Genomic DNA, 71,907 nt, shown 5'->3' with positions numbered 1-71,907 from the left:
TAGAGTAGAGTAGGAGGGAAAATATGGCGGGTAGTACTGGTGGGAGGGGAGCGGGCTTGTGCAATACGGTACGATGGAAGTATTGAAAGTATGTGGATGTTTGCACATTTTTGCCTTTTTTGCTTCCTTTCTGATGATGTCTGTAACGGTTTATAAAGCCAAAAACTACCTCAATAAAATTGTTTATTTAAAAAAAAAAGGAAGAGAGGGTCGGAGACAAAAACAGGACAGGAACACAGAATTGAATCTGCTGCGGAGAGCTTCTCGGGAGACTCCAGGGCAGGAAAATGCAGTGCTGGCATGAGCTCCAGCGCCTCTGGTGAACGACCCATTAAGAAGAAGCTGAAATCGGAAACAAAGCAGTATAAAGATGATTTCTTGAGGTATGGTTTTATTAATTGTGCCAATGCAAATCAGGATGCAAAAGCCCATGTGCTTTATGTGCAGGGAAGTACTGGCAAAGAAAAGATTAAACATTCAAAAGCATTTCAAGACTAAGCATGGCGAGGTGGAGGACAAACCTCTTGATTTTTTTCAAAGGATGCAGCGAAAACCTAAATCATCAGCTTTTAGCAGAAATGTAACATTGAATGACAAAGCAAGTGAGATATTGAGAACAAAGCAAGCTCAACGGTCACATCAAAGATAAGCAAAAAGGTCAGTCACGAAGTTCAGTCAGCATGGGCCACAAAGGTTGGCCGGTGTGGGTCGTGCAGATCGGCTGGCGTGGATAACAAAGGTTGGCCGCTTGGTAAATATGGTAATTGCCAAATATTGGCAAAAAGGTTTGAAAAACACGGCCTTAAATCTAGGCCCTGTAATCATTGATCCCTCCACCAAAGGGGGAAAATTCATCCTGTCTACTCTATCTTTGTCCCCCGTAATTTTGTACATCTCAATCATGTCCCTCCTCAGTCTTCTCTGCTCCGAGAAAAACAACCCAGTCCATCCAATCTCTCTTCATAACTAAAACTCTCCAGCCCAGGCAACATCCTGGCAGATCTCCTCTGCACCCTTTCCAGTGCTATCACATCCCTCCTATAGTGTGGATTCCAGAACTGCACACAATCTGTCCATCTGAAATAACTAACAGAAAAGCAGCAAAATGCACAGCCCAGCAACTAATGGGATATCTGCTCACAGCTGTATGTGCCCTTCCAAGGACTGTCATCGGTTCAGCCTCTCCCCCCCCCCCCCCCCCCCTTCACATTCCCAGCCCCTTCATGAGTGGGAAATTTCTCCCTATTTACTTTGTCTAGATTTTGAATTTCTCTGTCAAAATCTCCTTTAAACCTTTCTTTTTTTCCCCAAGGAAAACAGTCCCAATTTCTCCAATCTAGCTTCATAACTGAATTGCGGTGGCGGTCATTTCTTATTCGGTTCTGCAATTTTTCCTGGCAAAGTGTATTTAACCGACAACATTTATAAAATAACTGAAAAATCTATTCAAATTTGCCAACACATGAAGCACAATGCAGATCAGTTTCTTTCAATTCAGCCCATGTGCGGTGCCTCGTTGCACTTGTCATTTTTACTTGACATTGCAAGTTATAGTTACAATTGTTCTCTGACATGCCTTGCGTGCGGTCGGAGAGAGCGAGGTTCCTCAGCGAGGCGTTTCTATCAGTAGACAGTAACCGCACATTCGAAGCTACTGGATGAATGAGGGGTGACTGCCTCAGGGGTAGAAAATTCCCACTGGTTTATGGGTCACTCTCGCTGGGATAGAAAATTTAAATTGTCAGAGGGGCGGAGTGCACATTGATCAACTCCACTTCTCTGACACTGTGGGGGTTTCAATGGTAACTCTCGCTCCCGACCCCTGACTTCAGTTTCAGCTCCAGCAGAATAGATACAGGAAGAAAGGGCTCGAAAAGAAAAGGGAATCTATAAGTAGCGTTGGGAGAGTTTCCGTTCCATCATAGCGAAAGAAGAACAAGGATCAAAAGGTAAAGGAAACACAGAAAAACAACAAACAGAAAATACATATATTTTTAAAACCCACACCAGGTTGGAAATACTCAGCAGGTGTGAAGTGGGAAAGCGAGCTAACGTTCAGGTCGACACGACACCCTTTCACCAGAAAGTTGACATCACCAGCACGTCCCCTTGACTCGATACCTGACTTACTCTGGGGAAAAGAGAGAAAGCACAGAGCACAGATCCTCAGATCTTTGTGGAAACACTTTTTTTTTTAGCTCAGCAGCAATATTAGACTAGCCGAATCATAGGAGACTTGTTCCCTTTTTTTGCTGTGCGGAGTTTCCTCGAACGTTGGAGCCAATTCAATTAAATAGGCAGAGGCCTGACAATGCTGTGCGAAGAACGTGAGCTTCTTGAATTTACTCGAGTTGGGTGTAGTAAGTCCCAAACTCATATTTTTGACAATGTTTAGGAACTTTATTTTACTCTTTTATTTGCCCATCTGCACTGTATTTTGTGTGTGGTTTTTTTATGACTTCAGAATGCTACATTAGAAAATTCAAAGCCACGTACTCGTTTTTATAAAACATGCTGTGCCTTTGTGTGTATAAAGTATGATTTGATGGCTTCTAGTTTTACTTTCATGTATGAGGAGTATAGTGTGCGTTCTGTATTTTTCTCAACTGTCATTTTTTAACGCTGATTTATTCCCGTTTTGCAGCAGTTTTCAAGTTTTGGTGACCGCTAATAAAATGCCCTGAAACCTCACCATAAATTACCAACAGAAAAATTAGTGCACCGAAAAATGCAAATTTCAATGCCATTTGTAGATATTTCGAGCCTTTTATTGGATAGGTATGTCTACCTTTTGTGTCTTTGACATAAGTTCGCCTGATGACGCGTGATGTTCATAGAAGACATTGAACAGGAGTTCAGATGAGCTACAGAAGATAAACAATTAAGAACATTAGGGTACAAAGTCTTTGAGCTGAGTGAGTTAGATAAGCTGACTTGTGACCTATTGTTCAATATATTACATGCTGGCGTTTATTTTTAGCCTTATTCCACAGGCACTGCTGTATACCTGCACCTAGTGCTACAAGATTGTTTTCCCAGTTTCATAGCTGATGAGACCATCAATTCACGCGACACGTGGTCAGAAGTGAACAGTGGTTTTAATCATCTTACAACAGAGCCTGCCTGTGATGGGATGAACTCTAGATGAACTGGCAGGCAGGATCCGACTGCCAAGCTTTATACAACCAGTGGGGGTGGGGGGGGGGTGGGGTCATGGGCGGAGCCAAGGGTGGAGCACAGTACAAACTTCCGTACATTCCCAGTACACCTCCCCCTAGGGGCAGAGCCGCGTAACTGCTCGTGTGCCGAGCTTACAGAGGCATGGTACAACATATGTGATAACAATGTGAATTATGCTATTATGATTCACCACATTCACCCCTATTAAAAAAATCAAGTCCGTCGGGGGTGATGGTTTACAGATTGAGCCTGTCCGGTGGTCAAGTTGTCCGTTGTGATCAGCGGAGCACCGGGGTTGCAGTCTCTTCTGGTGGCTGGATGATCACGGTCGGTTGGGGCATGATGGCGGACTCCGGGGGTGATTCTGTCCGAGCTTCATACCCGTCTGGTTCGACTGGGGAGTGGGGGCGCTGGGAGCTTGTGGGTGCGGGCGTGCGGAACATGTGTAGCGAACTGGGGCACGGGGGCATTGGGCACTGCGAGTTGGGTGGGATGTAGTGTGAGGGGTACCTCGGCGGTGGTAGTGGTGGGGTTTGATCCTGCAGGCGCAAGGGATACGGTATCCTGACGGCCGTCTGGGAACTCTATGAAGGCGTATTGGGGGTTCAAGTGTAGTAGGAGCACTTTTTCCACAAGGGTCAGTTTTGTGTGCCCTGCCATGCACGGGATAGCAAAAGGGAATCGGGAGAACTCGTCGATGACATTTAGGAAGTACACATTCCGGTTAGTTGAGGGGAGTGGCCCTTTGAAATCGATAGCGAGGCGTTCAAAGGGCCTAGAAGCCTTGATCAGGTGGGCCCTGTCTGGTCTGTAGAAGTGCGGTTTGCACTCCGCACAGATCAGGCAATCCCTGGTGACGGCTTTTACCTCCTCGGTGGAGAACGGCAGATTTCGGGCTTTAATGTAGTGGGCGAGCCGAGTGACCCCCGGGTGGCAGAGGTCATTGTGGATGGCTTTTAAGCGGTCGCTCTGCGTGCTGGCGTACGTGCCAGGGCATCTGGGGGCTCGTTGAGCTTCCCCGGTCGATACATAATATCGTATTTGTAGGTGGAGAGCTCGATCTCCACCTCAGAATTTTTTTTTCTTTTTTTTTTTAAATTTAGATTACCCAATTATTTTTTCCAATTAAGGGGCAATTTAGCGTGGCCAATACACCTACTCTACACATTTTTGAATTGTGGGGGCGAAACCCACGCAGACACGGGGAGAATGTGCAAACTCCACACGGACAGTGACCCAGAGCCGGGATCGAACCTGGGACCTCAGCGCCGTGAGGCGGTTGTGCTAACCACTAGGCCACCGTGCTGCCCTCCACCTCAGAATTTAATCATTTTTAATTCTGCCCCTCTGCGAGTTGTCAAACATGAAGGCAACCGATCTTTGGTCGGTGATGAGGGTGAACCTTCTACCTGCGAGGTAGTGCCTCCAGTGACGAATAGCCTCCACAATGGCTTGTGCTTCCTTTTTGACCGAGGAGTGTCGAAGTTCCGAAGCGGAGAGGGTTCGGAGAAAAATGCGACTGGTCTCCCTGCCTGATTTAATGTGGCTGCCAGAGCGACCTCTGAGGCATCGCTCTCAACCTGGAAAGGGACGGATTCATCCACCGCCCGCATGGCCGCTTTGGCGATGTCCTCCTTGATGCAGTTGAAGGCCTGAAGGGCCTCAGCTGACAGGGGAAAAAGTGTGGCCTTAAATAGTGGGCGGGCTTTGTCCGCATATTGAGGGACCCATTGGGCAGAATATGAAAAGAACCCCAGGCACCGTTTGAGGGCCCTGGGACAATGAGGGAGAGGGAGTTCTAAGAGGGGGCGCATACGGTCCGGGTCGGGGCCCTAGGACCCCGTTTTCCACGACATAGCCGAGGATGGCTAGTCTGGTTGTGCGTAAAACGCATTTCTCCTTGTTGTACGTGGGATTAAGCTTCTGGGCCGTCTGGAGAAATCGATTGAGGTTGGCATCGTGGTCCTGCTGGTCATAGCCGCAGATGGTGACGTTATCCAAGTACGGGAACGTGGCCCGCAGCCTGTACTGGTCCACCATTCGGTCCATTGCTCGTTGGAACACCGAGACCCCATTTGTGACACCAAAGAGAACCCGGAGAAAATGGAAGAGTCGGCCATCGGCCTCAAACGCCGTGAAGTGGCGGTCCTCCTGGCGGATTGGGAGCTGGTGGTATGCAGACTTCAGATCCACCATGGAGAAAATCCGATACTGGGCTATCTGATTCACCACGTCTGCAATCCTGGGGAGGGGGTACGCGTCGAGGAGCGTAAACCGATTAATAGTCTGACTATAGTCTACGACCATGCGGAATTTTCCCCCGGCCTTGACGACCACCACCTGAGCTCTCCAGGGACTGTTACTGGCCTCTATGATCCCCTCACGTAGGAGCCTCTGGACCTCGGTTCGAATGAACACCCTGTCCTGTAGGCTGTACCTCCTGCTGCGAGTGGCTACGGGTTTACAGTCCGGAGTGAGATTGGCAAAGAGAGGAGGGGGGGGGGGAGATTCGCAGCGTGGCTAAGCTGCAGATAGTGAGTGGGGGTGGAGGTCCACTGAAGCTGAGGGTGAGACTCTTGAGATTGCACTGAAAATAGAGTCCCAGTAAGAGTGGGGCGCAGAGTTCGGGCAGGACGTACAGTTGAAAATTAGAGTAGCTTTTATATGTTCTCTTCTGTACGGGGCTGGGGGTTGGGGTGAAACTGGATTTTGGGGAGCTGCGTCAGAAGGGTGGGGTGTGGCAGTATGAAAGCGCGGGCTTTCCTCTAGGGTGGGCGGAGCTGGCGGTGGGGGCGTGGCCTCTACTGGTTTCTTTCCCGCGCTGAAGTGGTGCCAAGGAGGTGTGGCAAGAAGGGGATGACCCCATGCCGGGAGGGGATGGGTTTTGGCGGGAGCTGCTGGGGTCAGCAGAAGTCAGCTGACTCACAGAAGTACCATGGAGGGTGTGTCGTGGCTAGGAGGGGTCCTAGCCTGGAGGGGGGGGGGGGGGGGGGGGGGGGGGGGGATAGCGGGTTGCTGCTGGAATGGCCAGGAAGGAGCTGGTGTGGGCCGGGGGGGTAGAGGAGAGGCGTTATCGCCATGGGGAACGGGTTGGGTGGGGCGAGCTGGCCTGGGGTGAACAGTCGATAAGCTATGGCTAGCCGAGGGGGGCGGGTAGCCCTCTGATCCGGCTGATTACCTGGAACGTGAGGGGGCTGAATGGGCCGGTTAAGAGAACTAGGGTATTTTCTCATCTGAAGGGGCTGAAGGCGGACGTGGCTATGCTCCAGGAGACCCACTTGAAGGTGGCGGACCAGGTTCGTCTGAGGAAGGGGTGGGTGGGGCAGGTTTTTCACTCAGAATTAGACGCGAAGAACCGGGGGGTGGCGATTCTGGTGGGGAAGAGGGTGGCGTTCGAGGCGGCTGAGGTGGTGTCGGACAAGGAGGGCAGATATATTATGGTGAAGGGTAGGCTGCAAGGAGAGAAGGTGGTGCTGGTTAATGTATATGCCCCAAATTGGGATGATGCTGGCTTCATGAGGCGCTTGTTGGGCCGCATTCCGGACCTGGAGGCAGGGGGCCTGATCACGGGGGGAGACTTTAACACAGTGCTGGAACCCCCACTGGACCGGTCCAGTTCAAGGACGGGTAGGAGACCGGCGGCGGCCAAAGTGCTGAGGGGGTGTATGGACCAGATGGGAGGGGTGGATCCCTGGAGGTTTGGGAGGCCGAGAGCGCGGGAGTATTCCCTTTTCTCTCATGTCCATAGGGTTTATTCCCGAATAGATTTTTTCGTCCTGAGCAGGGGATTGATCCCGAAGGTGCAGGAGGCCGAGTATTCGGCCATAGCAATTTCAGACCATGCTCCGCACTGGGTTGATCTGGAGATGGGGGAGGCGCGGGACCAGCGCCCGCTCTGGCGCCTGGATGTGGGGATGCTGGCTGATGAGGAGGTGTGTAGGAGGGTCCGGAGAAGTATTGAGGGGTATCTTGATACCAACGACACGGGGGAGGTCCGGGTGGGGATGGTCTGGGAGGCTCTGAAAGCAGTGATCCGGGGGGAGTTGATTTCCATCTGGGCCCATAGGGAAAGGAGGGAGAGGAAGGAGAGGGAGAGACTGGTGGGGGAGCTCCTGGATGTGGACAGGAGATACGCGGAGGCACCGGAGGAGGGGTTGCTGGGGAAACGCCGTAGTTTTCAGGCCAAATTTGACTTGTTGACCACCAGAAAGGCGGCAACACAGTGGAGGAGGGCGCAGGGCGCGGTATATGAGTATGGGGAGAAGTCGAGCAAGATATTGGCACATCAGCTCCGTAGGCGGGATGCGGCTAGGGAAATTGGTGGAGTGACGGATAAGGGTGGGAATGTAGTGCAGAAGGGGACAGAAGTAAATGGGGTCTTTAGGGACTTCTACGAGGAACTGTACCGGTCGGAACCTCCGGTGGGGAGAGGGGGGATGGAGAGCTTCGTGAACAGGCTATGTTTCCCAAAGGTTCAAGAGGAGCTGGTAGAGGGGCTGGGGGCGCCGGTAGAGTTGGAGGAGCTAGTCAGGGGGATTGGTCAAATGCAGTCAGGTAAGGCGCCGGGGCCGGATGGGTTCCCGGTGGAATTTTATAAAAAGTATGCGGATCTGGTGGGCCCCCTATTGGTGCGAGCCTTCAATGAGGCATGGGGGGGGGGGGGGGGGCTTTGCCCCCGACGATGTCGCGGGCACTGATCTCTCTGATCCTGAAGCGGGATAAGGACCCCTTGCAGTGTGGATCATACAGGCCTATCTCGCTCCTCAATGTTGACGCTAAGTTGCTGGCGAAGATCCTCCCACCAGGATAGAGGATTGTGTGCCAGGGGTGATACACGAGGATCAGACAGGATTTGTCAAGGGACGGCAGCTCAACACAAATGTGCGGAGATTGCTAAATGTTATTATGATGCCGGCAGTGGAGGGGAGGCGGAGATAGTGGTGGCGCTGGATGCAGAGAAAGCGTTTGATAGAGTTGAGTGGGGGTACCTGTGGGAGGTGCTGGAGCGGTTCGGATTCGGGGAGGGATTCATCAAATGGGTGAGGCTGCTATACGCGGCTCCGATGGCGAGTATAGTTACCAATGGAAGGAGATCGGAGTACTTTAGGCCGTGGGACCAGGCAGGGGTGCCCCCTGTCCCCCTTGCTCTTTGCATTGGCGATTGAACCTCTGGCTATGGCGTTGAGGGAGTCAGGGAGATGGAGGGGTCTGGTGCGGGGTGGGGAGGAACATCGGGTATCGCTGTATGCGGACAACCTGCTGTTGTATGTGGCAGACCCAGAAGGGGGAATGGCGGGGGTGATGGAGCTGTTAGCGGAATTTGGGGGCTTCTCGGGCTATAAGTCAAATTTAGGCAAGAGTGAGGTATTTGTAGTACACCCGGGTGATCAGGAGGAGGGAATTGGGAGACTCCCATTTAAGAGGGCAGTGAAGAGTTTCAGATACCTGGGGGTGCAGGTGGCCAGGAGTTGGGGGACTCTCCATAAGCTTAATTTTACCAGGCTGGTGGAGCAGATGGAGGAGGAATTTAAAAGGTGGGACATGGTGCCGCTATCGTTGGCGGGTAGAGTGCAGTCCGTCAAAATGACGGTTCTCCCGAGGTTCTTGTTCCTTTTTCAGTGTTTGCCCATCTTTATCCCTAGGGCCTTTTTTAGAAAGGTGACTAGCAGCATCATGAGCTTTGTTTGGGCGCATGGGACCCCGAGGGTGAAGAGGGTCTTCTTGGAGCGGGGTAGAGATGGGGGGGGGGGGGGGCTGGTGTTACCCAATCTCTCGGGATTATTGGGCGGCCAATGTGTCGATGGTGCGCAAGTGGGTGATGGAGGGGGAGGGGGCAGCATGGAAACGGATGGAGAGGGCGTCCTGTGGAGATACAAGCCTGGGGGCCCTGGTAACAGCGCCGTGGCTGCTCCCTCCCACGAGGTATACCACGAGCCCGGTGGTGGCGGCTACCCTCAAGATTTGGGGGCAGTGGAGGCGACATAGGGGAGAAGTGGGGGGCACAATGGAGGCTCCGTTAAGGGGGAACCATCGGTTTGTCCCGGGGAACATTGATGTGGGGTTCCAGGGTTGGCACAGAGCGGGCATCAGACAGCTGAGGAACCTGTTTATTGATGGGAGGTTTGCGAGCCTGGGGGAGTTGGAGGAATAATTTGGGCTCCCCCGGGGAACATGTTCAGGTATCTGCAGGTAAAGGCATTTGCTAGGCGGCAGGTGGAGGGGTTCCCTTCGCTTCCCGCGAGGGGGGTGAGCGACAGGGTGCTTTCGGGGGTCTGGGTCGGAGAGGGGAAGATATCTGATATCTACAAGGTTATGCAGGAGGTGGAGGAGGCGTCAGTAGAGGAGCTGAAAGCTAAGTGGGAGGGGGAACTGGGGGAACAAATCGAAGACGGGACATGGGCTGATGCCCTGGAGAGAGTTAATTCTTCCTCCTCATGTGCGCGGCTTAGCCTCATCCAATTCAAGGTGCTGCACCGGGCCCACATGTCCGGGTCTAGGATGAGTAGGTTCTTTGGGGGTGAAGACAGGTGTGTCAGGTGTTCGGGGAGTCCAGCGAACCATGCCCATATGTTCTGGGCATGCCCGGCACTGGAGGAGTTCTGGAAGGGGGTTTCGAGGACAGTGTCGAGGGTGGTGGGATCCAGGGTCAAGCCAGGATGGGGACTCGCGATTTTTGGGGTTGTGGTGGAGCCGGGAGTGCAGGAGGCGAAAGAGGCCGGTGTGCTGGCCTTTGCGTCCCTAGTAGCCCGGCGAAGGATCTTGCTACAATGGGAGGATGCGAGGCCCCCAAGCGTGGAGACCTGGATCAACGACATGGCGGGTTTCATCAAGCTAGAGAGGGTCAAATTCGCCCTGAGAGGATCGGTACAAGGGTTCTTTAGGCGGTGGCAACCTTTCCTCGACTTTCTGGCTCAACGATAGGGTACTGGGACAGTAGCAGCAGGAACCCGGGGGGGCGGAAGAGGGGGGGGGAAGGGGCGGAAGGGGGGGGGGGGAAGGGGCGGAAGAGGGGGGGGGGAAGGGGGCGGAAGAGGGGAAGGGGCGGAAGAGGGGAAGGGGCGGAAGAGGGGAAGGGGCGGAAGAGGGGAAGGGGGCGGAAGAGGGGAAGGGGGCGGAAGAGGGGGGGGGAGGGGCGGAAGAGGGGGGGAAGGGGCGGAAGAGGGGGGGGAAGGGGCGGAAGAGGGGGGGGAAGGGGCGGAAGAGGGGGGGGAAGGGGCGGAAGAGGGGGGGGGAAGGGGCGGAAGAGGGGGGGGGAAGGGGCGGAAGAGGGGGGGGAAGGGGCGGAAGAGGGAGGGGGGAAGGGGCGGAAGAGGGGGGGGGAAGGGGCGGAAGAGGGGGGGGAAGGGGCGGAAGAGGGGGGGGAAGGGGCGGAAGAGGGGGGGAAGGGGCGGAAGAGGGGGGGGAAGGGGCGGAAGAGGGGGGGAAGGGGCGGAAGAGGGGGGGAAGGGGCGGAAGAGGGGGGGAAGAGGGGGGGAAGGGGAGGAAGAGGGGAGGAGGGGGCGGAAGAGGGGGGAAGGGGAGGAAGAGGGGAGGAGGGGGCGGAAGAGGGGGGAAAGGGGGGAGGGGGGGAAGGGGCGGAAGAGGGGGGAAGGGCGGAAGAGGGGAGGAGGGGGCGGAAGAGGGGAGGAGGGGGCGGAAGAGGCGGAAGTGGGGGGAAAGGGGGGGAAGGGGAGGGGAGAAAGGGGGGAAGGAGGAGGGGGGAAGGAGGAGGGGGGAGGGAAGAGGGTGAAGGGGGGAAAGGGGAGGAGGGAAAGGGGGGAAGAAGGGGGGAAGAAGAGGGGAGGGGGAAAGGGGAGGAGGGAAAGGGGGGAAGAAGGGGGGAAGAAGAGGGGAGGGGGAAAGGGGGGAAGGAGGAGGGGGGAAGAAGAGGGGAGGGGGAAAGGGGGGAAGGAGGAGGGGGGAAGGAGGAGGGGGGAAGGAGGAGGAGGGGAGGGAAGAGGGTGAAGGAGGAGGGGGGAGGGAAGAGGGTGAAGGGGGGAAAGGGGAGGAGGGAAAGGGGGGAAGAAGGGGGGAAGAAGAGGGGAGGGGGAAAGGGGGGAAGGAGGAGGGGAGGGAAGAGGGTGAAGGGGGAAAGGGGAGGAGGGGAAGAGGGGAAAGGGGAGGGGGGAAAGGGGAGGGGGAGGGAAAGGGGGGAAGAAGAGGGGAGGGGGAAAGGGGGGAAGGAGGAGGGGAGGGAAGAGGGGAGGGGGAAAGGGGGGAAGGAGGAGGGGAGGGAAGAGGGGGAAAGGGGAGGAGGGGAAGGGGGGAGGGGGGAAAGGGGGGAGGGAAAGGGGAGGGGGAGGGAAAGGGAGGAAGGAGGAGGGGGAGGGGGAGGGAAAGGGGGGAAGGAGGAGGGGGAGGGGAAGGGGAGGGAAAGGGGGGAAGGAGGAGGGGGGGGAAGGAGGAGGGGGAGGGAAAGGGGAAAGGGGGAGGGGAAGGGGGAGAGAAAGGGAAAAGGAGGGGGGAGGGAAAGGAGGGGGGAGGGAAAGGGGGAGTAAGGAGGGGGAGGGAAAGGGGGGAGGGGGGAGGGAAAGGGGGGAGGGGAAGGAGGGGGGAGGGAAAGGGGAAGGAGGGGGGAGGGAAAGGGGAAGGAGGGGGGAGGGAAAGGGGGAAGGAGGGGGGAGGGAAAGGGGGAAGGAGGGGGGAGGAAAGGGGGAAGGAGGGGGGAGGGAAAGGGGAAGGAGGGGGGAGGGAAAGGGGGAAGGAGGGGGGAGGGAAGGGGGAAGGAGGGGGGAGGGAAAGGGGAAGGAGGGGGGAGGGAAAGGGGGAAGGAGGGGGAGGGAAAGGGGGAAGGAGGGGGAGGGAAAGGGGGGAAGGAGGGGGAGGGAAAGGGGGGAAGGAGGAGGGGGAAGGGGGAGGGAAAGGGGGGAAGGAGGAGGGGGAGGGGAAGGGGGGAAGGAGGAGGGGGAGGGGAAGGGGGGAAGGAGGAGGGGGAGGGGAAGGGGGGAAGGAGGAGGGGGAGGGGGAGGGGAAGGGGGGAAGGAGGAGGGGGAGGGGAAGGGGGGAAGGAGGAGGGGGGGGAAGGAGGAGGGGGAGGGGAAGGGGGGAAGGAGGAGGGGGGGGAAGGAGGAGGGGGAGGGGAAGGGGGAAGGAGAGGGGGAAGGAGGAGGGGAAGGGGGGAAGGAGGAGGGGGAGGGAAAGGGGGAAGGAGAGGGGAGGGGAAGGAGAGGGGGGGGAGGGAAAGGGGGAAGGAGGGGGGAGGGAAAGGGGGAAGGAGGGGGGAGGGAAAGGGGGAAGGAGGGTAAGGAGGGGGAGGGAAAGGGGGAAGGAGAGGGGAGGGGAAGGAGGGGGGGAGAGGGGGAAGAGGGGGAAGGAGAGGGGGGGAAGGAGAGGGGGGGAAGGGGGGGAGAGGGGGAAGGGGAGGGGGAGGGGAAGGAGGGGGGGAGGGGAAGGAGGGTGAAGGAGAGGGGGGAAGGAGGGGGAAGGAGGGGGGAGGGAAAGGAGGGGGGAGGGAAAGGGGAAGGAGAGGGGAGGGGAAGGGGGTTTAAGGGGGGAGAGGGGGAAGGGGGGAAAGGGGGGAAGGAGGGGGGAGGCAAAGGGGGAAGGAGGGGGGAGGGAAAGGGGGAAGGAGAGGGGAAGGGGGTTTAAGGGGGGGGAGAAGGGGAAGGGGAAGGAGGGGGGGGGGAAAGGGGGGGAGGGAAAGGGGGGAAGGGGGAGGGAAAGGGGAGGAAGGGGGGAGGGAAAGGGGAGGAAGGGGGGAGGGAAAGGGGAGGAAGTGGGGAGGGAAAGGGGGGGAAGGGGGAAGGGGGAAGGGGAGGGAAAGGGGGGAAGGGGGGAAGGGAGGGAAGGGGGGGGTGGGGAGGGGGGGAAGGGGGAGGGAAAGGGGGAGGGGGGAAAGGGGGAGGGGGGACGATGACTATGTTTGTTTATTTAATTTAAATTTATTTTAAAGTTTTTTTTTGTTGTTCATTGGGGTTGGGGGGGGGTGGGGGGGACGTGATACATGCGTTGATACGGTTTGGGGGGTGTTACAGTTATGGGGTTATTTTGTTGCATTTTATTGTTTGTTGTTATATTTTCTGTAAAAAATTCCAATAAAATTATTTAAAAAAAAAAGAAAATTAGAGTAGCTAGCGCCTTGGATCGTTGCGACGGTGCGTCCTTGGATGTGGACAGAGTGGGAACCCAAAGCGAGGGAGATAGTTTGCCGTGCAGGAAAAACAGGGAGCGAACAGCGTCTTACCAGATCTGGGTGTACGAAGCTCTCGGTGCTCCCGGAGTCGAAAAGGCACGGTGTACTGTACCCATTGATTTGGACCGTCGTCATAGAGTTGTGGAAATGTTTTGGGCGCGATTGGTCCAGTGTGACTGCGTTGAGTTGCAGGTAGACGGCGGCTCGGTCGGCTGTGCTGGGGTGGCCCCGCGATGAGTGCCCGCTGAGGTCGCAGTCTTCATTCAAATTTTCTGAGTTTGGAGAGGATGGAGCCCAAGATGGCCGCCCCCATGGATCGCACGTGGCGGGCGGAGGGGAAGATGGCATCCAAGATGGCAGCCCCCATGAGTCGCATGTGGTCGGCCGCGTGGTGGGGGTCCGCCAAGATGGTGGCTGGGCGGCCGCGCGGCGCAGGCCTGGGGCAGTCGCTGGTCGGGTGCCCATGAAGGGGTCGCGGAGTCCGCAGGAAACGAGGTGAGGCTACGAAACGAGACCTCCATAGTTGTAGCGAGTTCAACAGTATCTTCTAAATTTTGAGCCCCTTTTTCCAGCAATCGCTGGCGCACGTAATTCGATCTAAGGCCTGTAACAAAGACATCGCGGACAGCAAGTTCTCTCTGTTCAGCAGCATTTATTGCCTGGTAATTACAGTCCCGGGATAAGGCTTTTAAGTCTCTTAGAAATTCTTCTAGCGATTCTGTGGGGCGCTGGTGGCGAGTAGTAAAAACGTGGCGTGCGTAGACCTCATTGACGGGCCTCACGTACATTTTGTCGAGTAGGGCCAGGGCCTCTGTATATGAGCCGGTACAATTTAACTGAGTAGATATACGATAGCTCACCCTTGCGTGCAGTAGGCTGAGTTTCTGCTCCTCCGTCGTTTCTGTGGTGCTTGCTTCAGCCAGGTAGGCCTTCAAACATTGGAGCCAATGCGAAAAGATTTATTTCGCCTCTGCATCCTGTGGGTCGAGTTCCAGTCGATCAGGCTTGTGGGCTGATTCCATAGTCGTTCCTTACTGTTTCTTAAGATGATTAAATTGATGAGACCATCAATTCACGCGACACGTGGTTAGAAGTGAACAGTGGTTTTAATCATCTTACAACAGAGCCTGCCTGTGATGGGATGAACTCTAGATGAACTGGCAGGCAGGCTCCGACTGCCAAGCTTTATACAACCAGTGGGGGGGAGGAGTCAAGGCGGAGCCAAGGGTGGAGCCCAGTACAAACTTCCGTACAGTCCCAGTACACCTCCCCCTAGGGGCAGAGATGCGCAACTGCTCGTGTGCCGAGCTTACAGAGGCATGGTACAACATGTGTGATGACAGTGTGAATTATGCTATTATGATTCACCACAATAGCACAGTGGTTCGCACTGTTGCCTCACAGCACTAGTCCCAGGTTCGATTCCCGGCTTGTCTGTGCGGAGACTGCACGTTTTCCCGAGTCTGCGTGGGTTTCCTCTGGGTGCTCAGGTTTCCTCCCACAAGTCCTGAAAAATGTGGAGGTGGGATTCTCCGATTGCTGACACCGAAATCACATTTGGCGACTGGCCGGAGAATCTTTTTGATGCCAAAATCGGGGGCAGCACTCGCTTTTGGATGCTCCGCTGCCTCCAAAATGGCATCATGACTACGCCGCACGGCATTGGGACGGCTTCAGGACATCACCTGAAGGCCCTCCCCCGATGCTCTGCCCCTGATGGGCCGACTTCCTGAAAGCGTGGATCACGTGTGGTCTGAGGTTTCCTCAACCTCGCGCTGCCACAGTCGGCTGGGGGGGGGGGGGGGGAGCTGCTCCGCTGGCCAGGGGCTTTGGTGGGGGCTGGGGGGACTGGTGGGGGATGGTCTGTATCAAATGCCCTTTGAAAGTCCATGTACTCCACATCAGCAACATTTCCCTCATTAACCCTCTGTTACCTCTTCACATCATTCCAGCAAGTTAGTTAAACACCATTTTCTCTCAACAAATGCCTCGGCTCTGCTCCCCCCCCCCCCCCCTTCAACGGGCACAAATCCCACTTTTCAGACCCTACATTTACCACCCTTTTACCATATATATGCTCATTGAAGATTTTAAGATTTATTTTTTTGCTCGTCCAGTAACATTACCATTTTGCTGCAGTTAAGATTCCGCCCGGTTGAGTTCAGGGGATCGGGGGAATCGAGTTGTATTCACATTACAACACCACCGCTGACGTCTGAACATTTTACTTGACGGGGGGCGGGGGGGGGGGGGGGGGGAAGGGGGGAGTAGTGTCAAGAAGCCAGGAAGGTGGTGCTGTTATGATCACTATTTCAGAAACGAGGATGTTCAGGCTTCAGAAGTAATCAATAAGTGATCCATTCCGAGAAAAGTGCAGGGGGAGAGGAGGGGAAATCGGCCGAGAGAGGTTCGGTCTGAAAGTCTTTATTTATTTATCTTATTGTATTATTATTCCGTTTATGTCATGGGCTTGTGCCACGAGTGAGCTGAAAAATCAGTCCGGCCCACACAGCTCACTCCGGTGAAGGGAATTCCTCTGGGCTCCAGCTGTGGAGGGAGCTGGACTACCCTGTGCTGAAAGGAAGTTTGGGACAGACAGGCGCGGGTCCGCTTCCTCAGCCAGATGGATATCGCGCGTCAGGAGACAGGAGAAACCTGGACAGGGAGACTCCTCACAGGGAGATTGCTCGCCGCCTCCTGACAGAACTTTCCCCCTCCCGAGCGGCCGGAGCAGTTCCTCTGACCTGCGTTTGGAATCAAAGGAGCTTTCTGTAACTTCCCTCCTCTCCAGTCACCGGCCGCCCAAATCCTTCCAGCTTTTGGGACGGTCCCGGCTCTGTGTCGACCTTTGCCGCCGGGCTACACCATGAGTGCGGACTGCAGCGGCTATTATAACGCGGAGGAAAACGCCTTCGTTTCCAACTTCACCTGTCCCAAGTCGGACAGCCACCTGAGCGCCATTTTTTGCTGCGGTTTCAATGATATCAAATACTGCTGCGATGACCCCAACAGCTTCTTCCCTTACCAGTACAGCTACATGTGGTGGTTAAGGTAAGAAAAGGGGGAGTTAGAGTATAACATCTACAAAGGGGCACATTTAAAAACAGAACCTTGAGGTTTTTTTTGAGCAGCAATATTTAATAAACCCTCATCAATCACATCCTCTAGGAAACCTTGGCAAATGAAGTCGAGCTCGGTTTTTACCTCTGTTAGCACTCCTAAAATAGTCGAAGCAACTCTGCTGCTATGAGCGTCTCCAGGGCCAGTGAAAATAACGGTCAATGCGGATTAAGATTCAGTTTGGGACACCCTTAGTCTGGGATCGGTCCAAGATTACTTTTACACGTAAATTAGAAACTTTAGGTGCGAATCCCACGGGCAAACGGACCGTACATACCCTGCAAGTGCAATGTAAATAAACTCTTGCAAGCTGTCGGTGAAGAATCGTGTGGGAATGTAGTTGGCGGTTGTCCGTGCCACCCTGTCGCCGGCACCCATGCTCTAGCTTCAAGTCACTCCGACTGTTGTGCATTGTGCGAGACTCGCTACAGAGATTTCCTAGAAGCCCAGCTTTCCAAAGGTTCTCCGGCTCTTAGGCAGCAAACTCAGGGTAAATTTCCCGGAACGCATTCAACTGGCAATGGGAAGGGGTTTGCGGTTAGCGAGGGGGTTATGGGCATTCAGTTTATGGTCATTCAGTCTGAACAGAACCCCAAATCCACACTGTATTTCAAGGAAACATAAGTCTCGTAAAAGAGGTTTATAATGCACTTTTATTTCGACCTAGACACAAATAAATCTGCACATACACGTATGCAGGGATTTAAACACTCACCCCCGCTGTAAAAAAAAACACCCAAACAAATGCACACAATATTCTGCTGTCTTTTTTTAATGTTTTTTTGTCCATGCCGCAGCTGGTAAGGTTCAGTTGTATTATAATGCCAAACCACATTCCAGAAGTGTTTTTTAAAAAAATGATTATTAGAGTCGCGTTGTGTGGATCTACATTATTATGCATTACGGCATGGATTCCGCAGCAGCCAGGACAGCAGCAAAGCAATCGTACATTTCACATCTTGACATTCAGCGGTGGGTGCCTGAGTGTGTATGGGGTGAGGGGAGTCAGGGGCTGGGGCGAGTTAGTAACCATATTGTGTCTCAGTATAACAGTTTGTAAAGTGAAAAGAAATGTTTTGCAGGCTTGAAAGGACAGACAAAAAAATGTTTACAGTCAATGTTAATATTGCTGTACAGTAAGAAGTCTTACAACACCAGGTTAAAGTCCAACATGTTTGTTTCAAACACTAGCTTTCGGAGCACTGCTCCTTCCTCAGAATGAGGAACTTACTGTTCCTTACTGGGGTTCTTACTGTGCTCACCCCAGTCCAACGCGCATCTCCACATCGTGGTTAACAGGGCCGGCTCAAGGTACCGGCAACTCGGGCAGTCGCCCGGGGCGCCATGTGCTAGGGGCGCCGCGTAAAAGTCTCGGGTCCCGCGCATGCGCAGTTGGGCCGGTGCCAACCAGCGCATGCGCGGTGGCCGCCCTCCCTCAGGCCGCCCAGCACAAAAATGGCGGAGGGCTCCAGGCTCGCCGGTGGTCACTCTGGCTTCCCCCCTTGGGCTCACTCCGCCCCCCCCCTCGGGCCCCCTCTGGCCGCCCCCCCCTCCGGCCGCCCCCCCCTCCGTCCCCCTCTGGGCCCCCCCGGCCCCCCCCCCCACTTATATTAGATAAGTGTATTTGTAAGTGTAAGTGTATATGAAAATACTTTCCATTCTTAAGTGCCACTATACAATTTTATGGGCAGCACGGTAGCATAGTGGTTAGCACTATGGCTTCACAGCACCAGGGTCCCAGTTCGATTCCTGGCTTGGGTCACTGTCTCGGCAGAGTTTGACGTTCTCCACGTGTCTGTGTGGGTTTCCTCCAGGTGCTCCAGTTTCCTCCCACAAGTCCCGAAAGACGTGCTATTAGATAATTTGGACATTCTGAATTCTCCCTCTGTGTACCTGAACAGGCGCCGGAATGTGGTGACTAGGGACTTTTCACAGTAACTTCATTGCAGTGTTAATGTAAGCCCACTTGTGACAATAAGGATTATTAAAAAAAGACATAATTCTTCTGATATTTTCAGTATACATTCCAGGTCAGGCATGCAGCCTGGGAACTAAACATTTCAAATGAAAACATTTCAGAGCATGCAATAGAATATCGCATGTTCCTCCTTGAGGTGTCTCAATACAATTTTAATACTTTTGCATTCATAATCATTGTTAGACATACAGCTTGAGGGGTTCTTTCAATTTTCAAGCCCCTCAGTATACTATGGTTGAAAGGCCTTAGATAGTGAACTTTCTCGATTGAACCACAGTGGTGGCTACCCCAAGCTTTAGTGCATCCTTCAGTATCCAGTCCTGGACCTTGGAATGGGCCCGTCTGCAAACAGGAAGACCAGCAAGTTTCATGCAGACCAAAGTAACAACCTTTTAGATGGGGCTTGGATTTATTTAAAGGCAGCAACACCAATAAAGATTATCTACCTCACAACAGTGCAGTTGAACTGACCGGCATTGTCAGAGGGACCAGTTGAGATATGGCCAAAGTTGCCATGTTGTGGAGGAGTCATGGGAAGTAAATATTTCATCATATTGATGAATATAAAGATGGGAGTGAACTTATCTCCATGTTGTAATATGGAAATGGTAATGAATTCTTCTTCTTATTGTAATGTATACATGACAATGAATTATTTTGCCCTGTTCTAATATATGGTAGTGCCTTTTTCTCCAATTTAATAAATAGATGCAAGTGAGTTTCATCCATTGACAGATGGTTGTTGGTTTTCTCTCATGTTTCTTGTTTATTCCTTATGTATATTAGATAAGTGTATTTTTTAATGTTATAATATAGATGATAGTTAATAACCTCCATGTAGTGCTGTAGTATTTAAATTGTAGTGACTAACCCCCCCTGATGTTATAATATTTAGATGGTAATACATTTTTCTCCATGTAATTCACTGTCAAAAGTAGCCTATTATATTTGCATTTACATTTACAAAGAATTAATGTGCCTTGAAGTTCTGCAATGCAAATTAATGTTTAAAGTGTACCTGACATCAGTTACACAAACAAGAAAATGCATCTGACAAGAATGAAGCTATAATCACAGATATATTCTAAATAACCTCTCACTAAATTTAAATCATTTTTATCACTATGAGCACTGCATATTTTACTATGCAGGAAATATGCCCATTGGATCAAAATCCTGAAGCTGTTGAGCACAATTGCTTCATTTTGTTTTTCCAAGTCTGCTCCACATGGTTTTCTCAGATTACATGTTCGTGCTTGAAAGCAAATAACAAGGAGGATTTCCTCTATCTGCCTGCCTCTTTCTATATGTTTGTTGTCTTCTGTGTGTTTTTGGTTCTATCTCTTTCTATCGTTTTTTTTTTTGGTTGTATTCTTTCATTTTCTTGTCTGCGACTACATTGTTCTTCTCTCCCTGATACTCATTGTTTGTGTTGGACCCAAAGTTCCTTTTTCTTTCCTTTATGGCTCTCTTTTTCTATACGTCTAAGACTCTCTCTGTCATCATGTTTTCCTGTATTCACTTTCTTGGTTCATGTTCCCTTTTGTCTCTGTATCTTTCTATCCCAACTGGGAATCACAGATCATAGAATTTACAGAGCAGAAGGAGGCTATTCGGCCCATCGAGTCTGCACCAGCCCTTGGAAAGAGCACCCACTTAAGCCCACGCCTCCACCCCATCCCTGTAACGCCACCCAACCTTTTGGACACTAAGAGGCAGTTTAGCATGGCCAATCCACCTAACCTGCACATTTTTGAATTGTGGGAGGAAACGGGAGCACCCGGAGGAACCCCACGCAGACTTGGGGAGAAAGTGTAAACTCCACACAGAGGTTCACCTGAGGCTGGAATTGAACTGGATCCAGGCCACCCGCACAGCGCCCACATCGATCCTTCCCCGCAAAGAACTTGCTCATCCCGGCCACTGTCATGTGGGCCCTATGCACCACTTTAAACTGAATGATGCTTAGCTGAATAATAATAATCCTTATTAGTGTCACAAGTAGGTTTTCATTAACACTGCAATTAAGTTACTTTGAAAAGCCCCTAGTTGCCACATTCCGGCGCCTGTTCCGAGTACACAGAGCGAGAATTCAGAATATCCAATTCACCTAACAGCACGTCTTTCGGGACTTGTGGAAGGAAACTGGAGCACCCGGAGGAAACCCACGCAGGCACGGGAGAACCTGCAGATTTCACACATGAAGTGACCCAAGCTGGGAATCAAACTGGGTCCCTGGTGCTGTGAAGCAACAGTGCTAACCACTCGCACACGATGAGGATGCATTCTCCTTCTGCAAGGTCTTCACCAACGTCCCGGCCCACACCGACCAGACCACCAATGCTGGGACAGAACACGGGCCCAGCCCAACCTGACACAGGAAACCCCTGCCTGCGACCCAAACCTGGATTAAAGACCCTCGAAATGGTGGAGACCCCGCGCGAGGGCCGGAACGCGCCACAAGGTAGACCCATCCTTGCATATCGCTGGGGCCCAACCAGATCACAAACATGCCTCCCTGGCAACCCCAAAATCACAACCAGCGCCCAGTACCCTCCCAGACTCGACTCCGAAAACGAAACCAGTGCCCCGGACCCCGCCAGATGCAGCCACTTACCTTCCACAAGGTCAGAGGTCTCCCATCGGATCCTGTGACCACCCTGAAGCAGCTGCCGACCGAGGAAGCGAGGGAAATGCAGCGGTATGCAGGTGAGACTAAAGCAATGCGCTTTCAAGACTCCTTTCCCCAGCATACTCCTGGAAAACATCGAAGCGATCGAAAACAAGCTGGACAAACTTAAACCTAGACTTACCTCTCAGAGGGAAGTAAGAGGCTGCTGTGTGCTCTGTTTCACAGACACATAGAACATAGAACATTACAGCGCAGTACAGGCCCTTCGGCCCACGATGTTGCACCGTCCTGTAAAACCCTTCTAAAGTCCCTCTACACTATTCCTTTATCGTCCATATGCCTATCCAATGACCATTTGAATGCGTTTAGTGTTGGCGAGTCCACTACTGTTGCAGGCAGGGCATTCTACGCCCATACTACTCTCTGAGTAAAGAATCTACCTCTGACATCTGTCCTATATCTATCTCCCCTCAATTTAAAGCTATGTCCCCTCGTGCTGGACATCACCATCCGAGGAAAAAGGCTCTCGATGTCCACCCTTTCTAATCCTCTGATCATCTTGTATGCCTCAATTAAGTCCCCTCTTAACCTTCTTCTCTCTAACGAAAACAGCCTCAAGTCCTTCAGCCTTTCCTCATATGATCTTCTCTCCATACCAGGCAACATTCTTGTAACTCTCCTCTGTACCCTTTCCAATGCTTCCACATCCTTCCTATAATGTGGCGACCAGAACACAATACTCCAAATGCGGCCGCACCAGAGTTTTGTACAACTGCAACATGACCTCATGGCTCCGAAACTCAATTCCTCTACCAATAAAAGCTAACACACCGTACGCCTTCTTCACAACCCTATCAACCTGGGTGGCAACTTTCGGGGATCTATGGACATGGACACCGAGATCTCTCTGCTCGTCCACACTTACCATGTAATCTTACCATTAGCCCAGTACTCTGCCTTCCTGTTATTCCTATTTAAGAACTCAACGACCAACCAAAACGAGTATGCCACCACCGTCACAGACTTTATCAGCGTGTGTGCAGAAGACTATGTAATGACTTAGACCAGGCCTTTGAGACTGGCTAATTAAAATACGAGTTCCCTGATTAGTGGCCCAATCAGGGAACCCCTTTCTCTGTATATAAGAGGGAGTGTCAGATCCTCTTCACTCCCAGTGTAGATAGCAAGCTGAATGCACCTGGTAGTGACTTTATGTTGATTTTGCAGGCCCGTTTATGAGTTCAATGTTTCTTGTGATAGCAGACGCCCATTCCAAATGGCTGGATGTCTACAAAATATACTTGGCAAATACACCAGCAACCATCGAAAAACTTTGCACCTCGTTTGCAACACATGGTATCCATGGGGTGTTAGTTTCAAAAATGGATTGGTTTTCACTAGCCAGGAGTTCACATAATTCATGAAGTCAAATGGCATTCTGCACATAAGGACGGCACCATACTACCCAGCATCAAATGGGTTGGCGGAGAGAGCCGTCCAGACCCTAAAAGTCGGATTGAAAAAACAGTCAGCAATATTAGTAGACACTTAACTATCGGGCTGGCTATTCAACTATAGGACAACCCCACACGCCGCAATGGGATTAGCACCGGCGGAGCTACTCATGGGCAGACGACTCTGAACCAACTGTTCCCAAATTTAGGCGGAAGAGTAGAAAAACACCAAGAGGCCCAATGCAGGAGCCACAACAACGCTCGCCGAGAAAGGCAATTCAATGCCTTTCAGCAGCACGGTAGCATTGTGGATAGCACAATCGCTTCACAGCTCCAGGGTCCCAAGTTCGATTCCGGCTTGGGTCACTGTCTGTGCGGAGTCTGCACATCCTCCCCGTGTGTGCGTGGGTTTCCTCCGGGTGCTCCGGTTTCCTCCCACAGTCCAAGGATGTGCAGGTTAGGTGGATTGGCCATGATAAATTGCCCTTAGAGTCCAAAATTGCCCTTAGTGTTGGGTGGGGTTACTGGGTTATGGGATAGGGTGGAGTTGTTGACCTTGGGTAGGGTGCTCTTTCCAAGAGCCGGTGCAGACTCGATGGGCTGAATGGCTTCCTTCTGCACTGTAAATTCTATGATTCTATGAATGCGGGTGAAAAGGTATGGGTCAGAAATTATGCGAATGGCCCCACATGGGTAGCAGGAGCGGTCAAGGCCAGGGCAGGACCTATGTCGTATGAGAAAACATGTAATAAAGAAACATCTGGACCAGGTCCGGTCCTCGGATTCGCTTCCTCCCCCGGAGCTGACGCAGACCAGCATACCGAGGACCGTGGAGAGTCCTCCCCAACAGACTATACACGCCTCTCCGGCACCACTGGTGAGGATATCAGACTCTGATATGGACACCAATCCCAATCGGAGAACCTCTTTCTGTGTATATAACAGGGAATGTCAAATCCTTTGCACCCCCAGTGTAGACAGCAAGCTGAGCGCACCTGGTCATACTGCTGATGGTTTTGTTAATAAAAGGAATTCTGGTCGGAGTACTTTCGGCTGCACCGGGGGACGAGACAGGGGTGTCCCCTGTCCCCCTTGCTCTTTGTGTTGGCAATTGAGCCCCTGACCATGGCGTTGAGGGAGTCGGGGAACTGGAGGGGCCTGGTGCGGGGTGGGGAGGAGCATTGAGTGTCGCTTTATGCGGACGACCTGTTGCTGTATGTGGCGGACCCGGTGGAGGGAATGCCGGAGGTGATGAGGATTCTCAGAGAATTTGGGGGCTTTTCTGGGTATAAGCTCAACCTGGGTAAGAGCGAGCTGTTCGTGGTGCACCCGGGGGATCAGGAACAAGCAGTCTGCACCACCCAAAGTGAAGAGAACAAAAACAATTCCAAAACAAAAAAAGATGAAGAAAACAATACCAAATCCGAAGCAAAAAAAGATGATTTGTTTTTCGAACAATACTACTCAGACATGGCTGAGTTATTCGGATATGCTGATCACAGCAGCAGCAACACAGTCGCAAAGCTCAACACTAATCTACTCGTGGTAGATGAATCCAACACCATGGTGCCATGGCAGATCGTCGATACATTGGATGACAGCAATACCCAAGTCGAAGGCGACGCCACACAGAGAGCACAGAAAGACTCCACAGAGAGCGCGATGACAGGCTCCACAGTGAGAGTGATGAAAGACTCCACAAAGAGAGTGACACGAGCCTCCACAGACAACTCGTTGAAAGACTCCAAAATGGAAGCAAGCAAACACTCCCGAGCGAACACCATGCATGAACAAGACCAAGAAGGTCAACCCGCCGTATCTGAGCAACCGCAAGCAGACTATGAAAGTCTACCAAGCTCACATAATCAAGAAGAAGACATTGTAAATCTACCCACTGCATGCGAAAACAGTGACAAGGTGATCACACGCGACATACAGGAGGTGCAGGAGCACAGCGAGACTGACAGATCTCAGCTCGTCTGTACAGAAGCACAGAGTAGGGCCACCCAAGAGTCCAGAGAGACCACGTCAATTGAAATCTTGAAGATTTTGACTCCAGAAGAGGAGCACCAAGAGTCCAGAGAGACCACGTCAATAGAAATTGTGAAGATTTTGACTCCAGAAGAGGAGCACCAAGACCAACAAGAAAATGAAATCGGGAAGAATTTGACTCCAGAAGAAGAGCACCAAGAAAGCAAAGAAGAGGAGTTAAATCCACCACAAATGACTCCAGAAGAGGAGTACAAAGGAAGCAAAGAAGAGGAATCAAATCCACCACAAATGACTGATGTCACCAGCATCAATGCAACATCAGATCATTCTCACCATTCTCTAGACGAAACGTTCAATGTAACAGATTCCACAAAGGACACTTGCACCAATAACTGTGACAATGACTCAAATTATCCACACTCATTGAGCACAACAAGAAAAACAAAAACCACAAGAAGCAGAGCAGAAACAAGAACAACAGCAAGAACAAAAGCAACATGAAGCGTGATAAGAACAACAAAAATCGCAAGAAGCACTGCAGAAACAAGAACAACAGCAACAACAAAAACTACAAGAAGAACAACAAAAACAACAAGAAGCATAACAAAGACAACAACAAGCACGACAAGAACCAAGATAGAAACGACAAAAAACAACAAGAACGACAACGAAAACATCAAAGACAGAAACAACAACAATGAAACTACGACTTGTACAAAATGGTACAAATCTGCACATGAAGGACAATGCCACAGCACACTGCAAAACAATGACAAGACTACAAACATGCCATGGGATGACAACGAATCTTACAAACTCACATCTGCTCCAGAACAAGCAAGCACACCAGCTTTCAAGGCAGATGACACACTAAATTGATACCACAAGCACACAAAAAAGTCCATGTCAGTCAACATCAGTGGTTCGACCATTCAAACACCTCAGGATGATGTATTGGTTACTTAAAATCACAAGAACGCCGACAACATTCACAATGGAGTTGCAATAGCAATATCACCACGTCAACAACGAAAAGAAAAAACTCAATGAACAAATTCATCAAGTTTGGACTGATAAATGTTTTTATGAAGATTGGACTCATAAATATAAATTGGCTTTGTAAAATATGCAATAGCACCATCACTTGTATAGATATACGTATCGTAAGTAATCTAACTGTTTTGTACAATTTTCTTTAACGATGTAAAATGAAAATGAAAATCGCTTATTGTCACGAGTAGGCTTCAATGAAGTTACTGTGAAAAGCCCCTAGTCGCCACATTCCGCCACCTGTCCGGGGAGGCTGGTACGGGAATCGAACCGTGCTGCTGGCCTGCTTGGTCTGCTTTAAAAGCCAGCGATTTAGCCTGGTGAGTTATGTAAAGAAAAAAGGGGGGATGTGGTGATTGTAGATCTGTGTAGATGCAATACAACTGAGCAAGCACTAGAGGGAGCACGGGAGAGCTATAAATACAGAGGAACAGGAAGTGAGGGCACACTTCACAGAAGGGAGAACTGGTAGCAAGACACAGGCAGGCAGCATTGAGGTAGCTGTAAGTTGTGCACTGAAGACAGAACAAACTCACAATAAAGCATCTACTCCAACTTTGAGACTACGAGCGTTATTAAGACACAAGGAACAACACACTCTCCACCACCAAACAGAAAACCAATCCCCCCCCCCCCCCCCCCCCCCCCCCCCCCCCCCCCCCCCCCCCCCCCCCCCCCCCCCCCCGCCCCCGCACCCGGCCCAACACCGATATCCTGGCAACCCTCCACTTCACTCCTGTTAACTAGCCCGTCCAGCTAGCATGGTGGTCCCCACCCAAGGCCTCTGACTTCCCCTCACCCCTCTTCCCCCCAACTACCAACAAACAAAGAGAAACTAAAGGCACACCCACTATCGCAGCTCTCCCATCAAAAACCACCCCAATTTCCCACCCCATGTGCCCCACAATGAACACAAAGCCCCTCTCCAAAGTACAAAGTCCTCACACTCCTCCCAGTCCATGGTCTCTCAGAAAGTCCATTGCCTCTTCAGGCGAGTCAAAATAAAACTCCTGCTACTGAGGTATCACCCACAAGTGGGCAGGGTACAAAGCACCAAACTTCACCCTCTTCTTAAAGAGGGTTGTCTCTACCCGTTTGTACCCGGCCCTCCGCTTCGTCAGCTCCTCATCCAGGTCCTGATAAATCTGCAGCTCACTCCCTTCCCAGGTGTACTTTTAGGGCTGTCTCGTCTACTTCAAAATGTTTTCTTTGTCCAAAAATCGATGCAGCCTCACCACCATTAACCTCTCCAGCATGCTCGCTACTAACTTTGTGGCCTCCTCCCTCTGTGCCCTCAGGCATCCCGACAATCCTCTAATTCTGCCTCCTGGAGTGGTTCTGGAGGTCTTCTAATTTCTCTCTTAGCCCCTTCTCGCAGCTCAGCACCATCCCCATCTCCACCTCCAGTGAGGTCAGCCGATCCTCATGTTCCCCCACTGACTCCTCTACCTTCTGGTTCACCAGGTCCATCTTCACCTGTGGTGCACCACAAAATCTTTCCTGCTCCAGCTGCTCTGTTTCTTGCAGCACTTCTCATCCGTTGATCCATACGCCAGCCTCAGCAGAAGTGTATTCCCATCCCTGGGCACCCATACACCTTTTGCCTTTAAATACCACACCATTCAGGTGGGGAAGGACCGAAAAAAATCCACCCTGAGCGGAAGCCACTAAATGTGCGACCAATCCCTTCATGGGTGCCACTGGAAGTCTCGTGGGGGACAATTTACCGGCATTGTCGAACACAACTTGGTGACGCAATGAGGCCGTTGAATATAGCAAGAGGCCTCTTGCAGGATTCACGACGCTCAAAACGTCGCAATCTGGATCTCACCCTCACTGGGTTATAGATCAGACGAAGTGACTTATAAGATTGCCAGAAAAAATGATAAGCCTGACAATTAGGCTTGTTTAAATATGCGCTTGCCGGATTCTCCCGGTGCCTGGGATTCACCGACCATGCCTGGAAGACCTCGCCAGGGCACTGGTTAGTACTGGTCCACAAAAATGTAGACAAGTTGTAACAGCACCCGAGGGGTCTCCCAAGTCAGTGGAGACCCTTGGGTGATCGGGCAATGGACAAGGTGACACCCTGGCACTCCTGCTGGCACTGGGCACCTTGGCACTGCCTGCCTGGCACCTTGACACTGCCACCTGGGTGGCACTGCCAGTCTGGAAGGTGTACTGCCTGGGTACCAGGCTGGCAGTGCCAAGGTACCTGTGTCAGGGGTCGGGCTCAGGGTGCCTTGCCCATTAGATGTGGAGGGAGGGGGCTTGAGGACCCCGAGTGGGGGGTGCAATTGAGGGATCCGAAGGCCGCGGTGGCGTTGCTGAGGGGTGTCAAAAGATCGGGGCCGCCATTACAAATGGAGCATTGATCCGCGAGTAGTCTTCCTGCGCTGGTGAGCTGGGACCGCCAGTGCAGCAAATGACTAAAGTGCCGCCTCGAAGGGCGGCCTTCGCCGAGGCCAAAAGAAACGGCAAAAGCCAGGTTTTTCTCGGTGCTGCAGGCCCAAAATCGACTCTGTACTTTTCTTGCTGAATAACAGGGTGACCAAGACTGGGAAATGGATATTCAAGGAAATAGGAAGGGTAGGAAAAAAGGAAAAGGAGGTGAGTTTGTGCTGTTATTAAGGGACTGAAAGTTCGTGAGAGAGGATCTTAGATTGAAGAATCAAGATCTAGAATCAGTTCTGGTTGAGGTAAGTAACAACAAGGGGCAACATACATTGGGGGGAATTGTTCCGGACAGGCACCGGAATGTGGCGACTAGGGGCTTTTCACAGTAACTTCATTGAAGCCTACTCGTGACAATAAGCGATTTTCATTTTTCATTTCATTTCATTTCTTGGCTAACAAACTACAGTAGTAATGTTGGACATGGTATGAATCAGGAAATTATAGCTGCATGTAACATGGGTAATCCAGTAATAATGGGTGACTTCAATTGACATATAGACTGGGAAAATCTCTTTAGCAATAATAATGTGCAAGATGAATTCCCAGAATATGTACGAGATGAGTTTATGGACCAGTTTAAGGACCAATTAGGAGTTGGGCTATTTTAGATTTACAATTATGGAATGAAAAGGGCTAATTAATAACCTTGCTGCAAAGAGGTCTTTTGGAAATATTGATCATAATATAACATTTTGCATAAAGTTTGAAAGTGAAATAGTTCTTTACGAAACTAGGGCCTTAAATTTAAACAAAGGAAACTATGAAGATATGAGGGGTAGGTTTGCAATGGGGGATTGGGAAATGCAATGGGGGATTGGGAAATGCACTGACAATAGATCGGGAATGGCTAGTAGTTAAAAAAGTTTTGTATGGTCTACAACAAACACATTACTCAAAGACACAAAAGCACAACAGGAAAGGTAAATTAACCATGGCTAACAACAGAAGTTAAAGATTGCATTAGATCAGAGGAAGTGGCTTATGAGGTTGCCAGAAAAAGTGATAAGCCTGACAATTGAGAACCATTTCAAATCCAACAAAGGGGAACCAAGAAATTTATAAAGAAAGGGAAAAAGGGAATATTAATGCAAGCAGGCAAAAAACATAAAGGTTCACTATAATAGCTCCTTTAGGTATGTGAAAAGGAAAAGATTGACGAGAACAAATCTGGGTCCATTATAGACAAACGCAGGAAAAGTTATAATCGAGAATAGGGAAATGGTAGAGAAGCTAAACAATTACTTTATGTTTGTCTTCACAGAGGAAGGTGCAGAAAATATTCTAGAAATAGTTGAAAACCAAGGGAATTGTGAAAATAAGGAACAGAAAGAAATTAGTATTATGAAAGATGTAGTACTTGAAAAAAAATATTGGTTTGAAGATTGATAAATCTCTTGGACCAGGTGAACCACTGGTCCGAGCGTTAAAGGTCTCTTGGCTATAGCGATAGTGGATGCATTGGTGAATATCTTTGAAACTTCTATAGATTCTGGAAAGGTTCTTGCAGATTGTAAAGTAGCAAATGTAACTCCATTATTTAAGAAGGGAGGGAGAGAGAAAATGGTGAACTACACACCTGTTAGTTTGACGTCAGTAGGAGACAAAATGTTATAAATGATTATAAAGGATGTGGTAACTAGATTTGTTTTGGTTGGGTGGGCTCAACATGGATTTACAAAATGGAACTCATGTTTGACAAACCTGTTGGGAGTTTTTGAGGATGTTACTTGTAGCATAGATAAAGGAGTATGAGTGGATGTCATGTATTTTTTATTTTCAGAAGGCTTTTGCCAAAGTACCACACAGGGGGTTAGTTATCAAAACTAGAGACATGGTATAGGGCAGTGTTTTTCAAAGTGGGGGTTGCGATCCGCGGGGTGGGTGGCAGGATGATGTGAAATGGTGTGGTGAACATATTGTACTAACCATTCACCACTGTATTACATTGTATCACGCTGTTGCCCATGTGGGCTCACCTATGGAGCATTGTACTGTACTACACGGAATGTATCATGTTGGTGCTATTGTGGGCTCCGCCCCTGGCTCCGCCCCCTTGAGGAGAGGTATAAAGAGCAGCTGCCCTGTAGGCCAGTGTTCTTCAAACTCGGGGGCAAGACCCGCAGGTGGGTCGTGGGCGGCTGTCGGGAGGCGTCCTTCACGGCCCTCCCGATCGCGCAAATCAGCCGCAGCAGCCGGATTTTAATAACGCCGGCTGCAAGTGGCCTTCAAAATGGCCGCAAACATAGTAAAAAGAATTAGCCGCATTACGCATGCGCGCCCGATCATCAGTATGCATGCGCAATGCGGGCGATTTTTAAAAATATGTTCACGGCCATTTTGAAGGCGGCTTGCGGCCGGCGTTATTAATAGCCGGCTGCTGCAGAGACACAGAAGATTTTTTGACCTAATCTATCTAATTTTCCTGCCTAAAGGGAGGCAGAGGGCAGGTCACGCCCCTCGAATGTTGACATCACGTGCTTTAGGCGCGATTGCGATTCCTCCATTTTGTTAGCAGCAAACAAGCAACAGGCCAGTAAAATTTAAAATGGATCGTTTTGGATGGATCGTTAAAATGGAAGAGAGGACCAGAGACACAAACAGGCCAGGATCTCACAGCTAAACCTGCTGAAGAGAGTGGCTCAGGAGAATCCACAGCAGGACAAAGCAGTGTTGGCGTGAGCTGTTCAGGAGAATCCACAGCAGGACAAAGCAGTGTTGGTGTGAGCTGTTCAGGAGAATCCACAGCAGGACAAAGCAGTGTTGGTGTGAGCTGTTCAGGAGAATCCACAGCAGGACAAAGCAGTGTTGGTGTGAGCTGTTCAGGAGGGTCCACACCAGGACAAAGCAGTGTTGGTGTGAGCTGTTCAGGAGAATCCACAGCAGGACAAAGCAGTGTTGGTGTGAGCTGTTCAGGAGGGTCCACACGAGGACAAAGCAGTGCTGGTGTGAGCTCCAGGGCCTCTGGTGAACAGCCCATTAAGAAGAAACTGAAATCAGGCATAAAGCAGTATAAAGACGATTTTTTAAGGTATGGATTTATTATTTGTGCCAATGCATATGAGGATGCAAGGCCCATGTGCGTTATATGCAGGGATGTGCTGGCAAATGAAAGTTTTAAATCCTCAAAACTTCAAAGCCATTTGAAGACTAAGCATAGCGAATTCGAGGACAAACCTCTTGATTTTTTTCAAAGGATGCAACGAGAATTTAAATCGTCGGCTGAAGTCCTCAGCAGAAATGTTATATTGAACAACAAAGTACAATTAGCCTCTTACATGGTAGCTTATGTCGTGGTTCCCCAGGACGACAATTTGTTTGTACCTATTCAAATATTAAAACACAGAGAGTCTGAGGAGCGATCTTCCAAGCAGTGAACTTTATTTCCCTTAGCATGAGAGAAACAAAGCTGAGATTGTCCGGAGCAATCTAAAAAAGCTTCAGGGCTTACCGCCTTTTATGTGCATTTTAACTCCATGATTCAAGCTCTTATCTTAATTTACAGCCGTCTTATCTGCTTTCCTTACTTTGGCCACTATTGTTTACATTAAGCCTCTCAGCCTAGCAGCCATAAGTCAGTTCTTATCTCATCTTTGTCTAAACTTTCTTCTTGTGAAACAGACAGTTCTGCTGACCAAGGCCGAATGTATACAAAAACAGACTCCTTTATAGCCCTTATTTATGGGCAACCATTTTAGTTAAGCCCTGAGCTGTTCATTGTTCTTCCAAGTGACTGTTTGTATTTTAAATGCTATTTCTCTGGGTCTGCTGCTTTAATCATATTAACTATACTTGATTACATTAGCTATACTTGATTACCTTAGCTATACTTGATTACATTAGGTCACACAAAGTTATCCTGAGTTCACACTCATCTCAATACTCACCTAAATCTTACTTTATTATTTCACTAAAACCTATGATTCTAAACTTCGTATCTAACTCATACAATATCCAGTACAAATTCCCTTACATGTCCCCCCTTTGAGGCTATTCCCTAGCCTCACACAAATTACCAAGCTCAAATAATCCCCTTACTGGATCCCATTTACAATTTATTTTAAACACTTTTTGCAGGCAATGTGGAGGAGCCGAATACTTTGGTCAGGGAACAACGCCCCTAATTCTTCTTTATCATAATTCATCTATCCAGATTCGAATTCTCGGGTCGCTCCCCCAGATTGCTTGCTCCTAACAGCCATCAGCCAAAAACCTTCCCACCCTTGTCAAGGGAAGGAAAAAAGACTGATTCCTGTGTACAGACTAAGTTCTCCAAGTCTTTTGCGAATTTCAGTCAGGTGCTGTTGTTGGTACAAAGCAATCGTCCATTATTATAGTCCTTTCACAGAGTGACGAGTTTCCATCTCGACCAGGGTCATGGTGAATCCGCTCATCGGAGGCAGCTCAAGGTTTTCCCGTTCCTCTGTTTTTCCTCGCGAGCGTGAGCTGCTTGTAACCATCATCTGCCGTGTTGCAACTCTGGTAAGGAAGGATCTCAGGGCGGGTAAAAAACAACAAAATATGAGTCCTAGAACGGTTATGATTATGATTGCTACAGCTCCAGCTTTGGCAAACCATGCCCCCCATCTTCCGAACATCCTATCCAACCAATTCCATGCTTCATGCCCAAACCCAGCATTTTCTTTCACTTCTGCCCTAAGATTCTTCAACTTATTCATGGCCCGTGTAAATGACCCCTCTGGATCAGTGTTGTTAGGGATAAATGTGCAACACTGATCTCCAAACATAACACAGACCCCTCCTTTCTCCCAAATAGTATCCGTACTCACTGATCGCCTACGTCTTGTTTGTCTTAATACTCTACCTTCCTGATTCCGCACCCCTATGTCATCTGCATCCCACTTTCCCTTGTTACGGGTCAAGGAAGTCCCCCAGGGAAATAGGTTCCAAGTCCCCTGTGGGGAATGAGGCCCTCTCACCGTCCTCACCTCCCTCGGCACCGTGACTAACAGGCTGAAGCTGGGCATTTGTATCATCAGCCAGCTCATGCACAGAACCACTCTCATCATCATTTATTATTTCTGCTGTACTTTGGCTCTGCTCCTCCCCCTCACGATTATCCTCGTGTAGTGCTATCTCTTCCTCGCTGCTACTTCTATCCGCCCTACCTCTAACTTCAGTCTCCCTTCTCTCCCCTACCCCGGGTACCGTTCTGGTACAATGGTTCAAGTGATACCACAGTGTACTGCCTTCTACTTGCAACGCCGTGGGAGATACTCTGGTGACTTCAAACGGCCCTTCTCGTCTGGGTTCATGCCAACGTCTCCGGAACTTTCTGATGTATACTTGATCTCCCGGTGTGATCTGGTGTTCCGTGGCAGGGCTCTCCTCCTCCTTGGCCTTTTCCTGTTCAAAAATAGTTCTATGTATAAAAGTTAATTGTCGTACATACTCTCTTGCATCCTGATCTAAACACTCCAATGTGGGGCCCCCTGCTCCCCCGATCTTTGGCACCGGCATTACTCTTCCTGTCATCATCTCATGCGGGCTTAAATGTGTGATTCTGTTTTCCTGACTCCTGTACTGCATTAAAGCCAATGGCAGAGCATCTATCCAGTTTTTTCCTGTCTCACTACAAATTTTGCTTATTTTAGCCTTGAGGGTTCCGTTTGCTCTCTCCACCATTCCTTGGGATTGAGGATGATACACACATCCAAACCTCTGCTTTATACGGAGTGCTGAGAGTGTCTCTCTCAGTGCCCTCCCTATAAAAGCAGATCCATTGTCTGAACTTAATTGCATGGGTATGCCAAATCTTGGGATAATTTCTTTTGACAGGAAGTTAATTACCGTCCCAGATCCTTGATCTTTGGATGGCGTTGCTTCTATCCATCTGCTGAATCTATCAATAATCACTAACATGTATCTTTTTCCTCTTACCACCTTTCCCATATCCACATAGTCCATGCATAGATGTTTAAACGGCCCTTCAGGAATGGGTATGTGCCCTATTGGGGCAGTAATGCCTTTCCTGATATTATTCTGAGCACACACCTCACACAGACCCAGTATGTAGTCAATTGAGTTCTGCAGGTATGGTGACCAGAATCCTTCTTTCTTAATCTTCCTCGCCACTTCTCCTCTCACACAGTGATCCACCCCGTGTGCTTCACTAATTAGTACGGTTAGTAACGATGTGGGTGCTATGATCAACCCTTCCCCATTTCTCCATATTTTGTCATGTTGTCCCTGTAATGCTCCTCTCTCTCTCCACATTGTTTTTTCTGCTACAGGGGCTTCTTCCTGTAATTGTGCCCCATCTTCTAATGTGATTTGAGGTTCGATATTCCCCACACCTGGCCCTGGGTGCGGCCTTGCTATTTCTACTGGGGCTATCGTAGCCTCAATGTATCTTGATGCTTCTTTAGCCGCCTTGTCAGCTTTGGTATTTCCCTGTGTGATGTTATCTGTTCCCTTTTTATGCGCCTGACACTTAATTATGGCTAATTCCCTTGGGCCCATCATAGCCCTTATTAAAGCCCTGATTTGAACTTCGTGTTGAATTGGTCCTCCTCCGCTTTTCATAAATCCCCTTTGCTTCCATATTGCCCCAAACAGGTGACAAACCCCGTGGGCATAGGCTGAATCAGTATAAATTTCCACTGCCTCCCCGTTTGCTAACTCACATGCTCTGGTCAGTGCTTCAAGCTCCGCTAACTGGGCTGAGCATGGCTGCTCACATTCGTTTGCCTCCACTACCTCAAATGTTTTCCCTTTCTGTTCAACTACTGCATAGCCAGCATGATTTCCCCTATGATCCCTATGGCACGAGCCGTCAACATACAACGTTCTCTTTTCTTCTGTGTTTAACTTATCAGCCTGCAGATCTTTCCTCAGTTTCATAAACACTCTTGTCTCTCTCACACACTCATGCTCCTCTCCCTCATGTGGCAATGGCATATAGTCAGCTGGGTTGGCCCTATTGCACTTTACTATCGTAATGTCCGGGAACGTGGTCAGCATTTGAAAATGATGAATTCTAGCCAGCGTCAGAACAAACTTCCCTTTTTCAATCAATTCAGCTATTTTATGGTATACATGTATGTTTATCGGATATCCCATTGTGACCGTAGCTGCCTTTTCGTACGCCCACCAAGCTGCTGCCAGGCCTTGATAACACGGCGGGTATCCCATTGCTACGTCATCTAGTTTGGTACTATAATATGCTACAGTCTGCCTTCGCCTTCCCTTGCAACTTTCCTGTGTTAACACTGCTGTAGCAAATCCGGCTTCTCTGTTACTCACAAATAAATCAAAGGGCTTGTCATAGGTCGGTAAAGCCAATGCTGGTGCCTGTGCCATTTCACTCTTTATATTCTCAAATGCTTCTAGCGCATCTTTGTCCCATTTTAGTTTGGCTTTTAATTCGTCACACCCTGCTTCCTTCATTATCTTTCGTAGGGCCTGCGTTTTTTCTGCATAGTTTTCCACCCATTCTGAACTGAAGCCTGTCATTCCCAAAAATGTCATCATTTGTCCCACCGTCTGTGGTTTTGGAATTTTCAGTACTGCTTCTATTTGCTGTGAAGCTATCCCCTTCTGCCCTGCGGATATTTCTCTCCCCAAGTATTCTACCTTTCTCTGGCACAGCTGCAGCTTCTTCCAGGATACTTTATGACCCCCCTCTGCTAGTCTTTTCAAAAGTTTTAAACTATCCTTCCTGCATTGTTCTTGTGTCTCTGTGCATAATAGTAAATCATCCACATACTGTAGCAGTGTTCCTTCCAACTGTATTCCTTCTAAATCTGCTTTCAACACCTGATTGAATACATGTGGGGAATGTTTAAATCCTTGGGGCATTCTATTGTATGTGTATTGTTTCCCCTCGTACGTAAATGCAAAGAGATACTGACTTTCTGGAGCTAGTGGCACACTAAAAAATGCTGAACATAGGTCGATTACCGTAAACCATCTACTTTCAGGTGGTATATTTGTCAGCAAGGTGTAAGGGTTTGGAACTTCTACGGGCATATCTTCCACTACCTCATTAATTGCCCTTAGGTCATGCACCAATCTCCATTTTTCTCCGTCCGCCTTCTTTACTGGTAGGAGCGGGGTATTACACCTACTCCGGGTTTCCTTTAATACCCCTGCTTCTATCAATCCCTTAATCGTTTCTCTAATTCCTTCAATTGCTTCTGTCTTGATTGGGTATTGTGGTCTATAGGGCCCCTGGCGTCCTGTCTTTAATCTGACTTCAACTGGATTAGCGTTTTTAACCCTCCCTACATCCGTGTCCTGTCTGGACCACAACTCCTGTGGGAGGGAATTCAAATCCTGCTCTAAGCTCTCTCTCCATTCCCGCTCCTGTTTCTCACTTCGCACTCCTATTGTTATCTGCTTTGGTGTCCCAAGCATCCTAACATCCAAAATTATTTTTGTCATTTGTCCATCGCTGGACGTCCAAATATCTGCACTATCTGTCTGTACAAATTCTAAGTCTTGCGCTCTTAACACCATGGGTCCTAGGTCCTTTGATCTATATCCCGGATTAACTTTCAATGTGACATGTGGCTCCGCCCCAGGTACCGAGAACCATTTGTCAATCCATTCATTCCTAACGATTGCGAGGGCCACTCCCTCTAGTCCAATTAAAATACTTCCTGACTTTATTTCCTGTTCTCGTCCTGCCTCCTTTTCCCATTTCTCTTGTATTTCAGGTGCCTGTCCTTCATCAAATATCATTGTACTGTGTAATTCTGTTCTCGGCCACTTGGCTTGTGGAACCCAAGTGTCTATAAGTTTTCCCCAGACTGTCCAGATCTGTCTTTTAATTTGTTCCTCTATATCTCCCAGCCAATATACATTAACCCCTTCCTTTCCTGGTACCTCAAGTGAATACATTCCCATCAAATCAATTCCTTGTTCGGTACATTCTAATTTCAGTCCCAGACCTAGGATTGCGTCCCTTCCCAATAGATTTAAAGGAGTTTTATCATATACTAAAATAGGTACATGGGTAGTTTTATTTCCAATGGTAATAGGCACCGGCATCGTCATTTGAGCTAGTGTTATTTTCCCCGAGAACCCCACAGTTTTTACAAACCGGTTTGACAATGGTAGGTGATCCGCATATTTCGTTTGTATGCACGTACAGGTGGCACCGGTGTCTATCATCATGGGGACCTCGATCCCGCCTACTCTAGCATTAACTATAGGTTCCTGCTCTGCGGTTTCTGTTATTTGTACGTACTGTCCTACCATTTCGGGGTTCTCTGGGCCTCTCTATGCGAAACTCTGATGGTTCCCCGGCCCTTGAAACATCGGGACGCTGTTCGGCGACCCTTGGATCAGCTGTTGGCCTGCCTGTTGCTGGTTTTCTCCCTGTCTGGTGGAATTCCGCAGGCAATTCCTTTTTATGTGACCTGTCTCCCCGCACCCCCAGCACACACCTGGAGGGCCAGGCAGTGGTCCCTGTCTCGGAGTCTGATAATTAACCTGTCCCTGTCCTCTCTGATTCTGAAAGGGTGGCCTACCACTTCCCTGTCTTTTCCCATTTTTATTCCAGTCAGTCTGATTTTGTAGGGCGTATTGGTTTTGATAATTTAGGCTGTGGGCTTCTGGGTTTATGGGCAGTGGGAAGGCAGAAATGTTATAGGTTACGATGGGCTGGCCTCCATCTCCGCTTCCCCCTTTTCTCGTCTTCCTGCCTCTTTGCGCCTTTTCCCACATGTTTCCTCTATGCTTCTTCTTCTTTCTCTTTCCTTTCTGCTGGCTTTGACCCTCTTTCCTTCTATTTTTCCCTGTGACGCCTCACTTTCACCCTCGCAAGGATCAGGACTTGTTTTTCCCTCATCTTTTCTTCTATCATTCTTTTCTTAGATTTATCTTTTATTTTGTAGTTCTTTATCATTCCCTTCTGGTCCTCACATCTCTCTACGCACCATGTGCCTTCCTCCGGCCACGGTGTATTAGTTTTACTTGTTCTGTTGGCCCATTTTTTAGAAACGTGTTCTATGTCTCCCCTGAGGGCTGGGAATTTATCCCCTAATGTTTCCACTGGTGTTTTAACTTGGTGTGCCATTACTTGTCTTTTCGGATTACTGTCACAATTTTTATCACTTAATCCGTCAGAGTTGGGTGTTACAGTGATTATTACTTGCTGTGTCGTTTTTCCGTGTTCAGTCCCCTGTTTACCTTTCTCTTGGGTGTCCCTTGACAATATCTGTAATTCTAACCGGGGTCTCGATATCCACTTCCCCGTAGTCCCCTGTCCCGGCTCTATCTTCCTTTCCCGGGCTAGAGGGTAGTAGGTTTTTACGTGCTTGTCTATGTCTATAGAAACCCTATATCGATCAGATTCCTTTATTAATTTCCCTAGAGTTTCCAAGTTTATTTCGTCTATCCAATTCCTATCAGCTATTCTTTCCCACTTTACATACGGCCACTCGTTCTCTACCTCTTTTAAGTTAGTTATATGTGTAATTTCTCCCCAATCCAGTGTTGCTTCCGTTTTTGTTATTTTCCTTTCTTAATTCCCTGACTAATCTTCCTTCCCAATCGATTATACCACTCTTTCCGCTAGGCGGTTTTGTCGGTGTGACCTTTCCACGTTGTTAGTTATTACCCTACCTGTGTTCCGACTCTCCTTCTTATTTCTGTCCTCCACGCTGCTGTCTCAGACCAGTTTGTTCAAATTGGTCTTTTACTTTCTCTATCCTAGCTGTTAATCCCCCCCTCCGGGGTTAGGTTCCCCTCCTATGCTTTTGACTACCGTATTAGGTCAGAGAGTGATCTCTCACTGATCTCTCTCCCTCTCGGCTGACGTCCGTTACCCGAGGTCCTGGGTAGGTTTGGACTGGCAGATTTTCCCCACACTTACTCTCTTCTGGGCAAGTCGTATCCTGGAAAAACCCGCTCCAAACCGGTTGACTTAACCTAATTGCATTACCTTAGCGTTCGGCCTTTTTCTCGTCTCCCTTTTTACCCACTCACAGACAATACAGTATTACAGTGCGCTTTGCATGCAAAACTCTACTCTTCAGATCAGTTTCAGTCTCTCAAAACTATTTTACCCAATTTGGTTTTAATCACGCAGGATATCTTTGTGGTTGGGGAGATTCAAGACCAGCAAAGAGCTGAGTGCGCCGGGCCTCGAGATCCCTTTTCTGACAACAAGGATTTACGTGCAATACAAATCTGCTTACCTTGCTGTCAGAATGCCGGCTTTGGGATGTCCAGCCCCGGTCGGACCTTCGCCTCCGCCACTCCTTCCAGATGCTTTTCTGGGCGATCTCTCACCAACCCTGCTTCGCAGCGCCAATTTTGTCGTGGTTCCCCAGGACGACAATTTGTTTGTACCTATTCAAATATTAAAACACAGAGAGTCTGAGGAGCGATCTTCCAAGCAGTGAACTTTATTTCCCTTAGCATGAGAGAAACAAAGCTGAGATTGTCCGGAGCAATCTAAAAAAGCTTCAGGGCTTACCGCCTTTTATGTGCATTTTAACTCCATGATTCAAGCTCTTATCTTAATTTACAGCCGTCTTATCTGCTTTCCTTACTTTGGCCACTATTGTTTACATTAAGCCTCTCAGCCTAGCAGCCATAAGTCAGTTCTTATCTCATCTTTGTCTAAACTTTCTTCTTGTGAAACAGACAGTTCTGCTGACCAAGGCCGAATGTATACAAAAACAGACTCCTTTATAGCCCTTATTTATGGGCAACCATTTTAGTTAAGCCCTGAGCTGTTCATTGTTCTTCCAAGTGACTGTTTGTATTTTAAATGCTATTTCTCTGGGTCTGCTGCTTTAATCATATTAACTATACTTGATTACATTAGCTATACTTGATTACCTTAGCTATACTTGATTACATTAGGTCACACAAAGTTATCCTGAGTTCACACTCATCTCAATACTCACCTAAATCTTACTTTATTATTTCACTAAAACCTATGATTCTAAACTTCGTATCTAACTCATACAATATCCAGTACAAATTCCCTTACACTTACCGTGTAGCTAAAGAGAAAATGCCCCACACTATAGCAGAGAGATTAATTCTCCCTGCAGCATTAGATAGTGTTTGTATGGTCATAGATGAGAGGTTCGTTGAAAAAGTGAAATGCATCCCACTTAGTGACAGCACAGTGGCTCGCTGAATTTCTGATATTACTGAGAATTTAGAAGCCCAGCTTATTTAAAATCAGCGCAGGCATTCTCAATACAACTGGATGAAAGTACAGACATTTCAGATTGTGCAACCTTGCTAGTATACGTTCGGTATGTTTGGCACAAAGAATTTGTTGAAGGTTTGCTGTGCTACCTGACTTTAGCAACCCACACGACTGGCGCACAAATTTTTGAAGTTTAGAATAGTTTTGTGGTTGGAAAGTGCGGGCTCGGCTGGGGTAATTGCAGAGGGATCACAAATGATGGAGCAGTCAACATGACTGGGAAAAACAACGGAGTTACAGTGAGGATTAAGGAGGCAGTTGGTCAGGACGTTGTTTGGAATCATTATTTTATTCACCATGAGGCACTGGCATAATATGGAACAATGAATGTGATGTTTGAAGACGTAACTATGGAGAATCTATTGTGAATGTGGCATGGGTCGCAAGAGGCGGCCATTTTGTAAAAATGGGTCGCAAGAGGCGGCCATTTTGTAAAAATGGGTCGCCGGAAAAAAAGTTTGAAAAACACTGGTATTGGGGGTAATATATTGGTCTGGATTGGGAATTTGTTAACAGACAGAAAACAGAGCAGTAATAAATGGGTTATTCTCAGGATGACAGGCTGTTACTATTGGGGTACCGCAAGGATCAGGTCACAGCTCTTCAAAATCTCATATCTCATAGAAGAACAAGTGAGCGGGTATATGTAAATGCCATCATCTGGACATTTCACCTCCACGTCACACACCATCCTGATTTGGAACAATATTATTGTTCCTCCATTGTTGCCAGGTCAAAATCCTGGGACACCCTACCCTAAAGTAGAATAATAATAATCTTTATTGTCACAAGTAGGCTTACATTAATACTGCAATGAAGTTACTGTGAAAAACCCTTAGTCACCACATTTCGGCGCCTGTTAGGGTACACAGACGGAGAATTTAGAATGTCCAAATGACCTAAATAGCACATATTTTGGGACTTGTGGGAGGAAGCCAGAGCACCCGGAGAAAACCCATGCAGACACGGGGAAAACGTGCAGACTTTAAAAAAAATAAATTTAGAGTATCCAATTAATTTTTTTCCAATTAAGGGGCAATTTTAGCATGGCCAATCCACCTACCCCGCACATCTTTGGGTTGTGGGGGTGAAACCCACGCAAACACGGGGAGAATGGGCAAATTCCACACGGATAGTGAACCAGAGCTGGGATCGAACCTGGGACCTCGGCGCTGTGAGGCAACAGGGCTAATCCACTGTGCCACCGTGCTGCCCGAATGTGCAGACTCTGCACAGACAGTGGTCCAAGCCGAGAATCGAACTGGGATCCTGGCGCTGTGAAGCCATAGTGCTAACCACTATGCTACCATGCTGCCCATAAAGTAATATAGGTGTCCCCACACAACATGGATAGCTGTGGTTCAAGAAGGTGACTCACCACCTGCTCAAGACCAATAGTACCTGTGCATTAAATGCTAGCCTTGCCAGAAACACCCACATTCCAAGAACAAATAAGGAAAATTAATTGTTCATGCTATTGTCCCATTTACGGTCAAAAGTATGAGGGGATATTTGTGGATAGAGTCCATGGGCGCGATTCTCCCCACGTGGCGTGGGAGAATCGCGAGAGGGCCCCCCGACAAAATTCACTCCCCCCTCGTGCCCCCCGCGATACTCTCCTCTCCCCCCGCCCCCCTCGGAAGAATCGCTGCTCGCTGTTTTTCACGGCGAACGGCGATTCTGCAACCCGGATGGGCCGAGCGGCCTGCCGTTTGCGGCCATTTCACGACGGCGGCAACCACACCTGGTCGCTGCCGTCGTGAAACGGGAGTGAGAAGCCCGTTTGGGGCTTGTAGGTGGCCTAGAAAGGAAAGAGCACCACGACTGTGCTCGGGAGGGGACAGGCCCGCGATCGGTGCCCACCGATCATCGGGCCGGCGTCCAAATCGGACGCACTATTTCCCCTCCGCCTCCCCACAATATCAAGGCGCCACGTCTTGCGGGTCGGCTGAGGGGAAAGACGGCCACCGCACATGCGCGGGTTCGTGCCGTCAGCGTCATGACGTCAGCTGCGCATGTGCGGGTTGGAGCCGGCCAACCTGTGCATGCGCGGCTGACGTCATTAGGCGCGCCGGCCGCGTCATTCTAGGCACTATGCCCCCGCGGCTGAGATTTACGGAGCGCCGCTCCTAGCCCAGCCGGGAGGGGAGAATAGGGGGCGAGGAGCCACCTCCGAGGCCGTCGTGAAACTCGGCCGAGTTCACGACGGCACTCCCGATTTTTCCCAGGAGCGGAGAATTCCGCGCCATGACTCTACAGGTTACATATGATTTGTGGAGGGTGCATGCTTGATAGGCCAAATGTACTAATTTCATACTTTCTGCTGTTCCTATATGTGGAGGAATGGGTGGGATTCTCCCGCAATCAGCGGGATGGCCCGCGCTGGCGCCAAGAATGACGCGAACCACTCCGGCGTCGGGCCACCCGGACGTCGCGGAATCCTCTGCACTTCTGGAGGCTAGGCCTGCGCCAGAGGGTTGGTGCCACGGCAACCGGAGCCGAAGGGCTGCCGTGGTCCCGTGCATGCGCAGAACCTCCGGCATGTTCTGGCGCATGTGCTGGGGGTTTCTTCTCCGCGCCGGCCATGGCGGAGCCCTACAGAGGCCGGAGCGGAGGGAAAGAGCGCCCTCATGGCACAAGCCTGCCCGCAGATCGGTGGGCCCCAATCGCGGGCCAGGCCACCCTGGGGGCCCTCCCCGGAGCTGGATTCTCCCGCGCCCCCCCCCCCCGAATACCCCGCTAGACGCCCGACAAGCCAAGTCCCACTGTGATGAACCATGTCCATTTCACGGCAGAGGGACTGGCCGAAAACGGGTGGCCGCTCGGCCCATCAGGGCTCGGAGAATTGCTGGGGGGGGGGCTGCTGCCAACGGCCCCCGACCGGCGCGGCGTGAACCCTGCCCCTGCCTGAAAACCAGCGCTGGAGAATTCGACAGCCGGCGCGGAGCGTTGGGGCGGGATTCACGCGGCCCCCTGGCGATTCTCCAACCCGAAGGGGGGTTGGAGAATCCCGCCCTATGTGTCTAAATGCAGAAGAATCTTTACCAAATTAATTATTTGCTCTTTTTTCAGTATTTTTAACTTCATGTATGCAATCTAAGATCAAACTTAAATATCTCTTCTTGTACAATCTGTTTCAGTATTGGGGCTCTGGTGGGACTGTCTATAGCAGCAGTGGTTCTCCTAACCTTTGTCATCACAGTTTGTGTGCTGTGCTACCTTTTCATCTGCACTAAACCACAGTCCAGGCTGGATTCTGGATTAGATTTGCAGACAAGAGGTAAGTTAACTTTATTTAAAGATAATATTTATATATCTTTGGCTTTGTCCGTGCTACTAATATGCCTAATAGGTTATTATATACGATACGATACGATACGATTTATAATCATCTAGATAGGAATAATATGATTAGGGACAGTCAGCATGGTTTTGTGAAGGGTAGGTCATGCCTCACAAACCTTATCGAGTTCTTTGAGAAGGTGACTGAACAGGTAGACGAGGGTAGAGCAGTTGATGTGGTGTATATGGATTTCAGTAAAGCGTTTGATAAGGTTCCCCACGGTCGTCTATTGCAGAAAATACGGAGGCTGGGGATTGAGGGTGATTTAGAGATGTGGATCAGAAATTGGCTAGTTGAAAGAAGACAGAGAGTGGTAGTTGATGGGAAATGTTCAGAATGGAGTTCAGTTACGAGTGGCGTACCACAAGGATCTGTTCTGGGGCCGTTGCTGTTTGTCATTTTTATAAATGACCTAGAGGAGGGCGCAGAAGGATGGGTGAGTAAATTTGCAGACAACACTAAAGTCGGTGGAGTTGTAGACAGTGCGGAAGGATGTTGCAGGTTACAGAGGGACATAGATAAGCTGCAGAGCTGGGCTGAGAGGTGGCAAATGGAGTTTAATGTGGAGAAGTGTGAGGTGATTCACTTTGGAAAGAATAACAGAAATGCGGAATATTTGGCTAATGGTAAAATTCTTGGTAGTGTGGATGAGCAGAGGGATCTTGGTGTCCATGTACATAGATCCCTGAAAGTTGCCACCCAGGTTGATAGGGTTGTGAAGAAGGCCTATGGTGTGTTGGCCTTTATTGGTAGAGGGATTGAGTTCCGGAGCCATGAGGTCATGTTGCAGTTGTACAAAACTCTAGTACGGCCGCATTTGGAGTATTGCGTACAGTTCTGGTCGCCTCATTATAGGAAGGACGTGGAAGCTTTGGAACGGGTGCAGAGGAGATTTACCAGGATGTTGCCTGGTATGGAGGGAAAATCTTATGAGGAAAGGCTGATGGACTTGAGGTTGTTTTCGTTAGAGAGAAGAAGGTTAAGAGGTGACTTAATAGAGGCATACAAAATGATCAGAGGGTTAGATAGGGTGGACAGCGAGAGCCTTCTCCCGCGGATGGAGGTGGCTAGCACGAGGGGACATAGCCTTAAATTGAGGGGTAATAGATATAGGACAGAGGTCAGAGGTGGGTTTTTTACGCAAAGAGTGGTGAGGCCGTGGAATGCCCTACCTGCAACAGTAGTGAACATGCCAACATTGAGGGCATTTAAAAATTTATTGGATAAGCATATGGATGATAAGGGCATAGTGTAGGTTAGATGGCCGTTAGATTTTTTCCATGTCGGTGCAACATCGAGGGCCGAAGGGCCTGTACTGCGCTGTATCGTTCTATGTTCTATGTTCTATGTTCTATATAATAATCTTACATTGTCTTTGAAAATCCTTTGAAATGTGGTGGTGATCGGCCTCCAGTCGATAAATTGTAAATCTCGTACATTTGCATCGTGCTCTCCATTTATTCATTCATCAGAGGTGTGTCACTGGCAAGACAGCTTTTATTGCCCATCTTTAATTGCATTTGAGATGATGGTGAGCTGCTGTCTTGAACCTCTGCAGTCTATGCGGTATAGATACACCCATAGTGCTGTGAGGAAGGGGTTTCCAGGATTTTGACCCGATGAAAGTGAAGGAAAGGCGATATACTTTAAAGTCAGGATGGGGTGTGGCTTGAAGGGGAACTTGCAGATGGTGGTGTTCCTATGTATCTGCTGCCCTTATCCTTCTGCATAGTTGAACTCCTGTTTGGAAGATGCTGTCAAAGGAGTCTTGGTGAGTTGCTGTGATGCATCTTGTCGATGGTACACACTGCTGCCACTGTGGTCGTTGGCGGAGGGACTGAATGTTTAAAGTGGTTTTCTGTTACATATTCAAGTAATATTGCTGGTGGAACGTCACATGATCTGTCGTGATGTCAGCAGAGTGTTTGCATCGGCTTTCAGTTCACCACCTTGTACTCTAAGAGCAACATCTCCAAATAAACCCTGCACTGTGTTTTTGACGAACTTAGAGCGTGGCACCTATACTTCTTTTCTTTTTGAACCATTAGAATTTCTACAGCGGGGGCAGCACGGTGGCACAGTTGTTAGCATTGCTGACTACGGCGCTGAGGACCCAGGTTCGAATCCCGGCCCTGGGTCACTGTCTGTGTGGAGTTTGCACGTTCTCCCCGTGTCTGCGTGGGTTTCGCTCCCACAGCCCAAAAAAAAAAGAGGTGCAGGTTAGGTGGATTGGCCACATTAAATTGCCCCTTAATTGGAAAATATAATTGGGTACTCTAAATTTATTTAAAAAAAAGAATTTCTACAGTGCAGAAGGGGGCTATTTGGCCCATTGAGACTGCACCGACCCTCTGAAAGAGAACCCAGCCTATGCCCACCCCCCTGGCCCTGACCCTTTAACCCCATAACACCATCTAACCTTCACATCTTGCCATTTAGGGTCAATTTAGCATGGCCAATCTATCTAATCTGCACATCTTTGGACTGTGGGAAGCAACGGAGCACACGGAGAAAGTGCAAACTCCGCACAGTCACTCAAGGCTGGAATTGAACCCGGGTCCCTGGCGCAGTGAGGCAGTAGCGCTAACCACTGTGCCACCGTTGCAGCTAACTAGGGAAAAATAACATTTTCCCGTGCTTATGTTCCCCTTGTCCTTCAAGTGATAGAAATCATGCATTTGTAAGGTGCTATTGAAGTTGCCTTCGCAAGTGCCTGCAGTGCACCTTATAGATGGCACTCAAGGGCCGCCATTGTGTGCTGATGGTGGACAGCGTGAATATTCAAAGTGCTGGGTGCAGTTCCAATTAAGCAAGCTGCTTTGTCTTAAATAGTATCAAACGTCTTGAGTGTCATTGAAACTCACTCATCTAGACAAGTGAAGAATTGAAGAGTATTCGATTGCACTCCTGACTTGTGCCTTGTAGATGGTGGACATGCTTTGTGGAATCAGGAAGTGAGTTATTCACCATAGAATTCTCAGCCTTTGACCTGTTCTTAAAACCATTGTATTTATATGGCTGGTCCAGTTCAGTTTCTGCCCGATAGTGACCCAACGCAGTGATGGACATGCCATTGAATGTCAAGAGAAGATGGTTAGTTTCTCTCTTGTTGGAGATGGCCATTGCCTAGAACTTGTGTGTTATTTGCCAGAGATGCCAGCCTGCAGACCCACTGATTGGACATGGCTAATTAAGAAGCAACTGCATGGAAGATTGCACTGCTGGGCTGGTCTCCAAAAACCTCAGGGTCAGGACATATATTTGTTCCCAATGGAAGACGACTTTTAAAGTTGGTAAGATTCTACCCAAGCCTGAATATTGCCAAGTGTTGTTGGATACGCAAGGCCAGAATTAGATTTCAGTCGGTGTTTCTTTTCACAGAGAATACTGGACCTGCGGGACAGGCTGCTGGCTTGTGTGGTGAATGCTGATTCACTGAATTCATCCAAGTGAGAGCTGGACATGATCTAGCTGGGCGGGGAACATGTCAAACAAAAGGTAGGTAGGTATAACATTAATCAGGACCAGAGCTGTCTCCAGGATTAGTTTCAACCAATTCGCTTGGATGGACTTTTCAGGTTTTATTTTTTCTAATTGACCTGGGTTTCTATCTGTACTTTTGCCTCTCTCAGGAGAGAGGCTTTCTCATGGGATGGGGAGAGTTTTTATTGTGATGCACAATCATCACAATCTTGTGCGACTGAATGGACTCGTACACATTTTCTAGCTCATCAGATTTTGTATATTTATAACGGTATACATCTGTCACACAACTGCACATTTTGACATCAGAAATAGAGCCAAAGGAAGATTTGTTTATTCTCTCCAAGTACTCATGACTGAGATTTCAAATACCTCTACACTTCTGAATTGTTTCTCCAGATTGATTGCATATTGTGGATTTTCCAAGGCCTCCAGGAATCCTCCAAGCTCTCCCGTGGGTTTTCTCCAAGTACAAAGCTCTCCTCCAGGTTAACTTCCGACTCCAAGTTCTTCCCTCCTATAGTTCCAGAACACTCCTGCAGGCCACTTCTCATTGGATTTTACTCCAGGAATGCTGAATATCAGAGATATCTATGATTGATGGTGAATCTAAAACATGAAGGTAAGAATCTGGAGATGCATTTTTCCAAAATGGGAATCTTGGAGGAGTGCGCATCCAGGTTGTAGTCACTCCTCTTCCATGTCACAAATTCTTGCTCAACGTCTCGAGGCCGGAACCCCTTCTCCAGGATCTGAAGAGTCCCGCAGCATCCTTCATGTCTTGGACACTGCCTCAGGCAACCTTTGCCTCTCAAGCAGTCTTTCCTTGGCCTTCTATCAAACGTCCAGTTATCTTCCAGCCATTACCTAGTCTCAAACTCACATTCAACTCTCCTCTAGGTCCAACTTCAGGACAGAGCCATCACCCAGGCTGCCACAAGATCTTGAGGTTTTCTCCAGACTGTTTCCAAGTCCTATATTCTCCTCAAGCATTTGGCCACTGAAAGGTGTCATATGGAGTAAGATCATGAGGTGGCCTGAATGTTTGGAAGCAGAACAAACCCTTTTGGTGGTCATGGTTTCATGAAGAATATAATAAATACATTGCAAAATATTGGCACTCTATCAGGACGGAATCTTATAGGATCTGTGGGGGTGGGTTTAGAGGCAGGACCAGGAGGGATTGAGGAACCAATTTGGTTCTGTGTAGCCTCTGGATGATCTTGTGAGAAGTGGGGTCATGCCAGTAATGTTCCCCGGCCGACATAGCTAGGTACCCAGAAGGAAAAAGCAGTTCGGACCAGTATTCTTATTTCACAGGTTTTCTGCTTTTTCCTTCTCAGTAAATGGCAATTAGAAGGCCAACTAGAAAGGGCAGGGAAGACTGAGCTGAAAGCTTCCTGGTGTTGGAGTGGTCTCCCACTGATTGCCGAGCCTGGTAGCTCAGTGGATCCAGTCTCCTAGTGGGGTGGATATTGGAGATGGAGACTCGCGCTGCAATGATAGAGCCACAAGCAGGAAGGTCCATGTCTGCAGCCTTAACACCTCTTTGCACCAGGGTTTTTCCTCTGCTCAGAGTGACCAGTTACCAGGTTTGGCCAACATACATCATTTTTAAATTGGAAGCATGCCTCCGAAGGTGTCTTCTTATTGAAGTGCCCTCATGCTCTCTTTGCTGCTGAGCAGTGCCCACTGACCCCAGTAGAGCAGGCGGACTGTGAAAGCTGCAGGCCCGTTGAGGGGACTGGGCCCTTGGAGGTGGCCTCATGGAAGATTTCACAGGCGGGCAGGTCGCAAAAAACCTCCGGAATGGGGCACGTATTTGCCACCGATGGAAGAATATTTTCAAAGATACTGAAATTCTTCTCAAAGTGCCCAGAACTTAATATTTGCGAGGTAGGATGCACCAGGCCCTCACAGTACTGAGATGGACAACATACCTACATCTAAAACAATCAGTATCTGAATAACAATGCTGCCGCTAGGCTTTTAGCTTGTGCTGGAGAAGTACAAACAGAAACTCAATAAACAAAACATTAAATCTAATCACCTTATCTATTGCTTAATCGTTATGTGAGAAGGTGTACATACATTGATCACGAGGAGGATGTAGTCAGCTGGACTGATACTGATTTCTGAATGCATAATTTAATGGGTAATTAGTTCTTTACAGTAATTGACTTCAGTATGATATTTTTGCATGACAAATCCTTTTCAAGTAATTTATTACTGGGGAAGAGATTGCAGCATTGTCATTCTACTATCTACATGGTAATTATCAATATTGGTGCAATTACACATATAAATTACAAGTATATGCAATTTATATATTATTGCCTTTTGTTGAGTGTGAAGAAGTGTACATGTAAAGAGCATAGATTGCCAGTCACTGTAAGTTGGATATTGTTGATTGAACTAATTTGCACATGATGCAAAATAGGAGAATCAGTAATTCCCGTACCAGTCTCCCCGAACAGGCGCTGGAATGTGGCGACTAGGGGCTTTTCACAGTGACTTCATTTGAAGCCTACTTGTGACAATAAGCGATTTTCATTTCCTTTTTCATTTCAATTGAAGGAGGCAGCTTGGAGATTACAAAACTAACTGGGTAACCGGGTAGAAAAACAACAGATGAATTTCAATGCAGACAAACACTGCACATTGGAAGGAAAGCTGACAAACACATGCAAGGCATCAATAGGTGACAGTATAGTTAGGGAAATAGTCACTCTTCTCTGCGTGAGTCCCATACCCGCACAATGCCAGGGTTCAGGACATATGCTCAGGGCTGGAGAGGACTTGTAGTGGGAGGGGAAGAATTCAGTTGTCATGATCCATATGGGTACTGACAACAGGACTGGGAAAGAAGTTCTGTTTAGGTTAACAGCTTTTACGATGGCGAGGCGACATAGTCCCTGAAATGGAGAATTCAGCCCCCGTGTCTGCGTGGGTTTCCTCCGGGTGCTCCGGTTTCCTCCCACAAGCCCCGAAAGATGTGCTGTTAGGTAATTTGGACATTTTCAATTCTCCCTCCATGTACCCAAACAGTCACTGGAGTGGAGCGACTGGGGATTTTTCACGGTAACTTCATTGCAGTGCTAATGTAAGCCTACTTGTGGCAATAAAGATTATTATTATTATTTTAAAAAAATATGGTTCTAAAAAAGGTATAAGCAGAATCATTGCCAACAGTTGCTGTCCAAAAATTTAAGGTCAAAGGTTATGATCTGAAAATATTGAGACCGGTGGGCCATAAAATGCCTGATCAAAAGATGAAATAGGATTCCTAGAGCTTACATTCATTTTTGTTTCTTTGATTGTCTGTACCTGATTACTTACTGTTTAGATCTGCTCTGGATGCATCGAGTTTGATGTGACACTGGAATGGAGACAATCTGTGCTCTAGAGTCTAGGGGAGGGGGTGGTATAGTGGTACTGCCACTGGACGCGTAATCCAGAGACACAGGGTAATGATCTGGGGACCCGGGTTTGAATCCCACCATGGCAGATGGTGGCATTTCAATTCAATAAAAAACAGGAATGAATAGTCTAATAATAAAGCAGTAGAGGAGATTCACCAGGATATTGCCTGGGCTGGACCTTTTCAGCTATCAAGAGAGACTGGATCAGGCGAGATTGTTTTCCTTGGAGCAGAGGTGGCTGAGGAAGGACCTGATTGAGGTGTATAAAATGATATGTAGGGTGGATAGGAAGGATCTTTTCCCCTAAGCTGAGGGGTCAATAACCAAGGGTGTCGATTTAAGGTAAGGGATATGAGGAAAAACCTTTTCGCCCAGAGGGTGGTTGGAATCTGGAGCTCACAGCCTGAAAGGGTGGTAGAGGCAGGATTCCTCACAACATTTACAAAATATTTAGATGAGCACTTAAAAAAGGATGCCGAGCTGGGCCGAAAAATGGCAGATGGAGTTTAACCCTGGTAAGTGCGAGGTGATTTATTTTGGTAGGAAAATTTTGAATGCGGATTACAGGGTTAACGGCAGGGTTCTGAGGAATGTGGAGGAACAGAGAGATCTTGGGGTTAATGTCCACAGATCTCTGAAGGTTGCCACTCAAGTGGATAGAGCCGTGAAGAAGGCTTATAGTGTGTTAGCGTTTATTAACAGGGGGCTTGAGTTTAAGCCGCGGGGTTATGCTGCAACGGTATATGACCCTAGTGAGACCACATTTGGGGTATTGTGTGTCAGTTCTGGTCACCTCATTATAGGAAGGATGTGGAAGCATTGGAAAGGGTGCAAAGGAGATTTACCAGGATACTGCCTGGTTTGGAGGATAGATCTTATGAGGAAAGGTTGAGGGAGCTAGGGTTTTTCTCTTTGGAGCGGAGGAGGATGAGAGGCGACTTAATAGAGGTTTATAAGATGATGAGGGGGATAGAGTGGACGTTCAGAGACTATTTCCTCGGGTGGATGGAGCTGTTACAAGGGGGCAGAACTATAAGTTCAGGGTGGGAGATATAGGAGGGATATCCGAGGTAGGTTCTTTACTCAGAGTGGTTAGGGTGTGGAATGGACTGCCTGCTGTGATAGTGGAGCCGGACACTTTAGGAACTTTCAAGCAGTTATTGGATAGGCACATGGAGCACACCAGAATGACAGGGAGTGGGATAGCTCGATCTTGGTTTCGGCAAAGCTCGGAACAACATCGAGGGCTGAAGGGCCTGTTCTGTGCTGTACTGTTCTACGTTCTATGAAATGCCATTGAAAACAAGGCTACGGGCCAAGTGCTGGAAAATGGAAAATGAAATAGGTGCTTAATGGCTGGCATGGACATGATGGGTTGAAGGGCCTCTTCCCATGCTGTAAAATCTCTATGACTCTCTATGACTCTCTATGACTCTATAACCATGAAACCATTGTTGATTGTTGTAAAAACCCATCTGGTTCACAAATGTCCTTTAGGGAAGGAAATCTTCCATCCTTATCTGGTCTGCCTACATGTGACTCCAGATCCACAGCAATGTGGTTGACTTTTAAACATTCTCAGTTCAAAGCCAGTAAGGGATGGGCAATAAATGCTGGCTGAGCCAGTGACACCACATCCCCTGAATGAGTAAAAAAAATCTCCTTGTGTGCAACCTTTATCAAGGGCTGTGGCGAATGTTGTCTCTTTGATACTGACTGTAAAGTCCCAGGTAATATTAGGATTGATATCAGGAAAGTCTTTCTCACAGAAAGAATGACTAATGAATGAAGTTAACCTTTCAGGTAGAGTGCTGGAGGCACTAAATGCAGTAAGTACATTGCTGACTGAATTAAGATGGCAATTATCTTTGGGTCTTATTGACGCTTATGGGAAAATTCTAAGCATTGGAATATTGTGGGTATAATCTTATTCATGGATTCTATGAATTCTGATCTTCTTTACAAAAAAAGTTAGGTAATTTTCTGATCTCCATCTTCTTTCCTGTGCATCTTGGATGGAGTTTATCGTTTAGTTTAGGTACCTCACGTTATTCATTGCAGAGAGTATTTGTGTTGACGTCACAGAAACTGCCAATACAGTGCAGGAAGATGTTCAATGACCTCGCAAGGGTCACAAACGTTGTTTGGTTCCAGTATACATCGTCTATCGTTTACACTGCTGTCACTACTTACTGGTCATACTCTGTCTGAGCACCTAGGTGTCAGGAAAACTCATTCTTGCAAAGGTAAACCTCTCAAAATGCTCAAGCACCATCATGGCTAATAAATATTGTGTCAATTCCATAACCTGGGGCGGGATTCTTCCGGCCCGCCAGCCACTTTTTCCTGCGTGGAGCCCCCCGGGCGGGAATCGGGTGTGGGTGGGTGCGCTCCGGTAGACCGGAGGATCCCGCAGCTGGTCTTCAGGAACATCTCAGAAACTGTTTAACCATTTATATATCTGTTTTGTCTCTCTGCAGGCACTGAACACGTTTTAGAAATCCCAAACCAGTCCAGTGGGCCGAGCACAATGAGAAAGCAGTTCCAGAGTCGGAAATTAGATTGCGACAATCAGCCACCTGAACCTGACAGATTGTTCCAGAGATGTTTCATGGCTACCATCACAACCATTAATATACAAGATTCCTCCTGAAGTTCTAATGTAGTTTGAAATTTGTGGAAATAAAGCATTGTTCAAGTTGTGTATGTGCAATTGTCTCACAATATAAAATTGTTTGAGCCTGTGGTAATGAACAACCTTATTAAAACATTTTTGAGTTTGGCTGCGACAGGATTTAGGGTTTTATGATGTCATAAACAGTGGGCTTTGGACGTGAAAGGAAGTTTAGGGACATTTACAGCCTATGGTTTTCCATTCGCAACAATAAAGGTTCAAGACAGGATTAAAACATTAAGGAAGCAAGATAGAAGATTTTGGTTGATAATTTCAGTTATCTTCAATTCCTTGCAAAATTGCCAGAAATTCAGATTGGCCTGGGAGAGGGGGGTGGGCTGAGTTCTGATAAATTTGGAATTTTGTGTTACAATTCTGAACATGAGTCTTTTTTTAATATTGATGTATAAAAATCTTTCCATTTTTATTATGACCATGGCTAGTATTTGACTTTAAATATGCAAGACGTGTGGACATGATGCATGGCTTTCATATTCATTTAAAAGACAGAATATTCTTTTCATGCAAATAGATTTTGTTTGCAGAACCAATTGAGGTCATGTGTTCCACTGACGACCATTTCACAGAACATCTTGCTTTGTTTTATTAAAGATCTACTGAGACAAAAGGATTTTGTAGTTAATTAGCAAATGATTTTTGGGGCTGAAACCATTGCTGTTACTTTGAAATGTAATTCCTGGAATTACAGGTATCCTCTGTATAGTTATTTATATGCAGGGTTGACATATGGCTGAATTAAAAAAGATATAGGGGTATAGCTCAGGAAGCACTCTGCCTCTGTCAATTCTTTTGTGGTTGTAAAAAAAAATGCTGAGACTATTAATAAGAGTATTAATAGCAGGTTGTATCTGTGTTAAGTGTTTGTTTGTGTAGCTATGCTCTGTAAATTACTGTAATCTTCTGTATTGCATGTTCCAATGCTTATCTATTATTAATAAACCCTTTCCTTAGTTTGTAGCTTAAGCCAGGGTTTAATACAACCTTTATTCCATCACATTTCTGAGTCCAGGAGGTCACAGGAGGGATCATGACAGATCCATTGAGCTAAATACAGTGACACATGTTTCTGGTGAATGCCTGAGATGACTACATAAAATAGATTTTAGTGTTATGGGCAAAGGTTAGAAACTCCAAAGTATATTATGGAGTTCACCTGACCTATAACCTTTTGTTGAATTTGGCTAGGTTGAACACAAATGACTTCACTTCAGGTGTGATTCAACAGACTTCCTAGAAACTTTAATCAAATATGCTTTATTCTAAGAACTTAGTTAACATTTATATAAACACAGAGCAAGAACTTTTTATCAATTACAAATATAAAGACACCCCACAGCTACAGTAACCTAGTATAATACTTAATGAATTCCCCCTTAACTGTTCCAATTCAAAAACAAAATCCCATAAACCAAAAAATCTTTCAAGGGGCGTGACCCAGCACTCTGGATTCTCAGTTGAATAAGACTGGCTTTTCCTGAGAGTCTTACCTCGTCTCATCAGCAGGTTTAAACCCTTCCAGAAAGCAAACGGTATCTTTTAAGTTACCAAAACAGCAGGTAGCTATAATCAATGTTTTTTTTTTAACTGGAACAGATATTTAAAATGAAAGTAGAAAGAGACAGGCGAAAACACTTTTGTTCTCTGAGTCCACAGCAGCCAAACACTGAAAGCCAAAGTAAAACTCACAGCCACAGCTCAGCTCCACCCACAAAAATGACATCACTGAAGCCATATGATGAGACAAAAACCTTTCTTAAAGGGACACTCGCACGACAAGAGGCAGTGAGGGGTGATCATTGATATTAAACATGAGGGGAACATCTAAATCAAAATCTAAAATTACAACAGTATGAGATCAGCAAATGAGAATCAGACTAAATGTACTTCTAAATGTAAAATATATAGCCATCATGTGGGGAAGGCATAGTTAGGCCATTGAGGAAGGAGGGAGACAGAAAGCAAGAAACTGCAGACTTGTTAGCCTAACATCTGTTGCAGGGAAATTGCTTGAATCCATTATTAAAGAGGTTATCGTGGGATACTTAGAAAATCACAATGTGATCAGGCAGAGTCAACATGGGTTTGTGAAAGGGAAATCATGCTTAACTAATTTATTAGAGTTTATTGAGGAAGTAACAGACAAGGTAGATAAAGGGGAATCTGTATACTTGTAATTTCCAGAAGGCATTTGTTAAGGTGCCACATCAAAGGTTACTACCCAAAATAAGTTTACATGGGAGGGGGTAACATATTGGAATGGATAAAGGATTGGTTAGCTAATAGAAGCAGCGAGCTGAGATAAATGTGTCTGTTTTAGATTGGCAAGCTGTAACTAGTGGAGTACTACAGGGGTCAGCACTGTTGCCTCAACAATTTACAATCTACATCAACAAATTGGATTAAAGGACTGAATGTATGGCAGCTAAATTTGTCAATGACACGAAGAAAGGTAGGAAAGCAAATTGTGAAGAGGAGATAGAGGGCGCAATATAACGGGTAAGTTTCTAAGTGTGGTAGCACACGGGGACAACTGGGTGTATCCCGCTGGCCTTCCCGGCGAGGCCGTCACCGGTAACTAACGTTAATTACAGCACTTAATGATGTTCCATGGGCTACACGCCGGGAGATTGCCCCGTCAGCTGATTCGCCTAGACCATGCTCGGCAGCACCTCACTAACGAGGGGGAGCAGCTCTTAAACTCAACCCACTGAGCAAACCCAAGACAGCACACAGCCATGCTACCGCGCAGAGCAGCCCACGATTTGGAGATGCCGACCTGGCCAGACTGATGGACGGGTGGAGACGGGATACCCTTTCCCCTGAGGGGGGGTCGAAGGGGTAACAACAGGGCGGCCAGTGCTACCTGGGGGGGCGGTGGCAGCGGCCCTCAGCTCGGGGAATGTCACCAGGAGGACCGTCATCCATGCTGCAAGAAGTTAAATGACCTCCACCAATGGCATGAGTGAGTTGGCATCGACCCCCTGACACCAGTTCCGCTTGTCACCCCTGAATGCCCCCCCCCCACCCCGATGACCCTCTGCTTGTTCCCTCCCACCGATGACCCTGCACTTGGCACCTCTTCCCTAGCATACTACCGCACCCTTACCCTAGCACACCCTGGCAGCCATCAGCACACCCCACTAATGCCCTAAAATTAGAGTAACCCAATTATTTTTTCCAATTTAAGGGCAATTTCGCATGGCCACCTTCTCTGCACATCTTTGGGTTGTAGGTATGAGACCCACGCAGATATGGGGAGAATGTGCAAACACCACATGGACAGTGACCCGGGGCCGGCATCGAACCCGGGTCCTCGGCATCATGAGGCAGCAGTGATGCCCAGCAGTTGTGCCTATGTCTGTCCCCCATCATGCTCCCCTGCCCTTCCTCGGACAGGGCTCTGTCCTGGGGGTGTTTGGTGGGACTGGCAGTCAGCAGCCAGAGCTGCCCCCGTTATGGTATACACGATCCGAGGGGGTGACATGGATCCCAGGGGTACTGGACCACTGACTGCCTAATTTCGTAGATAGCTACTCACCTCCTCCAATCCCCACAGGAGCTATTGCGCTAGGTTCCCATTTTTAAATAGGTGTGCAAAACAGCACCCACGTGATCACTCGCTTGGGAGCCGGTTAGATCAAGGGAGGCCTTTAGATAGGGGGCGCGATTTGACGGCCATGTTGTGCTTAAATGAGAGCGCAACAAAGCCGTTAAATTGCAGGAGAGACCAAAGACGAGAACTGCGGCGGGCGCTGATCTGTTTGCGATCTAACCGGCCTACTCCCATTGCCAACATCAGGGTCCTGCATTAGCGGGGTGAGAAACCAAGAACCATCACAAGCCCAATCTCTATACAATTAATGGGAGCAATCCCCTATCTAAAGGCCCCCTGTGATCTAATGGCCTTCCCAGCAAGTGGTCATGCAGGCGGCAATAAAACGTGAAGTTGGTGGAAGGACTGCTGTGGGGACTCAAGGAGGAGAGTGGACATATTTGCTCCCAGGCAATGAGCCCAGTGGCACTGGGCTTGCTGACTTTGTGCTCGGAGATGAGTGGGAGAGCCCCTGGGGGTCAGACTCAGTTGAGGTGGGCCCCCCATTAGGGATGGCGGTGGCCGCCCATGGCCTGGCCTGGGTTGATGGGAGAGGGGGGGGGAGATGGGTGAATCAGCATCCATGAGTCCACCATGCCAATCCCTGGATCATATGGTCCTGTTCCGGGAGCAACCCCAGCGCATGCCCGCCTGCTCAACTGAACACCGATAATTCCCACTGACTGCAGGGGCCTCTGGCCGCGTGACTGAAGGCTGTTGCTAATAGGTAATTGGCAATTGTAGTTAAGTGAGCAACTCACAGATCCCAAGTGGATCCCCTTGGGTAGGTGTGCCCTGTAACATGTTGGAGCTATTGCCGAGCATGCCAATCAGACCGTGATGCCTGGACACTGTGCCTGAACACTGTGGGAGGCAATGCAGCTGCAAAGATCCGAACACTCAGGGGTCGAACCCCAGCACCGGGGACATTACCGCAACCAGAGGATGGGTGTGTGCACCAGCACCCGGTCCACGTAACGTTATGTGCGGGTATCTGGAGTACAAGGTATGGGGTTCGATGAGCAGGTACCCCCATGTGTGGCTGGTGTTGTGTTCTGTGGTTCCCCCGATGATGAAGACACACACAGAACATAAATGTGTTCAACCAGAATGATGATTTATTGTTAAACACGTGGGAAGGTAACTAAAAAATCTATGTACAAACGAAGTTGGTGGTCTTCTCGGCGGCCTGGCTGCGAGCTGAGTGGGCTACCACTCTTAGAAACATTTTGGTTAAAATGGGCCCAGGGGTTCCTTCCCGTTAATGGGATGGAGATCGGCTTTCATTGGTAATTATTGGTTTCTTGCCAAAGGGAGTGGGCTAGTTAGATCGGCCTCAGACGTGGTTCCCGATTTTGGCCTCTCACACAATCTTGCCCGGCCGATGCGGCCATTAAATCGCGCCCAGAGTCTACAAAAGGATTTAGACAGGTTAAGTGAGTGGGAATAAATTTGACAGATTGTGTATAATGTGGGAAAATATGAACTTCTCCACTTTGATAGATAGAAAAGTTTAAATGGAGGAATATTACAGAACTCGCATGATAGTGTGTGGGATGTCCTGGTACATGAATCACAAAAAGTTAGTATGCAGGCACAGCAAGTGTTTAGGAAAGCAAATTAATGTTGGCCTTTATTGCAAGGGGAATGGAAATAAAAGCACTGAATTTTCAATGCAGCTGTGCAGGGCCTTGGTGAGACCACACCTGGAGTACTATGTACCAGTTTTGGTCTCCTTATTTTAAATATATATATAATTGCATGAGAAGCAGTTCAGAGAATGTTGACTTGACTAATTCCTGGGATAAGTGGCTTAGTTTATGAGGAAAGGCTGGACAGGTTGGGCCTATACCCATTGGCGTTTAGAAGAATTGGAGGTCATCTTATTGAAACATTTAACATCCTGAGGTGACTTGATAGGAGAGATAACAGGAGGCTATTTCAGCTTGTGGAAGAGACTAGAACCAGGGGACACAGTTTGAGAAACCTATTCTCCTCATTTCTGTCTTAAATGGGTAACCTCTGATTCTTGAAAGGTGGTGAGTATGTGCAATTCCCATCCCAGAAAGCATTGGACGGTGGGTCATTGAATTAATTCAAGGCAGAGTTAGACAGATTTTTGATAGATTAGCGAGTCGAGGTTTAAGGGGGGAAGACATCAAAGGGAGTTGAGACCATAACCAGATCAGCCATGATCTTATTAAATGACGGATCAGATTTGAAGGCTCCTAAGTCCTGTGTGCCCATGTTATGTATGGAAAAGCTGTTTTTACGCAACGAGTATCTGGAATGTACTGAGTGTGATGGAGACTGATTCAATTGTTGCTTTCAAATGTGAATTGGATGATTATTTGAAGTGAAAAATGTTGCAGGCTATAGTGAAAGGGTAGCTCGGGGAGTGGGACAATGTTATAACCTGTACGAGACCTACGGCGACGGATCAATTAGCTTCCCCCTGAGCCCAGTAGAATATGAACTTTCCCACTGATATGCCTGTAAGGAATATCATAGATGGCGGGTGGTGCGACCTCCAACCAGTAGGTGGCGGCGCAGACACACCATGCGATCTCAAGACAGTGGTCATGTGACAAGTGACGCCAATGTAAATGGGGACACATCTGGCCATCACCAGATGGTTGTAGGAGATGGTTGTAAGACATACAGGTGAACAGGCATGCTAGGTGTAGTTCCAGAGGAGTACAAAGAAACTCTATGATAACTTGTTCTGTAACAGATCGCTATCTTACCACATATGATTCAATAAAAATCCTGGTTTGCACAAGTCAAGGTGTTTGGTAGATTCCTTTGCAAGACATCGAACTGTTACAGTTGGCTTCTACATTCCTGGGCTGGGGAATGGAAGTTTCCACTAAATGCTATGTGGTGACCCTGCTGGAAGGTCGAGGCATGTGGTTCAGGTTCAGTTGTTTTTGAAGGTAATCGTTCACCAACGCTGATAGATCATATTTGCGGTGTGGCAGCTTAGCTGAAGTACTAAGATTACCAGGCACCATACAGGATAAAGCAGCCTGCTTGATTGGTACCCTTTCCACAAACATTCATTCACTCCACCACAAATGCACAGTGGCAGCATTGTGTACCATCGACAAGCTGCACTGTAATAACTCACCAAAGTTCCTTTGCCAGCACCTTCCAAATCCACGACCACTACCATCTAGAAGGACAAGGTATTAAGTTCTTAGACCGGACCCCAACAGCTGCTAAGATATTGGACAAAAAACCCAATATTTTATTGTAAATTTGTAAGACTGTGAGGAAAGGATACTTTACTCCAAGAGTGATTGTACGAAGAAATAGGGATTTGGTATATTAAAACAAACATTATTACTAACACAGATTTAAAAACTTTAACATCACACCCGAAAATAGTTTACAATTACCCCTTAAACAATACTACTCAATATAGTGAATATAATATGGCGGCACGGTGGCACAGTGGTTAGCACAGCTGCCTCATTAGCCAGGGACCTGGGTTCGATTCTGACCCCGGGTGACTGTCAGTGTGGCGTTTGCACTTTCTCCCATGTCTGCATGGGTTTCCTCCAGGTGCTCCGGTTTCGTCCCACAGTCTAAAGATGGGCAGGTTAGGTGGATTGGCCATGCAAAATTGGCCCTAGGTGGAGTTATGGGGATAGTGTGGAGTTTGGGCCTAGGTAGGGTGTGTTTTCAGAGAGATGGTATAGATTTGATGGGCCGAATGGCCTCCTTCTGCCCTGTAGGGATTTTAGGAGTCTATTCTATGAATTGCTATCTTTATTCCCACGTAAACAACAAGGAAACAAGCATCTCAGCTCTCAATTCACCTTAAATACCAATGGCACAGAGGAATACTTGCTTGACAGAGTTATTCTTTGAGAAATAAATATCTTGACACTGCTTTGCAGAAAAGATCTGATGCCTGCCTGAACGTCCGGCTGTATGCCTTCAAAAGCTGTTTCAACTGGCTTATTTCAGGTTCCCCTTGTCCTCAGATAAGTCTGCACTGCTTTAAAGACTGTTAATCTCTTTTTAACAAAATTGCAGAGAGCAAAGCCTGACTTGTAGTTCCAGCTTCATCCAGAACAGAACTGAACTGAAAATGCTTTCTCAAAAAGCCTGATGCCGGGGCAGCACGGTGGCGCAGTGGGTTAGCCCTGTTGCCTCACGGCGCCGAGGTCCCAGGTTCGATCCCAGCTCTGGGTCACTGTCTGTGTGGAGTTTGCACATTCTCCCCTTGTTTGTATGGGTTCCACCCCCACAACCCAAACATGTACAGGCTAGGTGGATTGGCCACGCTAAATTGCCCCTCAATTGGAAATAATTGATTGGGTACTCTAAATTTATTTTTTAAAAAGCCTGTGCCTTAGATCCACCCAGCAATGACATCATCTCACCAAGCTGAAAACTATTACTTTTTTATAAACTTAAGAGTACCCACTTCTTTTTTTTCCAATTAAGAGGTCATTTAGTGGGCCAAAGTACCTACCCTACACATCTTTGGGTTGTGGAGGTAAGACCCATGTAGGCATGGGGAGAATGTGCAAGCTTCACACAGACAGTGACCCGGGGCTAGGATCGAATCCGGGTCCTCGGTGCTGTGAGGCAGCAGTGCTAACTACTGCGCCACCGTGCTGCCTCCCCCAAGGTGAAAACTAATTAGCTCCCCAGGGAAATCCCCTTAATCAAAATAAAATTGTATTAACCCAAGCTTTTTATAACGGCGAATTGCAACTCTGGCTCCTAAAAGCTTCGTTGTCTTTCAAACCAAGATGATTTTAAAACATGACTCCAGCAGTCAAACACACTCTAACCCAGGCTTTTAACCCTTATTGCACCAAATACTTATGACACAATATATCTGAAATTCCAACATTCATCACAAACGACAGCAAGTACCTGGAAACGCCACCAACTGAAAGTTTCTCGACAGGTCACTCACCATCCTGACTTGGAATCACATTGCCGCTCCTTCACTGTCGGTGGTTCAAAACCCTGGAACTCCCTCCCTACAGCACTGTGGGTGTAACTACACTACGTGGACTGCAGCGGTTCAAGGAGGCACCTTACTGCCACGTTCTATGGGACAATTAGGAATGGGCAACAAATTCTGACTCAGCCAGCAATGCCCACATTCTATAACTGAAAAGAAGGCACCTGTTGAACCATTCCCCAGCAAAATGCCAAAACTTCAAAAGAGATAAGAATGTGGCAGAAATGTAATGAATCCCAAACATGTGTTATTATAGAACACCAATTCCAAATTAAATAATACAAATTACTCTTTCTTACTCAAATAAGCTCAAAACGTTTGAGCTCATATGTACTTGAGAAACATAGTCTTCAGGATGATTTTTGATTGAGGAACAAATTGTTTTGCCTGCAGGTGTAAGAAAGAAGGAGGAGACTCATTTTCATGTTATGTAGTTGCAAAATTAGATTCAATGTCAGGAGACTTCTCTTTTCTCAGAGAATAGAGCACCGGTGGAACTTATTTTTTTTTAAAAATAATTTTTATTGAAAATGTTTTAATTTACACAACAACATCAAACCATACTAAAATACCAATGATAACAGTAATAACAACAATCATAAACCTTCGCCCCTCCTCAATGAACAACCCAACATATTAACAACAACTTAAGTTAACCCATTGTTAAGATACACAACCGTATCAAAAAACAATAGAGAAACTATAGTTAGGAACACCCCCCCTTGCCCCCCCCCCCCCCCCCCCCCCCCCCCCCCCCCCTCCCGGTTGCTGCTGCTATTGACCAAGATACCTATCTTTGAGCCAGGAAGTCCAGAAAAGGCTGCCACCGTTTAGAGAACTGATCCTCTCAGGGCAAATTTAACCCTTTCCAACTTTATAAATCCCGCCATGTCATTGACCCAGGTCTCCACACTTGGGGGCCTCACATCCTTCCACTGTAGCAAGATCCTCTGCCGGGCTACTAGGGACGCAAAGGCCAGAACACCGGCCTCTTTTGCCTCCTGCACTCCCGGCTCCACCGCAACTCCAAAAATCGCGAGTCCCCACCCTGGTTTGACCCTGGATCCAACCACCCTCGACACCGTCCTCGCCACCCCCTTCCAGAATTCTTCCAGTGCTGGGCATGCCCAGAACATATGGGCATGATTCGCTGGACTCCCCGAACACCTGGTGCACCTGCCCTCACCCCCAAAGAACCTACTCATCCGAGTCACAGACATGTGGGCCCGGTGCAGCACCTTAAATTGGATGAGGCTAAGCCTCGCACATGAAGAGGAAGAGTTGACTCTCTCCAAGCCATCCGCCCAAGTCCCGTCCTCTATCTGCTCCCCAAGTTCCCCCTCCCATTTAGCCTTCAGATCCTCCACTGATGACTCTTCCACCTCCTGCATTACCTTATAGATGTCAGACACCTTCCCCTCTCCGACCCACACCCCCGAAAGCACTCTGTCCATCGTCCCCTGCGAGGGCAGCAAAGGGAATCCCTCTACCTGTCGCCTAGCAAACGCCTTTACCTGCAAGTATCTGAACACGTTCCCTCGGGGAAGCCCAAATTTATCTTTCAGTTCCCCCAGGCCCGCAAACCTCCCGCCAATAAACAGGTCCCTCAATTTACTGATGCCCACCCTTTGCCACCCCCTAAATCCCCCATCCTTGTTCCCTGGGATGAACCGATGATTGCCACCCAGTGGAGCCTCCATCGAGCCCCCTGTTTCCCCCCGATGCCGTCTCCACTGTCCCCAGATTCTTAGGGTCGCCGCCACCACCGGGCTCGTGGTAAACCTCTTAGGGGAGAGCGGCAGCGGCGCCGTTACCATGGCACCCAGCCTCGTACCTCTACATGACGCCATCTCCATTCTTTTCCACGCTGCCCCTCCCCCCTCCATCACCCATTTACGCACCATTGACACATTGGCCGCCCAATAGTACCCCAAAAGGTTGGGCAGCGCCAGCCCGCCTCTATCCCTCCCTCGTTCCAGGAAAACCCTCTTCACTCTCGGAGTCCCATGTGCCCACACAAAGCTCAAAATACTGCTAGTCACTCTCCTAAAGAAGGCCCTGGGGATAAAGATGGGCAGGCACTGAAAGAGGAACAAGAACCTCGGAAGCACCGTCATTTTGACGGACTGCACCCTCCCCGCCAACGACAATGGCAACATGTCCCACCTATTGAACTCCTCCTCCATTTGATCCACAAGCCTGGTGAAATTATGCTTGTGAAGAGTCCCCCAGTCCCTGGCCACCTGCACCCCCAGGTACCTAAAACTCTCCCCTGCCCGCCTAAGCGGGAGCCTACCAATTCCTTCCTCCTGGTCTCCAGGGTGCACCACAAACACCTTACTCTTCCCTAAATTTAGTTTATAACCTGAAAAGGTCCCAAACTCAGCTAGCAGCTCCATCACCCTCGGCATCCCTCCCACCGGGTCCGCCACATACAGTAACAGGTCATCGGCACACAACGAAACCCTATGTTCCTCTCCACCTTGCACCAAGCCTCTCCACCTCTCTGAATCCCTCAACGCCATCGCCAGCGGCTCTATTGCCAATGCAAACAACAAGGGGGACAGGGGGCAACCCTGCCCGGTCCCTCGGTAAAGCCGGAAGTACTCCGACCTCCTCCCATTCGTGGCCACGCACGCCATCGGGGCCTCATGTAGCAGCCTCACCCATCTAATAAACCCTTCACCAAATCCAAACCTCCCCAACACCTCCCATAAGTACCCCCACTCCACTCTATCGAAGGCCTTCTCCGCATCCAGCGCCACCACTATCTCAGCCTCCCCCTCAATCGCCGGCATCATGATGACATTCAACAATCTCCGCACATTCGTGTTCAGCTGCCTTCCCTTCACAAACCCTGTCTGGTCCTCATGCACAACCCCTGGCACACAGTCCTCTATCTTGGTGGCCAGGATTTTTGCCAGCACCTTAGCATCCACATTGAGGAGAGATATGGGCCTGTATGAACCACACTGCTGGGGGTCCTTGTCCCTCTTTAAGATTAACGAGATCAGCGCCCGCGACATCGTCGGGGGCAAAGTCCCCCCTTCCCACGCTTCATTAAGTGTCCGCACCAGCAAGGGGCCCACTAGGTCCACAAACTTTTTATAGAATTCCACCGGGAACCCATCCAGCCCATGTGCCTTCCCTGACTGCATCTGCCCAATCTCCTTAACTAGATCCTCCAGCTCAATTGGCGCACCCAACCCCTCCACCTGCTCCTCCTGCACCTTCGGGAAAGAAAGCCAGTCGAGGAACCTCTCCATTCCCCTCCTCTCCCCCGTTGGCTCCGACCGGTACAGTTCCCCGTAAAAGTCCTCAAAGACCTCATTCACCTCTACCCCCTTCTGCACCACATTCCCACTCTTATCTCTCACTCCAGCAATCTCCTTAGCCACATCCCGCTGACGGAGCTGATGAGCCAGCATCCTACTCGCCTTTTCACCATGTTTGTGCACTGCCTCTTGTGCCTTTCTAGTCGTCAGCAAATCAAATTTAGCCTGAAGGCTGCACCTCTCCCTCAACAGTCCCTCCTCTGGTGCCTCTGCGTACCTCCTGTCTACCTCCAGCATCTTTCCCACCAGTCTATTCCTCTCACTCCTCTCCCTGTGTGCCCGGATGGATATCAGCTCCCCGCGAATCACTGCCTTCAGGGCTTCCCAGACCACCCCCACCTGAACCTCCCTCGTATCATTCACCTCGAGGTATCCCTCACTACTTGCCCGGACCCTCCTACACACCTCCTCCTCCGCCAACAACCCCACATCCAACCGCCACAACGGGCGCTGGTCCCGCACCTCCCCCATCTCCAATTCCATCCAATGCGGAGCGTGGTCGGAGATTGCAATGGCCGAATACTCGGCCTTCTCCACTCTCGGAATCAGTCCCCTACTCACCACGAAGAAGTCTATCCGAGAGTAGGCCCTATGTACATGGGAGAAAAAAAGAGTACTCCCGTGCCCTCGGCCTCACAAACCTCCATGGATCCACCCCACCCATCTGGTCCATAAACCCTCTCAGTACCTTGGCCGCCGCCGGCCTCCTACCCGTCCTAGAGCTGGACCGATCCAGTGAAGGATCCAACACCGTATTGAAGTCCTCCCCATGATCAGACCTCCCGCCTCCAGATCCGGGACCCGTCCCAACATATGCCTCATAAAGCCCGCATCGTCCCAATTAGGGGCATACACACTAGCCAGTACCACTTTCTCTCCTTGTAGCCTGCCCCTAACCATAACATATCTACCCCCCTTATCCGCCACCACCTCCGATGCCTCAAACAACACATTTTTCCCCACCAGAATCGCCACTCCCCGGTTCTTCACCAACCCAGAGTGGAAAACCTGCCCCACCCATCCCTTCCTCAGACGGACCTGGTCCGCCACCTTCAGGTGGGTCTCCTGAAGCATTGCCACATCTGCCTTTAGCCCCTTCATGTGAGCCAGTACCCTTGACCGCTTCACCGGCATTATTCAATCCTCTCGCATTCCAGGTGACCAACCGGATCAGAGGGCGTCCCGCCCCCCTCCCCCGTCGGCTAGCCATAGCCCGTCGACTGCCCGCCCAAGGCCAGCACCCCCTGCCCGACCCAGTCCCCACGGCGACAACACCTCACCTCTGTCCCCCCGGCCCCCACCAGCTCCTTCCTGCCCCTGCCAGCAGCAACCCGGTATTCCCCTTTCCCCCCCTCCCTCCCCCCCAGGCTAGGAACCCTCCTAGCCGCGAACCGTCCTCCATTGTACTTCCGTGGGTCAGCTAACTTCTGTTGACCCCGGAAACTCCCGCCAATAACCCGACCCCTCCCAAAGTGGGATCATCCCCCATCCTATCCCTCCTCCAGGCACCGCTCCAGCGCGGGGAAGAACCAGTTAAGGCCCCGCCTCCCCCCGTCATCGTCTCCACCCCGCAGCGCGGGAAACCAGAGTAAAGCCCGCGCTTTCGCACTGCCCCACCACACCCTTCTGACGCAGCTCCCAAATACCAGCCCCACTCCATACCCCCAACCCGACATAGAATACAACAAACCCCCCCGACCCTCCCCGCAAGATACACAACTCAAACAATGCCCCACAGCAAAACAAAAACATAGCAGAACAACACCCCGTAAATAACCATATCAAAATTGCAAAAGTACAGAAAAAGAGAACACAGCAACAGCAGAATCCAGCAATAAAGTATTACAACCGACCTCGCAACCCCCAACCCCTAGTTCAAGTCCAGTTTCTCCGTCCGCACGAAGGCCCACGACTCCTCCGGGGAATAAAAATAATAATGCCGCTCCAAATAAGTTACCCACAGGCGCGCAGGCTGCAACATTCCAAACTTAATCTTCTTCTTGTAAAGCACCTCTTTCATCCGATTAAACCCGGACTGCCGCTTAGCCACCTCCGCACTCAACCTCACCAGCACCGCACGCGGGGGTTCATTCTCCTTAGGCCTCCTGGCCAGTACTCTGTGTGCTCCCTCCAGCTCCAAGGGCAGATGGAAAGACCCGGCCCCCACTAGCGAGTTCAGCATCGTAGCCACGTAGGTTGTCAGGTCTGACCCCTCCAGCCCCTCCGCAAGGCCCAAGATCTGCAGATTTTTCCGCCTCATGCGGCGATCAAGCTCCTCGAAGCGGTCCTGCTACTTCTTGTGGAGCGCCTCATGTCCCTCCACCTTACTCACGAGGATCCCGGCCTCTTCCTCTCGTTCAGTGGCCTGCGTCTGCAGCTCCTTGATGGCAGCACCCTGGGTCGTCTGAATCTCCGAGAGCCTTTTGTTCATTTCCTGCAGAGAGCTCAGTACCTCAGCCTTGAAGTCTGCAAAACAGCGCAGGAGAGCAGCTTGTTGCTCCTGGGCCCACTGCTTCCACTTCTCTGGAGCTCCGCCGGCCGCCATCTTGGATTCCTTCCCCCGTTTTTTCTGGGGAGCTGCTGCCGTTTTTTCCCACTTTCCACTCCGAGTTCGAGTCATGAACTGCGGGGAAAGTCGATCAGCACACCTTCTCCCACCGGGAGGCATCGAAAAATTTCCGTTTTGGGCTCTAAAAAGAGCCGAAAAGTCCGTTTGAAACGGGAGCTCCCAAATGTGCGGCTTCCTACGTCATCGCCACCACCAGAAGTCCACCGGTGGAACTTATGTAGTGAGCGCAGATTCTCTGAATACTTTCAAGAGTGAACTAAACTCATTTCTCGTAGAGATCTCGTACAAGAAATAGGTATCTGGTAAATTGATCAAGTCAGGCTCGTCTCTTAGATCATGGAGATCAGTAAGGAATTTTCCAGATTTAAATCTCCTATTGGTCTGGGATTTTAATGTGGTCCTTCACCCCTCCCAGGTGAATGTATGGCTTCTGGGTGGGGTGGGGTGGGCCAAGGAGGGGTGTGTAGCCATCTGAGATGGCCACCTGCAAAGAATGATGGGAATTATGGCCAGGTTTGGGACACAGACAAGCTGCAAACGGCAGCCCAGAAGTATGCAGGAATTCACACCTGCAAATGGGCCATTCAAGGCAATTAAAATAACAATGGGACCATCAGGTCCATCGCATCATCTTGCAGACTAGGCAGCACCAAGGTCCTGCTCGGAGCCCTCCCAGGATTGGCCACTGATGCCCACTCCAAAAGTGATGTGGCAGCCCCTGATTGGATGTGACCAATCAGAGGGTGGAGCCCTGAGGAATTGATTGACGGTGACCCAGAAACTGCCCACAAAAGGGGCCGGGAAAACACAAGCCAGTTAAAAGACCATGCAGCCATGATTTCTGTCTCTCTTGGATCCGGCCTATGCCAACCCAAGTGCAGTATAACAACCTGACAGACAAGTTCAAGACCAACGATCGCTACCAGGTGGATGAGCCCAGCAGGAACAGAGCCACTTCTTCCACCCAACCACGCAAGATCCTGACAAAGGCCTTGTCCATCTGCATAGAGCCGGTGACATGAAGTTAAGTATAGGTTATTGCAGTTGTTAGGTGTAGTTTAACTCGTAGTGTTTTGTGTTGCATGTCGAAGCAATCCTTGTGTGTAAATAAACCATCTTTTAACTTGAACTGACTAACTGGTTGTGTGGTCCTTTGATCGATATCCGGTAAAGTCTTGTGGTGGTATCATTTGATACCTGGCGACTCTAAAGAGCATTATTATTAATTGGCGACATTACTCCGGTGCCGATTGGCAACAGGTGTGATGTATAAAGTGTCACAGCTGCATGGGTTTCACCTACCTATTATCTTTGATATGTTCATACAAAATATTTAGCATAAAATATTGTCAGACGATGTGGCTTTAACTGTAATGATTTTAGGGCAGCACGGTGACCTAGTGGTTAGCACAACCGCCTCACGGCGCTGAGGTCCCAGGTTCGATCCCGGCTCTGGGTCACTGTCCGTGTGGAGTTTGCACATTCTCCCCGTGTCTGTGTGGGTTTCGCCCCCACAACCCAAAAATGTGCAGAGTAGGTGGATTGGACACGCTAAATTGCCCCTTAATTGGAAAAAATAATTGGGTAATCTAAATTTATAAAAAAAAAAATTTTTTTTAAACTGTGATGATTTAGAGATTGGTTTTCTGTCTATTGACTAATAGTTGGCAATAAACGTAGCCTAATATTGTGAATATTGGCCAATAACATCGAGAACAACTCTTATTTTTATAACACCAATTCTTATTTGATAAATCAGGAAATGGATTAGATGAGGAGTATAACGTTAAGTAGGAGACAGGTTGTTTTGACCCTGACATCACAAGGGACCATTATTAGTTGCCATAGCAAAGGCTAAAAATGGGCATGATGAGCAGGTACTGACTCATGTTAACAGCAGGTTGGCAATATTATAGCTGTGGGTGGACAAACAAAACTGTTTTTTGTCTGTTTGTCTGATCAATTGTTATATCAAAGCAAAACAGGCAACAACGTGATTACTGTTAGTGTAAAGTCCCAGGCAAGCGGCCACTCAGAAGAATTCAAACACTTGGGCCGGGGTATTTATGTCCCAGAGGCCCCTGGATTAAGGGGGTAGTTCTGCCCCCCTTCTCATCTGGGTAGATCGCAATCAGGTGAGGCCTTAAGCACTTTGAGGGTGCAGATCCCTTGGCCTCCCATAGGGTTATAACATTTACTGACTGATTTAAAGGTAGATTTGAACTATTGGACTGACATCTGACAGAGCGGGTGAACAAGACGAAACCTCAGACAAGATTTCTGGTACATTTCAAGGACAGGGTCTCACTAACACCCATGCTTCAAACTGGTGTCCCAAAGCACCACTCTGCCTTTGGCTTGGTGCATTATCTGGAGCCCAAAGCTTGAATGCCTATTTCAAATTAAATAATACAAATTACTCTTTCTTACTCAAATACGCTCAAAACGTTTGAGCTGATATATACTCAAGAAATGTAGGCTTAAGGATGGTTTTGATTGAGGAACAGATTGCTTCACCTGCAGGTGTAAGAGAGAAGCAGGAGTCTCAATTTCATGTTATGTAGATTCAATGTCAGGAGGCTTCTCTTTTCTCAGAGAATAGAGCACCGGTGGAACTTGTGTAGTGAGCGCAGATTCTCTGTATACTTTCAAGAGCGAACTAAACTCATTTCTCGTAGAGATCTCGTACAAGAAGTAGGTATCTGGTGAATTGATCAGGTCAGGAAACATTTCCAGTTTCAAAGGCTAATTTTTACTTCCACAGCCTGGGCAGTAGTGAAGCAAAACTTGTAGCAGTGGACTAAATCTCGCTTCCCATTCCCTACCATATCTCCTCTGGTATTTTCATAGGTGGCTGAAGCTTCCACATGAATTGCCTCATTAATTTCAGAAAATGAGCGTCCTACAACTATGTGGGAACCCAATGACCTCTTTCACAAAAGACAAACCATAGATGCTGCAGTGAGTAAAATTTGGTGGTATAGCACAGGCATTTTCAAAGTCAGGGTCGCGACCCGCAGGTGGGTCATGGGAGGGTGTTGGGAGGGTCGTGGAGCCATCCATCGCTGCGCTCCCGATTGCGCAAATTCGTAAGCAACAGCTGCAGCAGCCTGCTTTTAACAATGCCAACTCCGAACAAGGTGGGGCGGGGGGTCCCGGTGGGACGGCGTGGCGTGAACCACTCCGGCATCAGGCCGCCCCAAAGGTGCGTAATCCTCCGCACCTTCAGGGGCTAGGCCGGCGCCGGAGTGGTTTGTGCCCCACCAGCTGGCGTGGAAGATTTTGGCGCCACGCCAACCGGGGCCGAAGGGACTCCGCCGGCCGGCTCGGGTCCACGCATGCGCGGGAGCGTCAGTGGCTGCTGACGTCATCCCCGCGCATGCGCAGGGGGTTTAACCTACGCATCGGCCATCGCGGAGGCTGACACGGCCGGCGCGTGGGAAAAGAGTGCCCCCATGGCACAGGCCCGCCTGCGGATCGGTGGGCCCCGATCGCGGGCCAGGCCACCATGGGGGCAGCCCCCGGGGCCAGATTGCCCCCCCCCCCCCCCCCAGGACCCGGAGCCCGCCTGAGCCGCCAGGTCCCGCCAGTAAGGAAAGTGGTTTAATTTACACCGGCGGGACTGGCAAAGAACGGGTGGGACTCCGGCCCATTGCGGGTTGGAGAATCGGCGGGGGGGGGGGGGGCCGCTGCGAGCGGCTGCCGACCGGCGCGGCGCAATTCCCGCCTCCACCGAATCTCCGGTGCCGGAGAATTCGGCGGCCGGCAGGGGTGGGATTCACGCCGCCCCCCGGCGATTCTACAACCCTGCGGGGGTCGGAGAATCCTGCCCGCGGTCACACTGCACATACGTGCTCGCTCATCGGTGCGCATGCGCAGAACTGTGTGGTTTGATGAGCTCCAATAAGGAAAACTGATCAGCTAGCATTTACAGGCAATATTTCGTCCAAAATGTGAAGGTACTTTTTATCTAATTCTGTTATGAATTTCTTTTCTATTTCTGATCCTAAAACCGATTGAGCCTCAGTAGCCAATTCCTGAGTTACACTGAATTAGATAGATAGATAGATAGAATTTACAGTGCAGAAGGAGGCCATTTGGCCCATCGAGTCTGCACCGGCTCCTGGAAAGAGCACCCTACCCAAGGTTAACACCTCCACCCTATCCCCATAACCCAGTAACCCCACCCAACACTAAGGGCAATTTTGGACACTAAGGGCAATTTATCATGGCCAATCCACCTAACCTGCACATCTTTGGACTGTGGGAGGAAACCGGAGCACCCGGAGGAAACCCACGCACACATGG

The 71,907-nt window shown here is 49.0% G+C and overlaps 1 protein-coding gene across 1 annotated transcript; it reads left to right on the top strand.

The window, feature by feature from the left end:
• The first annotated feature begins 15,860 nt into the window (after window positions 1-15,860).
• Window positions 15,861-54,019, top strand: LOC119964571 (protein shisa-like-2A). The gene is made up of 3 exons (XM_038794237.1): window positions 15,861-16,342; window positions 43,311-43,450; window positions 52,899-54,019. The coding sequence occupies exons 1-3, from the start codon at window positions 16,158-16,160 to the stop codon at window positions 53,069-53,071; spliced, it is 498 nt and encodes a 165-aa protein (XP_038650165.1). The 5' UTR covers window positions 15,861-16,157; the 3' UTR covers window positions 53,072-54,019.
• Window positions 54,020-71,907: the final 17,888 nt, after the last annotated feature.

Source organism: Scyliorhinus canicula, chromosome 4 (genome assembly GCF_902713615.1).
Source record: "Scyliorhinus canicula chromosome 4, sScyCan1.1, whole genome shotgun sequence".
NCBI lineage: Eukaryota > Metazoa > Chordata > Chondrichthyes > Carcharhiniformes > Scyliorhinidae > Scyliorhinus > Scyliorhinus canicula.
Note: the sequence above shows the minus strand (reverse complement) of the source record. Positions and strands in the feature narration are given on the sequence as shown.

Bases quoted from the DNA above. Each gene is read 5' to 3' on its own strand.
- LOC119964571 (XM_038794237.1), top strand. From the start codon at position 16,158: ATGAGTGCGGACTGCAGCGGCTATTATAACGCGGAGGAAAACGCCTTC. The intron at 16,343-43,310 runs GTAAGAAAAGGG...AATCTGTTTCAG, and splicing joins AGCTACATGTGGTGGTTAAG to TATTGGGGCTCTGGTGGGAC. The intron at 43,451-52,898 runs GTAAGTTAACTT...GTCTCTCTGCAG, and splicing joins ATTAGATTTGCAGACAAGAG to GCACTGAACACGTTTTAGAA.